The sequence below is a fragment of the Tasmannia lanceolata genome, unplaced genomic scaffold, assembly GCF_043159265.1.
Source record: "Tasmannia lanceolata isolate RefF3 unplaced genomic scaffold, GAP_Taslan_0.1 ptg000023l, whole genome shotgun sequence".
NCBI lineage: Eukaryota > Viridiplantae > Streptophyta > Magnoliopsida > Canellales > Winteraceae > Tasmannia > Tasmannia lanceolata.
In genome coordinates this window covers 6,624,452-6,695,687 of record NW_027518700.1, presented here as the reverse complement: position 1 = coordinate 6,695,687, position 71,236 = coordinate 6,624,452, and the positions used below count along the sequence as shown (strand labels likewise).

At 41.3% G+C, this 71,236-nt stretch overlaps 4 protein-coding genes and 1 long non-coding RNA gene across 6 annotated transcripts; all 5 read right to left on the bottom strand.

Moving 5' to 3' along the window:
* Window positions 1-11,706: 11,706 nt before the first annotated feature.
* Window positions 11,707-25,735, bottom strand: LOC143856677 (putative WRKY transcription factor 40). Its single transcript, XM_077366944.1, has 4 exons — window positions 25,682-25,735; window positions 12,766-13,110; window positions 12,221-12,337; window positions 11,707-12,126 (listed from the first exon to the last, which is right to left on the bottom strand). The coding sequence occupies exons 1-4, from the start codon at window positions 25,733-25,735 to the stop codon at window positions 11,776-11,778; spliced, it is 867 nt and encodes a 288-aa protein (XP_077223059.1). The 3' UTR covers window positions 11,707-11,775.
* Window positions 25,736-28,501: 2,766 nt separating this feature from the next.
* Window positions 28,502-39,867, bottom strand: LOC143856676 (putative WRKY transcription factor 40). The gene is made up of 5 exons (XM_077366943.1): window positions 39,730-39,867; window positions 38,060-39,336; window positions 37,232-37,571; window positions 36,715-36,831; window positions 28,502-28,846 (listed from the first exon to the last, which is right to left on the bottom strand). The coding sequence occupies exons 2-5, from the start codon at window positions 38,092-38,094 to the stop codon at window positions 28,502-28,504; spliced, it is 837 nt and encodes a 278-aa protein (XP_077223058.1). The 5' UTR covers window positions 38,095-39,336; window positions 39,730-39,867.
* On the bottom strand, window positions 39,229-42,402 carry LOC143856675 (putative WRKY transcription factor 40). The gene is made up of 4 exons (XM_077366941.1): window positions 42,182-42,402; window positions 41,800-41,881; window positions 39,730-40,074; window positions 39,229-39,336 (listed from the first exon to the last, which is right to left on the bottom strand). Exons 1-4 carry the CDS (start codon window positions 42,400-42,402, stop codon window positions 39,229-39,231), a joined length of 756 nt encoding a protein of 251 aa, XP_077223056.1.
* Window positions 42,403-44,227: 1,825 nt separating this feature from the next.
* On the bottom strand, window positions 44,228-45,517 carry LOC143856674 (uncharacterized). The gene is made up of 3 exons (XM_077366940.1): window positions 45,385-45,517; window positions 44,560-44,854; window positions 44,228-44,441 (listed from the first exon to the last, which is right to left on the bottom strand). Exons 1-3 carry the CDS (start codon window positions 45,515-45,517, stop codon window positions 44,228-44,230), a joined length of 642 nt encoding a protein of 213 aa, XP_077223055.1.
* A 16,751-nt stretch (window positions 45,518-62,268) lies between these two features.
* LOC143856739 (uncharacterized) lies at window positions 62,269-65,314 on the bottom strand. 2 transcript variants are annotated; one of them, XR_013238332.1, is made up of 3 exons: window positions 64,527-65,314; window positions 64,305-64,408; window positions 62,269-63,017 (listed from the first exon to the last, which is right to left on the bottom strand). It is a non-coding gene; the product is annotated as an uncharacterized LOC143856739 (long non-coding RNA). The 2 variants fall into 2 exon arrangements; XR_013238331.1 differs by having other exon boundaries at window positions 62,271-62,956; window positions 64,527-65,312.
* Between the last annotated feature and the right edge of the window lie 5,922 nt (window positions 65,315-71,236).

The following is a 71,236-nucleotide window of genomic DNA, read 5'->3' as shown; positions in this document are numbered from 1 at the left end:
CGAAATAAAAAGCACAGAACTCACTGAGGCAAATAAACGAGGAAGGGTAAAAACTAGAGGGAAGTTGGTGAAGAGCAGCAGCTAGAGAAATCGCCGCAGAAGGGAGCCCACTTCACCCGAGAGAGACGAAGAGATAAAGCAAGAATGAAATCCCTAAAAAGGCCTTAAAAAGAGCTAGGGTTTCGACATGCGTCGATTAATCTCCCTCCCTGTCTAATCCGATGGGACGCGCACACGTGGCACCGATTGGGAAAATCAAGGAAACCGCCAAAAATCGAAGCGCCATTCCCCCCCCCCCCCGACTGAAAAGACGTTGCTACCCCTACCGCTAAATGACTTCCCCAGCAAGCCATCCCTATATCCTCCCCACCTAACAAAAGGAAGGGCTCGGATTCTGAACCAACCGCGCTGGCCCAGTTTCATATCCTCGCCACCTAATCAAAGGAAGGGCTCGGACTTCAAATCGCCCGCGCTGGCCCAGTTTCAACTCCTCCCCACCTAATGAAAAGGAAGGGTCCGGAGATGGGAAATCAAGCAAAGAGATCCGACCTCAATTCCCCCAGATGGAAAATACCAAGTATAGTGGGGAAAGGCTCGGGACCCATCACAAGGGTCCGGCATACAATTCCCCCAGATGGAAAATACCAAGTACAGTGGGGAAAGGCTCGGGACCCATCACAAGGGTCCGGCATACAATTCCACCAGATGAAAAATACCGAGCACAGTGGAAAGGGCTCGGGTCGCATAACAAAGGCTCGGTCTCACTTCTACCGCTCCGCTCAAATAACTCGACTACCAAACAGATGGAAAGGAAGCACAAGATACAACTCAGAAGTACAAAAAGAAGCTATTCATAACTATCTTCTTCTGGCCCACGGGCCTACAAAAAAGGGGAGAGGAGAGTAAAGACAAAGAAGATAGGGCACGTAGGCCCGGGCCCCCAAGACCCCCAACAAAAAAAAGAAAAGAAAAAAGGAAAAGAACCCCTCCAAAGTCCCCCTCATCCCATTCCCTCCAGCCTAAAGCGACTGGCCACTGAAAGAGTTTTCCGCATCAGAGAGCTCCTTATCACTATGCTCCTCCTCCGAAGAGCTCCCCCAATCTGAATCCGCCAGGCCCGCCGCTGTCTGGTCATTTAACCACCTCACCCGGTTCCTCAACAAGTCATTCTCCGCATGCAAGGCTGCGATCTCTCGATACTTGTCGATCATCTGGCTACAGACCTCCATTTCCCTACGATAAACATAAGAGAAGAACGAGCGGTTGCAATGAACAAAGGCTTCATGGGACTCCCTCTCGTAAAGGGGAGGAGGATGAGAGCATGGGGGAAACCCTTGAGGCGGGCTCCTCTCAGGAATTGGTTGTTGAGGCCCCAACCCGTCAGGGTTTGTTTCAGGGCTGCTGTGAGGACTCCCCTCGGTAGCAGCCTTCCCCTCATCACTTACAGAGAGACCCTCGAGAGACAACGACATCTCTGGCGAGCCCGAAGAGAGGCAGAAAGAAAGCAAAGAAGGAGAAAGGAGCGAAAAAGTGATCTGTGTAAAAGGCAAAAAAAGTCATCCTTTATAAACCCGATGAGAAACCCTTGGGTAAGAAAACGAAGCAACTTGTCCTACGCGTGTCCACTTCCTATTGGATGACCGGCCAGCATCGCATAATGGCACTACAATTCCTCGGGAAGGAACCGCCAAACGAAACAGCACGTCCTCTCGTATTCCAAGGCTCCCATAAATGCCCTCGTCACGATATTCTTTGACCAGATAAACAAACTTACTCCCTTGGTCCATTCAATGGACCATGGACCAAAGGAGTAAGGGGGTGTTATGATGAGACATAAATACGGCGCTGCTCCCAAATCTCACCACGTGTCGTCCATGCACCAATAGAGCCTAACCATCTGTGGACCCCGATCCGAGGACGGTGAGGGAACTAGTCCCTAACACCCTCTAGATCATCCACGTGAATGGAGGGCTCTACCAAGGAACTCTCGAAACGGTTGCCACCCTCACAGCATAGCACGAGTGGTGATATAAAAAGAAAGAGATACATCCTGATCAGGAGCCAGGACTCGAAACCAAGATATATCTAAAAATAACTCAGAGTCGCCATCCATGGATACGCCATGGAACCAAATAAATGCTCTGTCTGCAATGGATAACCAGAGATACAAAAAGGTCCGTGCCTGGTGACGAATGGAGAAGGTCCGAAGAGCGCCCCCAATTCGCCCGAGTGCGAACACTTGGTCTCTTATGCCATTTTCATTAACTCCAAAGAATTTCGGGTAAAATCATGTGAAATGGAAACAAAATATCCCCCGGAAGACGTCTACCCAATCATGCATGACCAGGGGATAAAATAATAAGCACACACAAAATAAAATAAAAGATGTCTCTCATAATGACAACTAGGATATGAGTGACATGCCTAACTGGTGTCTAAGTTCTGGTGAACAAACACATACATGCTACAGCTAAAGGTATAGGATCAGTACAAGAAAGTAAGAAAACACATCAAAATATATAATAACAACACAACAAATCCTAAGACTCTAAACCATTTAGCCCGAGTCTTTAGATGATCTGATATTCATCCAAAGAAGCCTATGTATCCCTGCCTCCACGAGAATCAAGGCAACGTAGTTCTTCGCACCTATTCTAAACTATGATGCCTAAGACACCTAGACCTCTATCTTAGACTCGATCTAAAAGACCGGACTAGTTCTTAAAGCTTCTCTTACGATTATTTAAATTCCAGTGAATTGTAGATTTTAGGACACCCTATATGCCCTAACTAAATACAAGTTAGCCTTAAGCTAATGCAGGTGGTTCTTACAACCTATGTATAACTAGGTTGTGTGTCCTAAGGAAAACAATGGGATCACGAACGCATCTTAGACCTAGTCATCAGTCGGTGATGTGAATCGCCAACTGGCCGGACGGAGGCGCTCCTATAACTCTAGGACAAACCCCTAACTCTAAAACAATCACAAACAAGCACACAACAAATCAAAGACAAAACCCTAACTCTAAAACTCTCTATCTAGGACAAAGTCCTAACTCTAGAGGAAGGTTTTTTCGAAAAATAATATTTTGGAAGATTTTTGGTATTATTAAAAGGGTTAAATGATTTATTTACAAAGTTTGGTTGGACTTGGGATGAAGATCCCAAGCTGCACTACGTACCTCGTGGAAGAGGATCAAGCCAACGTAGTTCGAAAGAAACTTTCCCAATACGCTATAAAACTCAGCACTTTAGATTTTTTTTTTAAAGGTTTTTGATGTTTTCAAATGTTTTTTGAAATGCTTTTATATTTTTGATGATTAAAAGTGTGCTAACACCCTTTCGGCTAAAGGGGATCCGATAGAAGAGCCTTTATACCCTCCATATCATGGTAGGGTATTAAAGAGGGAAACGGGATCCCTAAAGCCTTGGGGGAAAGAAGACAAACGAGGGAACTAAAATTCCGATACGAGAAAAATAATCTCAAAGAGATGACCAAAAGCTGACGAGGCTTAGCCAGTATCCAAAAGAGACGAGTTCTAACCTGCGAGGGAAGACCCTAAATAAACGAGAGATGAAAAACCTCTAACCCAAAGGGTAAACTTCTAAACAAAAGGGGACAGATAAAAACTCTACAAGAAGATCTACTAAACGATCAGTCACTTAGGAACGGTCCTAACTGGCTAACACTCTATGAGGAGAGAATCCCTTAACCTGCGAAAACTCTAAGGCAGAAAGGGAAGAGGCTGGCTCAAGAAATGTTCCATTGTTGCCGAACCCGACAATATGCGTTCCCAAAATCGATGGGATCTGGAAATACAAAGAAATTCTCGAGGAACGTGCAAAGAATAGTCCCGGAAAGAAATGAAACCCCTCAAACCCTGTGAAGACCCTAAGATGAGAAAAATGATAAGAAGGGCAAGGGGTTGGCTCAAGAAATATTCCGTCATCGCCTTAACCCGGTGGAAGTTCTCAGCAATCAATGAAAAAAATCAGATACTAGCGAAAAGATCAGATACTAGTAAAAAAAACCGAACTCTAATGAAAATCCCGATGATAAGAGGATTCAAATCAGGATAGGTTGATATAGGCACTACTCTTTTTCAACGATCATATCAGGATCATAGGCCAGAGAGACAAGACAAATTCGCGGAAACATCGAAATCGAATATTGCCAATACCAACAAATAAAGGCTGACGTCTACACTCTAATATTCTTACAAAGGCACCACTGTCCTTGCATGTATTCAAAACCAAATGTCAACACCATTCTCAAATTATTCGATTCCAATCCTGAGTCTAAAGAAAAGGGTTACAGAACAAAGTTCACAGAATGACAAGCAAGTGTCCCTGTCATCTAACAAATCCGCACAGGTAATGTATGCTTATCCATTTCCTCCGCTTTGAAAATAGTTACCTGAGGGGACAAGCAGTGAGCTACTAACATGGACTCTTTCATTTGACATTCCGAAACCATATAGAGAACCACTAGGATGGTATTCACAAGGAAAAGGAAATGGAACAACAGATGCGAATCAACAAGATCTGGCCACTTTATCTGCCCCTCCTTTGGGTCCTCATACATCTTCATTTAGACATTTTTAAAATAGGGTAGAGGTTTCCCCAAACCGATTGAAGAGAATAGAGAATAGTCATGGTAGGAGTACCTTTATTAAAATGGAAAACTGCAGACATCAGCCCCTATAATCACCTTCGGAAATTGACATCATGATACCCATGTTTCAATATTCCTTCAACCCACCTTCAAGCTCACGGAACCAATGAAATGGAGTACACAGGTTCGAATCTTGTATTGAAATAACCATGGAAAACAACTATGCCTAACCTCAAAATTCGACAGACTGAATGAGCATTATGAAAACTTCGATGAAACAGGGACTGAGATTATATAAATAAATAAATAAATAAAATCATCAAGAATACACATCAGAGAACATGCCCATCGACAAACCTCATTCAAATGGCTATGCTAAAACCAGAATATTCACTAGCCTAATAGAGTTAAATCTAAGGACCGGGCCATCCAAATGAAACAAATCCCACAGATGAGCAAACCAAAGAAAATAAGAAGAAATTGTAGTGAAGGTTACCTTCTCTAGAAGATGATAGGGCCCCTCGATCACCTCTCGCCCTCGCCCTTATTCAATAGAGCTTTGAAGGCTGATGGCGCTAATAAGGCGGATCGGATTTAGGGATTGCCAGAAAGTACAGGGGATGTCGGGAAAATAGGTTAGAGGTAGAGTTTGGGCTGATGATGAAGTGGAAGAAAAGAGATGATCGGACGGAAGAAAAGCACCGGCCGGAGCTTCGGCAAACCCGTCGGGGAAGATGACCGGAGCAAAGAGGCCGATCGGAGAGGTAAACCCAAATTTCTCTATGTACGCTCCCTCCCATCTGCTATTCTCTCTCTCTCTCTCTCTCTCTCTCTCTCTCTCTCTCTCTCTCTCTCTCTTTAAGCTCTGCTCAATGTTGGTGGTGGTGGCTGACGGTGGGGGTAGAGGAGATGGTTGGTAGCGGTGCCGGAGAAGGTGGGAGTGGCCGAATTAGATGGGGTTTAAGGTCGATGATGGGAATGGGCTTAAGGTGGTGGGTTTGGGGAGAGAAAGAGATGGGGTTTAGGTTAGATTGGGGGTTCTGTAGAGGGGAATAACCAGAGGTAGGTTTCAATGGAGGTGCAGGGGAGGCTGGGATGATGGGGTTTGTGGTGGTGGCCGGAGATGGGTGAGGTGGTGGGATAGAGGTAGGAGAAGGTGGTGGATTTGGGTTTAATGGAGGTTGAAGGAGAGGTTATGGTAGTGGTGGTGTTAATGGAGGGTACGGCGGTGGCGAGGGTGGAGCGGCCGAAGATAGGAGAGGTTGAAGATGACCTAGCTTCTCTCTTTCTTGCAAATGAGGCTCTCCCCTGCTGAGAGAAGAAAAAAAAATCAAGAAATCCCCTTCCCTCCAAGCCCTAATCGATCGGTTTTTTTTTATATAAGGGGAATGATAAATTCGACCCCCCTCTTTGCCAAAGGACAACCCTCAATAGTGTGATTATGAGCGCTCTCTTGCACAATAAAGGGGGGGCCAAGTAGAAAATGGGGCAAAGATTCCCCTCTCTCTACATGATCCTAAACCCTCTAATTTGATCTAATGGCCCTTACTCATTGCTTGTAGAGTAAGCAATAGAAATTTCCAAGAATGCCCTCTTGTACACGGGAAATGACATATTTCACCCCCCCCTCTGAACTTGCACCACGACACTGTCTTGGCTCGTTTGCCAGACAAACGCGCTCGGATCTTGATGAAATTTTACAGGGACCTTGGTGGGACCCTAAGCTAGCCTAAGGTGTAATTTAGGGTCCTAACATACTGATTTGAAAAAGTTAAGCACAAAACATGGAGGTGCAAGGCACGGTCAAAATGGGGTGTCTACACCATCATGAAGAAAGGCGTTGGGAAACGGCAAGACCGTACCCAATGAAAAGGAAGGGTCCGGAGGTGGGAAACCAAGTAAAGAACTCCGACTTCAAAACCACTAGAGGAAAAATACGCGCCCAGGCCCAGAGCCACGGCACAAGAGCTCGACACACGAACACAACAGGCAGAGGAAACTAAACGCGCTAGGTAAAGGCTCGGAACCCCGCACAGGTTCGAGCAAAGCGCCACGATTCCTCGCAACATGGAAAATATATACCAAACATAGTGGAAAAGTAACCAAACAGATGGGAAAAGCAGCATAAGAAACACGGCACAGACTCATAAAAACCATCCATTCACATCCTCTTGGCCCACAGGCCTACAAAAAAGGGGGGATAAGAAACCGAACATAGGGCACGCAGGCCCCAAAATCCTCGACAAGAAAGGGGAAAAAGAAAAAATAACAGGAAAGCAGGAGAAGCCAGAAACTAATCAGAAGAAGACTCCTCTCCCGAAGGGTTCCCCTCCTCTTCCCAGGAGCTCTCCAGCAAGGGGTCCACCTCGTATTCAAGCAGCTGCTCGTTGAGAGAGTGAACCTTTCTCTGCAATGCCTCGTTCTCCCGCTTCAAATCCTCAATCTCCTTACCCATCTTCGAAACCCGGCCACGCAATTCCATCCCCTGGTGATAGGCCCAGGAGAAAAAAAACCACTCCCTGGCGACACAGGAGGGAGACGACTTGCCCTTCCTAGGCAAGGAGGACAGACGAAGGGGGGGAAACCCCGAGGAAGGGCCCGAGTCCCTCCTAGCCCTTTTCCGGCGGGCCGTAAGGTCCTCCTCCGAGTCGAAAGACAGGTCGGGTTCACTCGACGATTCCTGGGAAAGAGGGGCTTTGCCCCTAACCCGCGAAGGGGAACCAGACATGTTGTCGAAAAAAGGGAAAAGGTGCGGAGAAACACCTATCTCAGAAAAAAAAAAAAAGCAACGACAGAACGCTGGGATGGTCTTCCTTTTTAAGCTCGAGGGAGAAACCCTTGTGTCTCGAAACAAGGCGACCCACCTTACACGTGTCTCCGACCGGAAGCCACATAATGACGCTACCATTTTCCAGGGATAACCGCCGGATAAAACGGCACGTCTCCTCGTACTCCGGAGCCCCCATAAATGCCCTCACCATGGCATCGCTTGACCAGACATTACTCCCTTGGCCCATTGAATGGACCAAAGGAGTAAGGGGGTGTTATGATGAGACATAAATACGGCACTGCTCCCAAATCTCACCACGTGTCGTCTATGCACCAATAGAGCCTAACCATCATGAAGAAAGGCGTTAGGAAACGGCAAGACCGTACGATTACGACACGTGTCACTTTCTCGCCGTCCAAACCTCATCATCACAAATTATGGAAGGGATTATCCAGCAAAGCCACGCGCGCCGTCGAAATAGGAGAACGGCCCAATCCTGCAAAGGAAGGTTTTCTCTCCATAATCATGAAAAGGTCCGCACGCCACCCCTTAAAAGGGGGGAGAAGGGAAGAAGAAGATGATCTTTTTTTTCAGCTCCCACAAGACAACCGGAAAAGAAAGAGGCAAGGCAACAGCAGAGGAGGCCGGGAACTTAATCACACTCTCCATGTTAGTCCCCTCCGACCCATCCACCCACACACCAAGAAAAGAACCTGCGTCTTGGCCTTGGTAAACCTGATCGAACCATCTCCTCTTCTCGCTGTTCTTTATATTGACTGGTCAAATAATCTGAATTGGGTGTCAAAGTGGTCGTCCGGGACCCACCCCGGACCCCCTTGACCCCCTTTGTTTGTGATTGCAGACCCCGCGGAGGCTCTCTACCGACCGCGCAATCGCAGACCCGGATTCCGACGCCATCAGGCACTTCGGCTCGAGCCGGGTGTGGGTGGTTGTGCTCCCCTTCATATGTGGCTACTACGATCGAACTATCCTCAACACTTCTCTGAACCTGATGCAAGAAAAATTACAAAAAAATAAAAAATAAAAAATAAAAACCTTAGAAACCAATCCAAGTTGAGTAAACGAGATGGACGGTGGAGATTGATAGGAAGTTACCTTCTTTTTTACTGGGCAACAGGGGCAAAGGAGCACTTGTAGTAAGCTGATCTAGGAGATGGGTTGTCTCTGGTGACTTTCTGACCGTATTTTCTCCACTGGTATCCATCTTTAATCACCTGAAAACAAAGAAATGTAAGATTTAGGGTTTGAGTTTTTACAGACTATTAAGGTATAGTACAGTATTTATAAAAAAGTACTCTACGGCTTACACCATATGATCCAAACCGTCCATTATATGGGCCACGATATAAGTAGGTTGTGCCCAAAAAATCATTTCTCTCATATAGAGTTTTCCATAATATGGAGTTCCTCTATAGATGGGAGGGCTAGGATTATCATATGGAAATGATTTTTTTGGGCACAACCTATTTACGTTATGGGTCACCAAATGGACGCTCTGGATCATCCGATGGTGTTGCCCGTATAGTAGTTTTTGAAAGAAACTGGACTACATAGGCTTACACCATATAAATTTTTGAACTTGTGATCTTATTTTTGAAATTTTCAACTCACCAGGCTTTTATCTGATGGATCAGTACTTAGATAGGCCTTGGAGGTCTTCGTCTTGGTAAGTCTACAAGGTTTCTTGCACGAATCTCTGCTAGAGCTGCTCTCAATAGGATTAATGTAATTAGCATTCTCGTTAATTCCATTACTGTTATTATTTTCAAGGCTTTCATCCTTCCAGATCTTTGATGATGACAGAGAGCATTCAATCTCCTTCTTGGTACTCTTGCTCCTTAAATCCACCACTTGGCTCTGCAAAACCCAGAATTTCTTTTGCATGGCGCTCAACATCTTGCTTAGCTTCTCATTCTCTTCACTCACTCGACTCAACTCCGCTTCCAAAACAGTGGCCTAAAATCATTCACAAAATTTAATTAGAATGTTACGGTCCTAGACGGGTCCCACTTAGGATATCATAAATCAGTTTATATTTTGTGTGTTTTTCTCTTTGGCACCCAAAAGAAGGGGATGGTACCCTGAATGGTTACCTAGATTTGCTTGGGTAGGAGTTTTAGAGGAAGTGGTCATGTGGGTTTTTCAAATGAATGATGAAATTTATCTTGGAAATTGTGTTTTAGCATAGAGAGGAGGACTGACACTTCCTTCAAAGCGGGTTGAGAGGCCCATCTTCCCATTAGGAAGATCAATCACAATGATAACCGATTTGGGTTCATAACATAAAAATCTCGGAAATCTAGGAAAATCACACTAGCTGAAAATTCAAACCTTCTCCAATATTTTACGCGAAATCCAATCAAAACTCTTTGGAAAGAATAATTGATAAAAGCCAAGATTAGTAAAACAAAAATCATGCAGAAAGAGCAATTCTTCCATGTGCCTACCTCTTCTTTCGGGGAGAGTTTTTCCCAAAATCATTTACATCGCTTCTTAAGCTCGTCGGATTTTCACCCAAAAGATTGCAGCCGGGATCCAATCCAAGGGAGGTATTGACCCATGCGGAGTCCATGTTTATGAACTTAAAGACATATTTAAACTCCGATCAAATGTCGCTCTTGGGCACAAGCTCGAAATGGAATGAGAGGAAACAAGGAGAAATGTGGAGATATATGAGAGCTTTCGTGTGTTTGTAGAGAAGGGGAGATGAATCTCACCCAAGACATCAGCTTTGAATCGTCACTCCCAAGCAGTCGCCATGCTTTTGAAATGGGTTTCTAATAACAAATCATGAGGGCTTTGACGTAAAATATATCTCTGAGTATCTTATTAGTGGCGATTGAGACATCTACGGATGGATTGGTGTAAATCAATTGAGACTAGTTGCAGACCCGTGCGATGCACAGGGCGGCCCAAAAAAATATTGTTTTATAACTTCTTTTTTCTTAAAAAGAAGAAGAAGAAGAAAAGAAACTGCTAAAATTAAAAAAATTAAAAAGAAGGGGCAAATTCTTATCCAGATTATTAGCATATTGGATTGGTATCTGTTGGTTTTACACAAAGGGTCTCACAATTTATATTTTCTTTATAGCCCAGTAAATTTTTTCCTATTACCCACTTTTCAACCCATGTTTTTATTGTTTACTTACGTAAAGCTCTTTAAAACGTAACTAAAAAAGAAGGAGAGATATTATAATAGATTTAATTGGTTGCTATGGAGAGAAATAAGGAAGTTGTAGAATTCCTTCTCAAACGTAAACTGATGAAATTTCGGTGTTATACATAGAAGTTGTGTGTAAATATCATTTCTCAAAAGGGGCTATATGTAGAAGTTGCGTGTATAGGACGGGTGCCATGTGGAAGCACCTCGTTGTGTTCACGGGAGAGTTTGTGCGTTTTTTTTTTCCTTTAGGCTCTGTTCACTTGCGTTACCGGGAAAGCAAATCCCTGAAAAACAGCCTCTTTTTTCCTTGACAAGACAGAATTCTGATGTTCACTTGCTTTCCTGAGAAAGTAACAAGCCTAGGTGGAAAATGTCAAATAATGACATGGAAATTGCCAAAAATGATGTGGAAATGTCTCTTTTCTCACAAGTGTGGGAAACCAAATCCCACTATTTTGGTCGGATTTGCTTTCCTGGGAAAACTAGTGAAAAAAGGTGGGCAAGCAGTTTCTCGGGAAACCTTTTCCTGCACAGTTCTTGCGCACGTCAACAGGATCGGGAAACCTTTTCCTACACAATTTCCCTGGATTTCTTTTCCTAATGCCACGTCAGATTCCTGGGAAACCTTTTCTTTTCCTTTCCCGGGAAAACAAGTGAACAGAGCCTTAAAGAGTAGAAAATTTACACGTCAATTTTGGGATTTAATAAATGATGTTTTTTTTTTGGTAGGTTATGAAGTAAAATATGTAAAAGATACAATAGGAAAGTAAAGTAGAAAAAACTTTTGGTAACATAGCATGTAGGGAAACGGAAATGATTTATTTATGAAGTTTTATATCAAAATTTATGGAGAAAATAAATTTACGTTTTGTAACTGCCCACAAGGGCCTCTGGAATAAATAGAAATTTTTTTTCTTTCAATTATATGAGACGTACACAGGGAAGTAAAACAAATTTTGAAATTTCGGTGGAAAGAGGGGCTGACACGTGGCACAACCACGGCTTAGAGGATTCCGCTTTACTTATATATATATATATATATATATATATATATATATATATATATATATATATATATATAGAGAGAGAGAGAGAGAGAGAGAGAGAGAGAGAGAGAGAGAGAGAGAGAGAGAGAAAACGGTTCCTACACATAAGTGTATATAAATTCTATTTACATCAGCTGTTACATTTCAAATTTTCATCTTTTCACCATTCCCCAGCCTCTTTAGGGTGAAAAAACTGTCCGGAAATGGCGGCCGCAAGTGCAGTTGTAAAATTGGGATCTCTCGACAACGACATAGCCATCTGTTCTAGGAGAGACTGCTGGGTTTCCAGCAACTTGATCTCCCCATGAGGTTTCACTAAGTCCTGAACTAACTTGGATGAGGTCACGTCCAGTGTAATAGTGGGGCTCAAGGTGCTGACCAAGACCGGGCAAGGGACCAAGGCATAGTTGCTTAAACCATTTGGCACTTGGACTCGAGCCGGGTGTGGGTGGTTGTGCTCCCCTTCATATGTGGCTACTAAGATCGATCTATCTTCAGCACTTCTCTGAACCTGATGGATGAAAGATTACAAAAAAATTATCTTAGTAACCAATAGTTGAGTAAATTAAATGGAGGGTGGAGATTGATTTTCTGCCGGAAGTTACCTTCTTTTTTACTGGGCAGACTGGGGCAAAGGAACACTTGTAGTAAGCTCTCGGAGATGGGTTGTCTCTGGTGACTTTCTGACCGTATTTTCTCCACTGGTATCCATCTTTAAAGACCTGAAAATAATGAAATGTAGGGTTTAGGATTTAGGGATTAGGGTTTAGGATTTGAGTTTTCTGATACTACAATGTAAGACATAGTCCACTACTTTTTTAAAAGTACTGTACGGCCCACACCATAGGATGATCCAAACCGTCCATTTGATGTGGCCACAACTCAGATAGGTTGTGTCGAAAAAATCATTTACAAAGGATGATCCTAGCCCTGCGATCTATAGACACTTACATAATATGCAGTTCGTCTTTAGATAGGAGGGCTAGGATCATTCAAGAGAAAAATGATCACAATCTATTTACGTTGTTGCCCGTCAAATACACCTATGGTGTGGACCATACAATACTTTTTAAAAATACTGGATTACACGGGCTTACACAATATAAAATCCCCTGATCTTGTGATATTGTTTTAGAAATTTTCTACTTACCAAGCTTGTATTTGATGGATCAGTCCTTAGATAGGCCTTGGAGGTCTTTGTCTCTGCAAGTCTACATGGCTTCTTGCATGAATCTTCGCTAGAGCAGCTCTCAATAGGATTTCTATAATTAGCATTCTCGTTAATTCCATTACTGTTATTATTTTCTTGGCTTTCATCCTTTCTCTTCTTGGATGATGAGGCGGAGCCCTCTCTCTCCTTCTCGGTACTCTTACTCTTTAAATCCACCACTTGGCTCTGCAAAACCCTGAAATTCTCGTACATAATGCTCAACATCCTGCTTAGCTTCTCGTTCTCTTCATTCACTCGACTCAACTCAGCTTCCAAAACACGAGCCTAAAATCATTCACAAAATTCAATTAGAAATTTTTGAAAATATCATGTTGATGAAATAAAACTCATTTCAGGCACGCACTTCAAAGAAATGAAGCACCTCAACTGAAATAACACAAAACAAGAAAATGGAAATCTAGATTAAAGGGACGACTCAAAAAGGTAAGGAAGATGGATGAGAAGCGACATCTAGTGACTTAAGATGGACGACAGCAAATAACAACAAGAAACTTGTTATCATTTGGACAATGCAAAGATAAAGTGTAGATATAATACTGTGGTTATCAATTTGGGGTTCTGTCACACAAGATGGGTGAAAGGCATTCTAAAGAATTGTAAAAGGGGTGGCAAATAGAGAAGGTGTTGTTGGAACAAAATAGGGTGATGAGGCCCTTCTTCTTTTTTGAAAGGATTGGCACACAAGCCTATAAGAAAATGGAATATAGGGGTGTCATTATCAATATTGTGGTATGTGGTTTAAAAAACACAAGCGAAATGAATGTTTGAACCAAAGTTGGGGAGGAAATTACCCCCACTATCTCCTCTTCTTCTCTGACTGAATGAGCAAACACACCAAAGACCAAGTGAAAACCATGGGTGTAAAGGGCTATGGAATAGCTCTACAAATTGTGAGGGATGGTGGAGGAGAATAAAGTGGTGAGAATTTTAAGGGTTCAGATTTAAGGCACCGCATCGATTCTGCCAAAGGTTGAAGAAACTGGGCTGCCGGCCATCAATGTTGGATGATGGTTTTTGCATTGAAGGTGGTTGATGAAAAGCCTCTTAGAGTCAACATCAACAAGTGAGAAAAAAAAAATGATGAGAACGATGAGAAGAAAAGGGAAAAATAGAGGGTTGCTGATTTGGAGAAAACTAAATGGAGGTTTGCAGCAGAGCATTCGATGGATGGTGGCCGGGCGGACGGCTAGATCTGCCGTCCGCCGGAGGACGGATTCGCTAGCGTTGTGGTCAGCGCAGGATAGTTGGCTTTGATACCATAATAAGTTTAGGAGATTTCACTAAACTTGAATGATTACAATAAGCATAAGGAGTGTTTTTATAGAACACTCAAATGATAAACATAGCAAGAGAATAAGATTACTATGGAAAAAGATTAACCTAATCCAAGTCACTTGCCTAATCCAATCCAACCACTCAATATAGCCCAATCTTGATCTTGATTTTATTTTATTCTCTAATACATGGTATCAGAGCTACTGCCTAACATGGTTTCAAATTTCGACCGAAGTCCGAAATTTCGGATTTCGGTGGAGACCGACACCGAAACCACTAAAAACCGAAACAGTCATTTATTTCGACCGAAATTTTGGAATTTCGATCGAAATTTTGAAATTTTGGTCGAAATTTCGGTTTTTTCGAAATTTGAAATTTCGGTTATTTCGACCGGACTGATTTTTGTCGTCTTGCGGCCAGTCCGGTTCGGACCGGACTGGTTTTTGTCGTTTTGTTGAAACGCGTTATATCCAGTTCGGATTTTTCCGGACTGATTTTTGTCGTCTTGCGGCCAGTCCGGTTCGGACCGGACTGGTTTTTGTCGTTTTGTTGAAACGCGTTATATCCAGTTCGGATTTTCCCGGACTGATTTTTGTCGTCTTGCGGGCAGTCCGGTTCGGACCGGACTGGTTTTTGTCGTTTTGTTGAAACGCGTTATATCCAGTTCGGATTTTCCCGAACTGATTTTTGTCGTCTTGCGGCCAGTCCGGTTCGGACCGGACTGGTTTTTGTCGTTTTGTTGAAATGCGTTATATCCAGTTCGGATTTAAAGATCCAGTACGGAGTGCGGAGCGTGGAGTACGGAGTACGGAGCACGGAGTACGGAGCACGGAGTACGGAGCATGGAGTGCGGAGCATGGAGTACGGAGTACGGAGCATGGAGTGCGGAGCATGTAGTGCGGAGCATGTAGTACGGAGCGAAGATGTGAATTTTCATGCACGTAGGAACATGCGCGTGCTTGATCGTATTTTTGAGTGGGAGAATGTGTCCGTCATAAATATGGGACACGTGGCGCCATTCGAGTGTCCTCGAGATGCGTGCGTCGTATTTAATGCCCCACCGCCTCTGAAAAGCTATAAAAGGAGGTTTTACCCCCTTTCATTCTTTACTTTTTACTTTTCATCTTTTCTTCTTTTTCTTGCTCTGGGAGCTTCGACTTCTCAGTTCTCAGTTCGCAGTTCGCAGTTCGCAGTTCGAGTTGCGCAAGGACTTGACGAGCTCCACTCACCGGTATTCCTCTCAGCCCTTCTCTTTACTACATGTCTGATAGTAATTCGAGTTCCGAGTCCGGTACGGAGTCCTCCACTAGCAGTAGTTCAGAATTTAGGCCGCCGCAGGAGCCTGTAATGGCTAGGACGTCCTCTAGAGTAGATCTTGTAGATAGTGACGACGAAGGGGACAAGGAGGAGGTGTTTTTAGACTTGAACGCCACTCCACTCCCCACTGTTAGTCTCTCCCGAGCAGAAGGGAGTGTTGAAAGTGACGTTGCTGAGGCGTCTACAACATTCCCTCCTGGTCAGGCGGTGGAGGTAGTCGCTAGAGCGCGGATGGATGCCAACCCAAAATACAACCTGCGAGCTCTAGTCGAAGAGAACTACCTCACCAGGTCCATGCTAGGCGACATTAGGAATAAGTACTGTGTGCCTCCAAGATTTGAACTGAAGGCAGCTATAGAGGGAGACAGAGCCTGTAACGAGAGTCGAGATCTCTGTATTTATGAGGAGTCGATGAGGGCGGGACTCCGATTTCCTCTGCACCCATTCTTCGCAGCGGTGCTTCGATACTACGGACTGGCCCCAGCTCAAGTAGCTCCGAACTCATGGAGACTACTGACTGGGTTCTTGTATCTTGTCCACGGCCGGTTAGAGAGGAGCGTGAGCTTGTCGCTATTCCGTGCTTGTGCACATCTGAAGAGGCATAAGGAAGGGGGCTGGATCTACATCAGCCAGCGCCCTGAACTCAAAATCATTACCGGTATCCCCTCGTCAATACATTCATGGAAGAATAGGTTCTTCTACGTCGAGGATAAGGAGGTCAGTGAGCCCTGGCCTATCCCTCTAGTGTGGGACACTCCGGACACTTCCAAATTAAGTCGAAAGCCGCTCCTCGAGAGTGAGGACAAAGAGACTTTCGCCTTGATGCGGAAGGAGATTGAGCAATCAGTCCTTATCCGCTGTGCAGAGTTCTCAGGAGAGGAGGTGCTAGTTGGACTGGGCGTGAGTGCCGCGACTCCAGAACGTATGTAGCTAGACTTGTCTTTTAGAATATGTTTACTTTTATATGCTTGCTTCTGACTGCTTGCTTGTCTGGCAGAAATGAAGAAACAATCGACTGTCGAGAAGATAAGACAGGGAGCCCAGCCACGGGCACAGGAGGGTGCTGCACAGGCACAACAGGAGCGCCAGAAGAGAAAGGCGACTGTGCTGGCGAGTCCGGCCCTGTCACAGGGCACTCCACCCCCATCCCAGAGGCCCAAGACTACGGTGAAGCTAATAGGCCCCTTTGCTCAGGGCGGTGGCTCTTCTAAGTCCGGTGGTGCTTCTACCGGAACCGGTTCTGGAGCTCGTCCTCCTACGGGGCTTAGTGAGCACGTCTTTCGACCCAATTGGGCCGTTCTGAAGGATGACACTGCCCTAGGCGAGAGCCGAGTGGCAGCAGAGATCATGAGCAAGTGTTTGCTGCGGAAGGACAAGCAACAGGTCCTTCACGAGCCGCCAGCTACAGGAGAGGAGGCTGTGTTATCCTCAGCTTACCAGGTAAGGAAGAGGTGATCCGTTTGCTAACTTTCTGCCTATTGCTTCCTTTTACCATACTGATGCCTGTTTCTTTCTTCAGATCTTGCTCTACTATAATGACCTCAAGGAGAAGAGTAAGAAGTTCTCCCAAGCCATTACTGCATCTGAAGAGGTGAACGGAAAGTTGGCCGCTGAGGTGCAGGAGCTTCAAACGAGCATCGGGCGAGTAGAGGAGGAGAAGAGGTTGTTGATAGAGGATCTGGCCGCAGAGAAGAAGAAACTGGTCAAGGCTGCTGAAGCCATGGAGGCTCAAAGAGGAAGAGCCAAAGAGAGGCAGGAGACGGCAGTGAAGGAGGCCACAGAGGCGAAGGAGGCTGAACTTTTCAGCCTGTCAAGCGAGGCTTATAGTCTCGGATACTATGACTGCCTCCAGGAGCTCCAGGCCTGCAATCCAAACTTATTGATGCAGAACATGACTCTCCCTGCCAGGCCGAAGATTACTGATGAGGAGCCAGATGCTCCTACTGATGCTCCTGCTGACATCACCTCTCTTCCAGATGCTTAGTATTTTATTATTATTTTTATTTTATTTTGACCTCATTTTGTAATGGTCCTTGAGACCCTACAGCTCTTAGCAGCCGCTTTAAAGTGAATTTTGTAATGGTCCTCGAGGCCCCACATATTCTGATCAATGAAATCACATTTGTCTGTCTCTGATATTTCTCAACTGAGTGATTTGCTCGACTTGTCTTTTTAATTTTGATAACCTGGGACTGAGGCTGTTGATAGTCGAATTGTGACGAGCTGGTCTTCTAACAAGTACCCAAGTTCAGGAACAACAAGTACCCAAGTTTTGTGAACTGGGTTTCCAATAAGTACCCGAGTTTAAGAACTGGGTTTCCAGTGAGTACCCAAGTTTAAGAACTGGGTTTCTAGTGAGTACCCGAGTTTTGTGAACTGGGTTTCCAGTGAGTACCCGAGTTTTGTGAACTGGGTTTCCAATGAGTACCCAAGTTTAAGAACTGGGTTTCCAGTAAGTACTCAAGTTTTGTGAACTGGGTTTCCAGTGAGTACCCGAGTTTTGTGAACTGGGTTTCCAATGAGTACCCAAGTTTAAGAACTGGGTTTCCAGTAAGTACCCAAGTTTTGTGAACTGGGTTTCCAGTGAGTACCCGAGTTTTGTGAACTGGGTTTCCAATGAGTACCCAAGTTTAAGAACTGGGTTTCCAGTAAGTACCCAAGTTTTGTGAACTGGATTTCCAGTGAGTACCCGAGTTTTGTGAACTGGGTTTCCAGAGAGTAAGAGTGAAACAAAGTCTGCAAAAAAGATTATTTATTTATAACAACAAATTGACAAATTTACAAAGTCACCTTTTTACGCCGTACATTTTGTCTATTGATAATATCTCCTGAGATTTTTGGAGTTCCATGCGTGAGGTAATAAGTGCTCCTCCAGTGTCTCCAGTTTATAGCTTCCTGGCCGGATAACTTCTTTCACTCGATATGGCCCTTCCCAAGTCGGGGAGAGTTTCCCGACTTTCGTCGGTTGGGAGACGGCTGCCTTTCTCAGGACTAAATCTCCTGTCCTGAATTCTCTGGGGCGAATCTTGGAGTTGTGATAATTTGATACCCTCTGCTTATAAGCGGCGACCCGGATTCGAGATTCTTCCCGGATTTCTTCTAGTAAGTCGAGATCGGCACGGAGCCCGTCACCGTTAAGCTGCTCGTTGAAGCTGGTGATTCGGGGAGACGGAGCGCCTATATCAACTGGTATCACAGCCTCAGTACCAAAGGAAAGGTTGAATGGCGATTCACCAGTCGTCGTGCGAGGAGTAGTGCGGTAAGCCCACAGAACGTGATAGAGCTCATCTGCCCAACGGCCAGCTTTTTCGTCCAGCCTCTTCTTTATCCCCTGAAGCAGGATTTTATTAGTTACTTCCGTTTGCCCATTGGTCTGGGGGTGAGCAACCGAAGTGAATCTCTGTTCAATCTTTAGGTCCGAGCAGAACTTTCGAAAGTTCCGGCAGTCGAACTGTTTGCCGTTGTCTGTGATCAAGATACGGGGAATCCCAAATCTACAGACTACTGCCTTCCAGAAGAAGTTCTGCACATTCTGCTCAGTGATCTGGGCCAGAGGTTCTGCCTCCACCCACTTAGTGAAATAGTCGATCGCCACTACCACGAACATGCGCTTTCCAGAGGCCGGTGGGAAAGGGCCCAGGATGTCCATCCCCCATACTGCAAAGGGAAGCGGACTAATAATTGGAGCCATTGCTACGGCAGGCTGGTGGATGGTAGGAGAGAACTTCTGACACCTCTCACACCTTTTAACCAGATCCAGGGCATCCTGCCTGATAGTAGGCCAATACAGTCCTCTGAGCAGCACCTTTATCGCCAGGGCTTTGCCCCCCAGATGTTCTCCGCAAATTCCTTCATGAGTCTCTTGTAGTGCATACGCGGCGTCGCTCGGCCTCAGACACTTCAGATATGGGAGAGTATATGACCTTTTGTATAGATTGTCACCACTGAGGGAGAATCGGGCAGCTCTCTGTGTCACCTTATGAGCTTCTTTCTTATCCTCCGGGAGTATAGCATCGCGCAGATAACCTATGATCTCATCCATCCAGCACGGCTCATCTTCCACCTGCATGACTTCCATGGCTTTACTGTCGATGCTGGACCTCTGTAGAAACTCCATGTGTATGCTTCCGAGAGTGGTATATCCAGAGGCAGCCAGTTTTGACAGCACGTCAGCTTTGGCATTCTCTGTTCTTGGCACTCTGATGACCTCGAAACTTGCAAACCGGCTGGAAAGTTAGCGAACCTTGGCGAGGTATTTAACCATACGCTCGTCTCGGGCTTCGTAGACACCTTGGATCTGGTTTGCTACCAGCTGCGAGTCGCAGTATGCTTTCAATTTTTGGGCGCCGGTCTGAATCGCGAGGCTCATTCCGGCAAGGAGGGCCTCATATTCCGCCTCATTATTTGATGCACGGAACCCGAATCTCAAGGCGTAATCCGCAGTGAACTCATCAGGCCCAGTGAGGATGAGGCCAGCTCCACAGTCGTTTTTATTTGAAGATCCGTCGACATATACTTCCCAAGTCGGTGTGCTGGTTATGGAGTCCTGTCCGGCTGAAGGTGGCCTGATTTCCGTCCGAATTTCCTCTGTCATACGCTCTTCAGGGACTACTTTCTCTATAACTGGGAGCTGCAATGCTTCAGGGTCGACGACCTGCTGGGGGATAGTGCACTCGGCTACAAAGTCTGCCAGTACTTGGGCCTTGATAGCTGGCCTGGGTGCGTACTGAATATCGAACTCGCTTAGCTCTACAGCCCATTTCACAAGTCGCCCGGAGATATCTGGGCGATGGAGAACTTGTCGAAGTGGCTGATCAGTCAAGACCTTTACAGTGTGAGCTTGGAAGTACGGCCTTAACTTCCTGGCGGCCATTACCAGCGCGTAAGCCAATTTCTCGACCCGCTGGTACCTTGTTTCTGCGTCGTGAAGAACCTTGCTAACATAATAAATAGGTTTTTGCTGGCGGTGCTCTTCACGGACGAGTACAGCTGCCAGAGCCGTGGAGCTGATGGAGAGATACAAAAATAGCTCCTCGCCCGGCTCCGGCTTTGTTAATAATGGCGGAGAGGACAAATATCTTTTCAGCTCTTCAAATGCGATCTGGCATTCTTCCGTCCAGGGCGCGGTCTTGAGTCCCTTGACCGCGCTGAAAAAGGGGAGGCACCTTTCCGCTGATTTGGAGATAAAGCGACCCAACGCCGCTATCATTCCCGTGAGCCGCTGGACTTCCCTGATGGTTTTTGGGGCAGTAAGCTCCATCACGGCTCTGATCTTTTCTGGATTTGCTTCTATCCCTCGCTGGCTCACCATGAATCCTAAGAACTTGCCCGAGCTGACACCAAATGTGCACTTGGTGGGGTTAAGTTTCATGTTGTGCTGCTTCAGGACCTGGAATGTTTCTCTGAGATCAGACGCATGATCCTGCGCACTCTGACTTTTGACCAGCATATCGTCTACATAGACTTCCATGTTACGACCGATCTGGTTCTGAAAAAGTTTGTTCACAAGCCTTTGGTAAGTGGCTCCGGCATTTTTGAGGCCGAAGGGCATAACTCGGTAGCAGTAAGTCCCTTGATCTGTGACGAAGGAGGTCTTTGGTATATCCGACTCGTACATCCTGATCTGATTGTATCCGGAGAAGGTGTCCATGAAGCTCAACAGTTCATGACCCGCTGTGGCGTCAATGAGTTGGTCGATCTTCGGGAGTGGATAGCTGTCCTTAGGACAAGCCTTATTCAGATCGGTGAAGTCGACGCAGGTCCTCCATTTCCCATTAGTCTTCTTGACTAGGACTACGTTTGCCAACCAGTCCGGGTATCGAATCTCGCGAATGAAGTCAGCCTTCAGAAGCCTCTCCACTTCTTCTTTTATTGCCTGCCGCCTTTCGAAGGCGAAATGTCGTCTCTTCTGCTTCACCGGTCTGCAGGTTGAATCAACACCGAGACTGTGTGTGCTGATCTCTGGATCAATGCCGGGCATATCGGCGGGAACCCATGCAAAGACATCTGCATTGTCCTGGAGAAAATTGGTGAGCTGGTGCTGAATGTCGGTGCTGAGGGAGGAACCGATCAGAGCAACTTTCTCACTATCCTCTGGGCACAGTGGGATGGAGAGGAGGTCTTCAGCAGGTTGAGTCCCTCTGAGCTCGTCCCTTACATCGAGCAGTTCAATTGGCAGTGACTCCACTGCATTTTTGCCTTTAAGTGCCGTTGCGTAGCACTCTCTGGATTGAGGCTGATCTCCTCGAACTTCCCCCACACCATTGGGGGTTATGAACTTCATTTTTTGGTGGTAGGCCGAAGCTACTGCAAGGATGAGGTTCTGGCCAGGCCGTCCCAAGATAGCATTATAGACCGAAGTGGCCCTTACTACTAGAAAGTTGACCATGGCGAAAGCTTGACAAGGTGGATCTCCGACAAGAACCGGGAGCTCGATCTGCCCCACCACTTTCACGACCTCTCCGGAGAAGCCAAATAAATCTGAGTTTGCCGGCTTCAGACGGTCGTCGCCTATCATCATTTTCTCAAAGGCGTGGTAGTATAGAATGTCCGCCGAACTCCCATTGTCTACGAGGATTTTCTTCACCTCCCAGTTGGCGACGAGCATGGTTAAAATCAGTGCATCGTCGTGGGGCAGGATAAGATTATCCAGATCTGCATCTGAGAAGGAGATCTCATTCTTCGTTCTCGTCTTTTTGCTGGTTGTGTGTACGCCGTTAACTCGCCGTGCATATGCTTTGCGGGCGGTAGAAGAGGTGCCCCCAGCTGCAGGCCCACCCATAATTGTACCGATGACCCCCCTTGGCTGAGGTTGGGGTGCCTCAGGCTGCGCATTGCCCAACTGAGGGGTTTTGTCCCGAGCAGGGGGCTGCTGTGATCTTCGAGGGCTGCGGCCCTGGGGACTCTTTCCTCTGTGCTCTTGGTTGCGGCTGTCAGTTCGGATATACTTTTTCAAATAGCCCCGGCTGATGAGTTGTTCAATTTCCTGCTTGAGTTGCCAACAATCATCTGTGTCGTGGCCGTGGTCCTTGTGGAACCGGCAGTACTTTGAGGGATCTCTCCTGTTTCCCTTGGAGATCATTCTAGCAGGCCACTTCATGAACTCTTCTTCGCTGATCGCCGCCAGTATGTGCTTTCTGGAGGTGTTGAGAGGCGTGAAGTTTTCTTCTCTTCTCTGAGGAGGCGAAGACTTCTCTCTCCTGGGAGGTTTATCCTCCCTGCGCTGCTTAGGGAGATTCTTCTCTTCAGAGGTTATCCTCCGATTTGAATAAAGAGCTGCCAGTGTTTCTTCCACCGTTATGTACTCTTCTGCTCCGGCCATAAGATCCGCTAGTGAGTGCGGATTTTGTCGAGCCACCGCTCGACGGAATTCATTAGACCTGGCGCCTGCGAGGAGCGCATTCATTGCTGCTGAGGGATCTAGATTTGGCACTTGAAGTGCCTCCCTGTTGAATCGGCGGACGAACACCTTCAGAGGCTCGTTGTCGTCCTGTCGCAAGGCCATCAGGGAAGCGGTTGTTTTCCTTGGCCTGCGGCTGCTCATGAAGTGGCGGACAAGATCCTCTCCAAAATCATCAAAATTGTCGATGGAGTTCGGTTTGATCCTGGAATACCAGTCTCTTGCTGCGCCAGTTAGCGTCGTTGGAAACGCTCTGCAAAGAAAGCCATCGGAAGCTCCGTGGAGGAGCATAATTGTTCTGAACGTCTCCAAGTGGTCCACGGGGTCTGTAGTGCCGTCATACTGAGGGACAGCAAGCATTTTAAACCCTATGGGTGCTGGGGCACCCAGAACATCATCAGTGAATGGCGTCCTACTTGAGAACGCCCTGGAGACGGGCCGGCTCTGGTCCTTTGCCAGTTCCCCTATCCGATGGTCCATCTCCTCCATTCTCCGTAGCAGCGGATCCGTCCTGTGGTCCAAGGACCTGATCCTTTCCACAGATTGGCTCGCCGCAGAGCCGGATTGGCTCTCCCGACTCATACGACGAGGTCGGCGCTTCGCTGGTGGCGCGCGATCTTCATGAGCTCGGCACCTCTGTGCGGAGGGGGAACGCGACCTTTCACGGTGCTGAGGCTCTGTTTGGGCATGCCTCGTCGCGGGGTGAGGGACTTGTCTGGTGGAATGATGAGTTCGGCCCTCACCATGGTGTGATGACTCTCCCCTGTGGACGTCTGGCCTTCCTTGGACAGATCGCGGAGCCTCTGGGGGAGGTTGAGGGGGTACTTGAAGTAGTTGCTGGTACTGCCCAACGAGGGCTGTCATCTGCTGAAATAGAGCTTGAACCTGCTCCGGGGTGGGCAAAGGATTCAGATGTTCTGAGCGAGCCGGGCTCTGATCTGCTGTAGCAGAAGCTGCTACTACTAGTGATGCAATTCGCTCGCTCCGGGTCCTGCGGGGTAGCGCGGTTTGGGTAGTCCGCGCCCGCGCAGTAGGCATCCGCGTACTCTTGCGTCCTGCCATTTTTGTGAGTGGGGTGTAAAGACAGCTTTTAGTTCTGGGGCCCCACGGATGGCGCCAATCTGTTAGACCTAAAATCAGTAACAGGTACAGCAGTGATGTAAGAGCTGAGCTGGATGACTAGGGGAGCTGAGTCCTGAAGGACCGGAGTGAACGAGGAGTGAGGTGGTCGAGAAAGAGTCCTGCTATGAGGGCTGAGTCCTGCACAAGGCAAGCGAGGTCAGAAGACCAGACCGGGTTTTACTCCGGACAGGCCCTTCGACACTCAAGTCAGTATGAGCAGGAGTGAAGGGGAGATGTCTAAGAGTTTAGGGAGAGAAGGGATTTTCGCATTACCCATTGGTTTGAGCTTTGAATCCCTTTTTATAGGGAAAACCTGGTGAGGTGTCCTGGACAGGTGTCCAGGACAGATGGCGGCCTGTAAGAGGCTGGAGTTCACCTACTCCAGGACAGGTGGCAGGCTGTGAGTGGCTGGAGTTCACCTACTCTGGGACAGGTGGCAGCCTGTGAGTGGCTGGAGTTTACCTGCTCTGGGACAGGTGGCAGCCTGTGAGTGGCTGGAGTTTTTACACCCCATCAGATAGAATAGTCTATTAAAAGGCTAATTGTGTTATTTTGGTGTGTGGAATGAATGAATGAAAAAGTGACGTTTTTTCTTCTTCCAACAGTAAAAGCCTCTTCTATCTTTCTTTGTTTTATTATTTTTAGTTCTTAAAATTCCAACAATTCATGTACCCACCTCGTCTTTCGGCGAGATTTTCCTCCCAAAAATCCATTAAAACCGCTTCTTAAGCTTGTCGGAATTTCACCCAATAGATTATTGTTGAGGTCCAAACTAAGGGAAGTATTGACCCATGTTGAGTCCATGTTTGTTAACTTAAAGACTTCGTTAAATTCCAGTAGAGCTCTGGCGAAACTCCGATCAAATGTTGCTCTCGGGCAAGCTAGAAATGGAATGAGAGGAAAAATGGGAAATGTGGAGATATATACAAGAGCTTTTGTGCGTTTGACCAATAGGGGAGATGAATCTTACCCAAGACATCAGCAAGCTAGAAATGGAATGAGAGGAAACAAGGAGAAATGTGGAGATACATACAAGAGGTTTTGTATGTTTGTCCAATAGGGGAGATGAATCTTACCCAAGACATCAGCTTTGAATCGTCACTCCCAATCTGCAATTGCTTTTGGAATGGGTTGCTAAAAACAAATCATGGAGGCTTTGACCCAAAATATATATACCTGAGTTAAAGAAATCTTTGGTCTTTGTATTTAATTGGTGGAGATTGTAACATATATTAATGGTATAGTGTAAATCAATTGAAAAATGGACGGTGGTCTCTGTTGAAGTGATTAGAAGTCAAGAAGATCAAACGCAAGTTGAAAGTCTCCCTTGAACAAATGATGTTTACCTTAAATGTCCTGGTTTATTCCATGGCACGTTTTCCGCTTTATTTTTGTTTTTGTTTTTTTTTCGATCTATTTCTTTTAGCTTTTATCGTTTGACTTGTGCGGACCCACCAAACCATTTGCTTCCAATTTGGTGGCCATGCAACTTGATTTTAATTTTGGGAAGGAAAATGATTTTTCCAATCCTGTTTCCCTCCAATTGTTTGACTTTTCCTAAAAAGAAAGGCTGCATTGTATGAAGATGATGTTATTTTCGAGGGGATTTGCAACCGTCCATCGCAAAAGGAATTTCGCAGATGGTTTGTCGCCTGTCAGACCAGCCACCTCGTGAATGTAGACAAAAGCTGCTGAAAAGTGAGCCTGTGTGGTTGGTCTTACATGCGATTGACCATCTACGAAATGCCTTTTTCGATGGATGCTAGCAACTCCCATTTTCGAGAGGAGGCAAACAAATGGTTCTGTGTTGCCGATAAAATTTATATTGGCTCTCGAAAAGTGAACTGCACAGAGGTGGTTCCAGAAAGATAACTTGCAATATTTACGAACACAGAAGAATTTTAGTTGCTGCTTGTGTTGATCTTTATCTTAGTGTTGCCGCTCTCACGCTCCCTGCGTCACTTTTTTTACCCATGAAAAATATAACTTGAACCAGCATATTCCCGTTAAATTGTTGAAAGAAAAAAGTTTCTCAAGAAAATAATTTCAAGCAAAAATGTTTTTCCTGCAATCAAAAGAGGACCTTACTGCTCTCAAGTCATTTTTTCATAGAGCTGCCCAAAGACTTGAACAGACAACTGTGAAAGTTAAACGTTTTAATATACTGAAAATTTTGCATCCTCCAATGTGACTACAGAAAAAAAAAAATTCAATGGCCAAAGATGACTGAGGTTTTTATATTACTAAATTCGGTTACGGTATCATTATTTATAACATTGAATCATGCCGTATATGTGCCAACATTATTAATGCGAACAACGAGATTTTATATGATGTTTGCACCTGAAGTCCAGTATTCAAAGAGTCCGGTGCGGCCCACTTCATAAGATGATCCAAACCGTTCATTTGATGAGCCACAACGTAAAGAGGCGGTACATCGAAAATCATCTTGGTAGGATGATGCTAACCCTCCAATGTGAAGGGCTTTATATAATTTACAGTCCTATTATGGATCGGAGGGTGAGGATCGCCCACTGAGTGTCACCTGTTTCGTCTAAGTGGGTATACAAGGTAATGATGGAAGCAAATGGATCGGCAGATAGGTTTAAAGTGAGAATTGTTGCTCAAGGATTCTTGCAGAAGAACGAGCATGATTATTGTGAGATGTTCAGCCTATTAGATAAAGTTACGACGATTCTTGCTGGTTTTGAAGGGCTGGGCTACAAAAAGTTTGCAAAATTTATAAAGTAACTTGGCATGGTCAATAGAGACTCAGCACTGGAGGGGAGTGTTGAGAGTCATTGTTGACTCTCGCACGACATCGGAGGTGTTGGGCCTACGCAAGTCGATGAGAGTTGGCCCCGCTTTAATTTAGGCATTAGGACCTAGTTAGAATAAGTTTCTAATTTATTGGGGTTAGGTAGCAAAACCGTAGGTGGTTTGTCGTTGTGTATGACTTTTGGTTTGTTAAAGTTAGAGAGGGGAGGAATCTGTGTGGTTGTTAGCCCTTACATAAGGTTTTGGAGTTAGAGATGGTTTTGGCTAATTTGTTAAATAGATAAAAAGTTAGAAAATAATTTAGACATAGTTAGGACTCTTGAAGTTTTAGTGTTGATAGTTCTTGTCTTCTTTTTGTCTATAAAGGGGATGGAGAAAATGTGAATGGCAAGTAGGGGTGCAAGTTTGGCCCTGTCAGCCCTGACCCGCCCTGAGCCCGAACAGGGTCAGGGCTGGATTTTCCAACCCTGAGGGCCGGTCATGGTTCATTTTTTAGACCCCGACTCAAGTTGGGTTGGGTTCTGGGTTAATGCTTTGGGTACCGTGACCCGGCCCGGCCCGATCCTAAGTTTTCTATTATAGAATTGAATCATCTGTGCATGTTTCTTTTGCTAATGTTTTCTATTATCTTGGATTGATGTTTCTTTAGATTATTATTATTAATTGTCTCTGTTGCCCGTCATGTTATTGAATTCATATTGTCTTATTTTGTTCCCTTTCTCTGTTTATTGATCATGTTGTTCTATATGATAAGTGGTTGCTTTATTTTTGGTACTCTTAACAGGTATTTGCACTAGGGTCAATTTGGGGCCGGCCCGGCCCGGCCCTGCCCAATCAGGGCGGGCCAGGGCCAGCACGGAGCCCTCTAGGGCGGGCAATGGGTTGAGTTTTTCGGCCCTGACTCAGGGTCAGGGCAGGTCAGGGCCAAGATAATGGGATCCAGGGTTGGGCTAGGGTATTGAAAAACCCGACCCTGTTGCAGCCCTAATGGCAAGTGAAGAAGTGCTATACGTAAATGTTTTGGAAATAATATTCAAGAAAAGATAATTCTCTCTCCTTATTTTGTGGGTTTTACGTCATAGTCTTGTTCTTCTTGCTTTGATCTCTTTTTTAACAAGATCTATCAGAGCTTTGATGCTTTGATTCGTTTTCAACATATTATTAGTGAATCTCGTGAAATTTAAAATTATTTGAAAACATATTGAAGTGAAAATTGAACTCGCAATTAATATAAAAATTACATGCACCTAACCACCCCCATACATTTCCTGACTTTTTATAAACATTTAGCTAGCCGAATTATTCCCAAATTCGAACTTTAGTATTATATATGCATAAGACTTCTAATTTTGATCTATAGAAAGAAAGCAGTTGCATCACTTTTATTTATGCATATGACCCAGATGGCCATTCCCACACACCTATCTAGAGAAGTCAAAATTCGTTGGTGTGATTAGCTGCACACGTCCCCTCCACACAGTACTTCCTTCTATCCCAGGGTCAACCTTACATGAGGCCCAGTTCGTTTAAGATTATGAAAACCGATTGTGATGGCTAAACCGATTATTGAACTCTAATTTAAACATAATTTTGAGTCCAATAATCAGTTTGGCACTCACAATTGGTTGACATAATCTTATAAGAACAGAGCCTAGCCTTCAAAACTTGGGTAACTATTTGCCAAAATCAAATTAACACCCGATGTAAAAACCCAAACTGCATTTCATCTTCCTTTTTTCAAAATTCTATGTACAGCTTTACATTTCAAATTTTCATCTTTTCACCATTTTCCCCTTCCGACGGGTGAAAAAAATGTCCGCAAATGGAGACCGCAAGTGCCATTGAAAAATTGGGATCATTCGCCAAGGACGTAGCCATCTGTTCGACGAGAGACTGAGATTTCGCCTCGTCCTGAACTAACTTGGATTGGATCAAGTCCAATGTAAAAGTGGGACTCGAGGTGTTGACCGAGACCGAGAAAGAGACCGAACCGCAACTTATACTGTGGCTCGAACCATTGGGCACTTCAGCTCGAGCCGGGTGTGGGTGGTTGTGCTCCCCTTCATATGTGGCTACTAAGATCGAACTATCCTCAACACTTCTCTGAACCTGATGCAAGAAAAATTACAAAAAAAAAAAAAATTACCATAGAAACCAATCCAAGTTGAGTAAACGAGATGGACGGTGGAGATTGATAAGAAATTACCTTCATTTTTACTGGGCAGACGTACAGGGGCAAAGGAGCACTTGTAGTAAGCTCTAGGAGATGGGTTGCCTCTGGTGACTTTCTGACCATTCTCCACTGGTATCCATCTTTAAACACCTGAAAACCAAGCAATGTAAGATTTGTTGTTTGAGTTTTCATAGACTATTAAGGCATAGTACAGTATTTATCAAAAAGTACTCTACGGCTTACACCAAAGGATGATCCAAACCGTCCATTATATGGGCCACGATATAAGTAGGTTGTGCCCAAAAATTCATTTCTCCCATCTCTAGAGTTTTCCATAATATGGAGTTCCTCTATCGATGGGAGGGCTAGGATTATCCTATGGAAAACGATTTTTTTGGGTCCAACCTATTTACGTTATGGGTCATCAAATGGGCACTTTAGATCATCCTATGGTGTTGCCCGTACAGTATTTTTTGAAAAATATTGGACTAAATAGGCTTACGCCATATAAAATATTGATCTTGTGATCTTATTTTAGAAATTTTCTACTCACCAGAGGTAAAATGGACGTGTATAAACCTTCACAAATCTGTCCATTTTTTGCCTCCACGGTTCGAAGGGTTAGAATGATCCTATGGAGCTGATTTTTTGTGGATACCCTATCTATGTGAGGGCCAATCAAATGAATGGTTTGGATCACCCAAACAATGTGGGCCTCCACTGTATTTTAAGCTAGTGTGTAGATAACTTATCTACACTTGTGTGTAGAAACCGTTTTCTCAATATATATATATATATCTGAGTTAGAGAAATCTTTGGTCTTTGTATTTAATCCGTGGAGATTGTGACATATATTAATGGTATAGTGTAAATCAATTGAAAAATGGACGGTGGTTCTCTGTTGAAGTTTCTCAGAAGTCAAGAAGATCAAACGCAAGTTGAAAGTCTCCCTTGACCAAATGACGTTGACTTTAAGGGGCCGTTTTGATACACGAATTTTGAAATCCGGGACTTCTTCAAAATTATAGCTAAGAGACAAGAGAAGAAGAGGACCAGCCGTCGTTTTTTACTTCTCGCCGTTCTTTACGTCAGCAAGAGAGTAGTGTATCCTCCCATATTTCTAGGATTTAGAAATCTTAGGATGCAGGAGTGATTTTTAAAACCTGATTTTCTCACTTGAAATCCAAGAAACGCTGCTAGGACAACGGCAGCAGCTTGATCATGCAACTTGATTTTAATTTTGGGAAAGAAAATGATTTTCCCACCCTGTTTCCCTCCAATTTTTTGACTTTTCCTAAAGAAAGGCTGCATTGTATGAAGATGAGGTTATTTTCAAGGGGATTTGCTAGGACAAGGCATCTCGCAGATGGTCTGTAGCATGTCAGACCACGCACCTCGTGAATGACGACAAAAGCTGCTGAAAAGTGAGCCTGTGTGGCTGGTGTGACATGCGACGGATCATCTGTGAAATGCCTTTTGTGATGGACGCTAAAATGAGCTGTGCAGAGCTTGCTCCGAGAGAGATAACCAGCAACATCTGCACATAGAAGTGTCAGAAAGAGGATTGGAGTTGGACTCTCAGAATTTAGGCAACAGTATGACCCGAGCATTCTGAGGGCTTAAGAGTATGAAATTGAGATGCAAGATGTGTACCTAGGAGTTTGGTCCTCTTTTATAGAGTAGACTACTTTGCCATTTAGGAATTTTGCGATTTTGGGACCCTTTCTGATTAGGTTGGTTTGCTAGATTATCGGATTCGGAGTTTATCTTGCTTGAGTTTTTGGAAGTACGATAAAATTACCATTTTGCCGTAGAACATTTTTGGGTCTCTAGTGCCACGTGTCGGGCTTTGATTGAGTGCCACGTGTCGGGCCTTGATTTTATTTAGAATGTTCTTTAATTTTTGATGATATCCCCAAATTAAGCATGTTCATATCATTTCCTGTTAAATTGTTCAAAGAAAAAAGTTTCTCAAGAAAAACATTTCAAGCAAAAATGTTTTTCTTGCAATCCAAAGAGGGCCTTACTGCTCTCAAGTCATTTTTTCATATCCGACCCGGAGACTTGAACACACAACTGTGAAAAAAAAATTCAGTGGCCAAAGATGACTAGGATTTTTATATTACTAAATTAGGTGAGGAATGTCAAGATAATACCAACTTAAGCATGTGTTTTCCCAGCAAGTAGAACCCTAATCCATGCACTGATTGAATAATTCGGTTACCATATCATTATTCTTCAGACAATAACATTGAATCGTGGTGCCGTATATGCACCGACATTATTAATGCTAAAAATGAGATTTTATATGATGTGTGCATCTGAAGTCCAGTATTCATAATGTCTGGTGCGGCCCACCTCTTATGATGATCCATACCGTTCATTTGATGAGCCACAACGTAAAGAGGCGGCGGTGCATCGTAAATCATCTTTGTAGGATGATCCTAACCCTCTAATGTATAGGGCTTTATATAATTTGCACTCCTCTTATAGATCGGAGGGTGAGGATCGCCACTACATGCTGGAGTGTCACCTATTTCGTGTAAGTGGGTATACAAGGTATTGATGAAAGCAGATGGATGGCAGAGGGGTTCAAAGCGAGAATTGTTGCTCAACGATTCTTGTAGAAGTACGGGCATGATTATAACGAGACGTTCAGCCTATTAGCCAAAGTTACGACGATTCGTGCGTTTGTAGCCTTTGCTGCTTTTGAAGGGCTGAGCTACAAGAAGTTTGCGTAGTTTAGAAGGGAACTTGGCGTGACCAATAGAGAGTCAGCGCTGAGGGGGAGTGTTGAGAGTCATTTTTTACTCTTGCACGTCGTCGGAGTTGTTGGGCCGACACAAAAAGTTGACGAGAATGGGTCTTGCTTTAATTTGGGCATTAAGATCTAGTTAGAATAAGTTTCTAATATGTTCGGGTTAGGTAGCAAAACCGTAGGTGGTTTGTGGTTGTGTTTGACCTTCAGTTTGTTCAAGTTAGAAAGAGGGGAGGAATGTGTGTGGTTGTTAGCTGTTACATAAGGTTTTGGAGTTAGAAACGGTTTTGGCTAATTTGTTAAAGGGGATTTGCTAGCGTCCATCGCAGAAGGCATTTCGCGGATGGTCTATTGCATCTGACAGTAGCCACCTCATGAATGAAGACAAAATATGTGAGATCCCACATCGGAAAGGGAGGAAAAGTTACTGGGCTATATATGTTGATTTCTCCTCTCCCTATGTAGAAGCGTTTTCAGCATCTCCAAGGAGCGGGCCCCGCGGAGTGGGTCGGGCACGGTTAGTGCTGCTGGAAAACAAAACCGGGGAGGGTAGATGACCCAGAACCGAACAATATCTACACAGTGGGGTCGGGGGGTGACACAATGGTATCAGAGCATGACCTCCCATCCAGTACGGTGTGCTAGCGAGGACGCTGGGCCCTAAGGGGGGTGGATTATGAGATCCCACATCGGAAAGGAAGGAAAAGTTACTGGGCTATATATGTGGATTTCTCCTTTCCCTATGTAGATGCGTTTTCAGCATCTCCAAGGGGCAGGCCCCGCGGAGTATGTCGGGCCCGGTTAGTGCTGCTAGAAAACAAAACCGGGGAGGGTAGATGACCCAGAACCGGACAATATCTACACAGTGGAGTCGGGAATTGACATAATACTTTAATTGTCACGCCCCGAACCAAAAATCCGAGGTCCGGCGCACGTGACAGCCGCCGCACGCTCATAGGGTCGCCCCCAACAGGCAGGGGCAGAGCTACATGTAGTGTAAGGGGGGCAAGTACCCTCCTTAAGTTGGGCAAAAAAAATTTATTATTCCTTAAAAGCCCTTGCACCCTTTTAATATTTTATTTTTCTTATGCATGGTGCAATTTGCTTTTTGGGCATTTGACAAAAAATGTGATTTATGTAAAAAGTCAATCGAACTACTCTTGTGCAAAATTTCAAAAACGATTTAGTTTTTCTCGGCGAGTTTAGGGTTTGTTTCTCCGCTACACAATTTAGGGATTTCGTTCTCCAGGCGTTTGTGGTTCTTCCATGGACGACTCGTTGCTGCACAACCATGTTTGTGGTTCTTCAATGAAAACAAAAGCTGCTGAAAAGTGAGCCTGTGTGGATGGTGTGATATGCGACAGACCATCCATGAAATGCCTTTTGCGATGGACACTAAAATGAGATGTGCAGAGCTTGCTCCGAGAGAGAAAACCTGCAACATCTGCACACGGAAGAGTGTCAGAAAAAGGATTAGAGTTGGATTCTGAGGGACTCTAAGAAATTAGGGACTCTATCCAACTCTAAGAGTTGGATAGAGTAGAGTCCTTTGCCATTTATGAATTTTGCCATTTTGGGACTTTTTCTGATTAGTTTGGTTTGCTAGATTATCAGATTCGGAGTTTATCTTACTTGAGTTTCTGGAAGTACAATAAAATTACCACATTGCCGTAGATCATTTTTGGGTCTCCGGTGCCACGTGTTGGGCCTTGATTGAGTGCCAAATTTAGAAAAGAGAAAACAATACCGATAAAAAAACTGCAAAGAGGCGCTTATGATTAAAAAATATACAATTGCAGGATTTTTTTGAAAGCAGATTGGCATGGAAAAATATTTCTAAAATTTCTTACTTTTTTTACCCATCAAAAATAGAACTTGAACCAGCCTTATTCATTTTTATTTTATTTAGAGTGTTCTTTAATTTTTGATGATATCCCCAAATTAAGCATGTTCATGTCATTTTCTGTTAAATTGTTGAAAGAAAAAAGTTTCTCAAGAAAAAAATTTCAAGCAACAATGTTTTTTGTTGCAATCCAAAGAGGGCCTTGCTGCTCTGAAGTCATTTTTTTATATCCTACCCGGAGACTTGAACACACAACTGTGAAAAACATTTTAAAATACTGAAAAATTTGCATTCTCCAATGTGACGTGCATGACTAGAGAAAAAAATTTTCAGTGGCCAAAGATGACTAGGATTTTTATATTACTAAATTAGGTGAGGAATGTCAAGATAATACCAACTTAAAAATGTGGTTTCCCAGCAAGTAGAACCCTAATCCATGCACCGATTGAATAATTCGGTTACCATATCATTGTTCTTCAGCCACATTGAACCGTGGTGCCGTATATGTGGCAGACATTATTAATGCGAAAAATGAGATTTTATATGATGTGTGCATATGAAGTCCAGTATTCAGAATGTCTGGTGTGGCCCACCTCTTAAGACGATCTAAACCGTTCATTTGATGAGCCACAACGTAAAGAGGCTGTGCATCGTAAATCATCTTCGTAGGATGATCCTAACCCTCTAATGTATAGGGGTTTATATAATTTACAGTCCTCTTGTAGATTGGAGGGTGAGGATCGCTACTACCTGTTGGAGTGTCACCTATTTCATGTAAATGGTTATACAAGGTATTGATGAAAGCAGATGGATTGCAGAGAGGTTCAAAGCGAGAATTGTTGTTCAACGATTCTTGCAGAAGTACCGGCATGATTATTATGAGATGTTCAGCCTATTAGCCAAAGTTACGACATTTCGTGCGTTCGTAGCCCTTCCTGCTTTTGAAGGGCTGAGCTATAAGAAGTTTGCGAAGTTTAGAAAGGAACTTGGGGTTACCAATAGAGAGTCAGCGCTGAGGGGGAGTGTTGAGAGTCATTTTTTACTCTTGCACGTCGTCGGAGTTGTTGGGCCGACGCAAGTTGATGAGAATGGGTCCTGCTTTAATTTGCGCACGAGGATATAGTTAGAATAAGTTTCTAATTTGTTCGGGTTAGGTAGCAAAACCGTAGGTGGTTTGTGGTTGTGTTTGTCTTTCGGTTTGGTTAAGTTAGAAAGAGGGGAGGAATGTGTGTGGTTGTTCACAATTACATAGGGTTTTGGAGTTAGAATCGGTTTTGGCTAATTTGTTAAAGGGAATTTGCTAGCGTCCATCGCAGAAGGCATTTCGTGGATGGTCTGTTGCATCTGACAGCAGCCACCTCATTTGTGTGGCTGCTGTCAGATGCAACAAATCATCCGCGAAATGCCATCTGTGATGGACGCTAGCATTTCCCTTGTTAAAGGGATAAAGTCAGAAAATAATTTAGCCATAGTCAGGACTGTTGGAGTTTTAGTGTTAATAAATCTTGTTTATAAAAGGGGTGGAGAAAAACGTGAATGGCAAGTAAAGAAGTGGGTACGTTAATGTGTTGAAAATAATATTCAAGAAAAGATAATTGTCTCCCCTTATTTTGTGGGTTTTACTTCTTAATTAGTTTTGTTCTTCTTGCTTTTATCTCTTTTTCAACAAGAGGTATCAGGGCTTTGATTCATTTTCAACATAATATTCGTAAATCTCGTGAAATTTAAAATTATTTGAAAACATATTGCAGTGAAAATTGAACTCACAATAACTCTAAAAATTACATGCGCTTAATCACTCCCAAACATTTCCTAACTTTTATAAACATTTAAGGGGCTGTTTGGGTACGCGGATTTTAGAATATGGGATTTCTTCAAAATTGTAGGTAAGAGAAAGGAGAAGAAGCAGCCCGGCTGTCGTTTTTTACTTCTCGCACTTTTTCCGTCAGCAAGAGAGTAGCAGATCCTCCCATATTTCCATGTTTTAGAAATCTCAGGATGCAGGAGAGATTTTTAAAACGTGAATTTCTCACTTAAAATCCAAGAATGTCAGCATACCAACAGCTTGATCATGACCCTCTTTTACACTGTTTTCAAACTAAAACCTGTATCCTAAAATCCGCGTATCCAAACAGCCCCAAAGAAGGGCTAGTTTTCTTGGATTTTAAGTAAGAAAACCAGGTTTTAGAAATCTCTCCCGTTTCCTGCGATTTCTAAAACCTGGAAACATGGGGCGATCGCCAGCTCTCTTGCTGTCAGAAAGAAGGGCTAGAAATCAGAAAACGACAGCTGATTTCTTTCTTCTCGTCTCTCAACTACAATTTTGAGGAAATCCAAGATTCTAAAATACGCGTATCCAAACCTAGCTTGCCAAATTATTCCCAAATACGAACCTCAGTATTATATATGGGTAAGACTTCTAATTTTGACCTATAGAAGGAAAACAGTTGCATCACTTTTGTTTATGCATATGACCCAGAAGGCCATTCCCACTCACCTCTCTAGAGAAGTCAAAATTTGTTGGTGTGCTTAGCTGCACACATCCCCTCCACACGGTACTTCCGTTTATCCCAGGGTCAACCTTACATGTGGCTCAGGCCAAGTTCGTTTAAGATTATGAAAACAGATTGTGAGGCTTAAACCGATTATTCGACTCAAATTTAAACAAAATTCTGAGTCCAATAATCAGTTTAGCACTCACAATTGGTTGACATAACCTTAAACGAACAAGGCCTCAGCCTAGCCTTCAAAACTCGCGCCGATTTTCCCACTAAACAAGACTCTACAACTATGATTATCATATAATTGGGTAACTATTTGCTAAAATTGTTGGGAAAGTTCCCTTATTTCCCACCCACGGTTGCTTGGGTGGGAAGGCAAAGGCAAAAATAGAGATCTGTATTTTTAGATTTTGGGGAAAACTAAACTATAAAAAGAGAAGTAAAAGAGAAGTGTTGTTCTCTTGGGTTGCGGCGAAACAAGACGTCTTTGGTGTGTCGTCTGCCAAAAGAGAGAGAAAGGGAGAAGAGGTTTTTCATCTTGAGGTTTTTCATATGTGGCTACTACGATCGAACTATCCTCAACACTTCTCTGAACCTGATGCAAGAAAAATTACAAGAAAATAAAAAATAAAAAATAAAAACCTTAGAAACCAATCCAAGTTGAGTAAACGAGATGGACGGTGGAGATTGATAGGAAGTTACCTTCTTTTTTACTGGGCAGACAGGGGCAAAGGAGCACTTGTAGTAAGCTCCAGGAGATGGGTTGTCTCTGGTGACTTTCTGACCGTATTTTCTCCACTGGTATCCATCTTTAATAACCTGAAAACAAAGAAATGTAAGATTTAGGGTTTGAGTTTTTACAGACTATTAAGGTATAGTACAGTATTTATAAAAAAGTACTCTACGGCTTACACCATAGGATGATCCAAACCGTCCATTATATGGGTTACGATATAAGTAGGTTGTGCCCAAAAAATCATTTCTCCCATCTAGAGTTTACCATAATATGGAGTTCCTCTATAGATGGGAGGGCTAGGATTATCATATGGAAATGATTTTTTTGGGCACAACCTATTTACGTTATGAGTCACCAAATGGACGCTTTGGATCATCCTATGGTGTTGCCCGTACAGTAGTTTTTGAAAGAAACTGGACTACATAGGTTTACACCATATAAAATTTTGAACTTGTGATCTTTTTTTTGAAATTTTCAACTCACCAGGCTTTTATCTGATGGATCAGTACTTAGATAGGCCTTGGAGGTCTTCGTCTTGGTAAGTCTACGAGGTTTCTTGCACGAATCTCCGCTAGAGCTGCTTTCAATAGGATTAATGTAATTAGCATTCTCGTTAATTCCATTACTGTTATTATTTTCAAGGCTTTCATCCTTCCTCTTCTTTGATGATGACAGAGAGCATTCAATCTCCTTCTTGGTACTCTTGCTCCTTAAATCCACCACTTGGCTCTGCAAAACCCAGAATTTCTTTTTCATGGTGCTCAACATCTTGCTTAGCTTCTCATTCTCTTCACTCACTCGACTCCGCTTCCAAAACAGTGGCCTAAAATCATTCACAAAATTTAATTAGAATGTTACGTTCCTCGACGGGTCCCAGTTAGGGTATCATAAATCAGTTTATATTTTGTGTGTTTTTCTCTTTGGCACCCAAAAGAAGGGGATGGTACCCTGAATGGTTACCTAGATTTGCTTGGGTAGGCGTTTTAGAGGAAGTGGTCATGTGGGTTTTCAAATGTAATGAAATTTATCCTGGAAATTGTGTTTTTGCATAGAGAGGAGGACTGACACTTCTTTCAAAGCGGGTTGAGAGGCCCATCTTCCCACTAGGAAGATCAATCACAATGATAACCGATTTGGGTTCATAACATAAAAATCTCAGAAATCTAGGAAAATCACTCTAGCTGAAAATTAGAACCTTCTCCCATATTTTACGCGAAATCCAATCAAAGCTCTTTGGAAAGAATATTTGATAAAAGCCCAGATTAGTAAAACAAAAATCATGCAGAAAGAGCAATTCTTCCATGTGCCTACCTCTTCTTTCGGGGAGAGTTTCTTCCCAAAATCATTTACATCGCTTCTTAAGCTCGTCGGATTTTCACCCAAAAGATTGCTGCCAAGATCCAATCCAAGGGAGGTATTGACCCATGCGGAGTCCATGTTTATGAACTTAAAGACTTTTTAAACTCCGATCAAATGTCGCTCTTGGGCACAAGCTCGAAATGGAATGAGAGGAAACAAGGAGAAATGTGGAGATATGTAAGAGCTTTCGTGTGTTTGTACAGAAGGGGAGATGAATCTCACCCAAGACATCAGCTTTGAATCGACACTCCCAAGCAGTCACCATGCTTTTGAAATGGGTTTCTAATAACAAATCATGAGGGCTTTGACGTAAAATATATCTCTGCGCTGAAATATTGTTAAGTCTTTGTATCTTATTAGTGGGCGATGCACAGGGCGGCCCAAAAAAATATTGTTTTATAACTTCTTTTTCTTTTTTTTTTTAAAAGAAGAAGATGAAAGAAACTGCTAAAATTAAAAAAATTAAAAAGAAGGGGCAAATTCTTATCCAGATTATTAGCATATTGGATTGGTATCTGTTGGTTTTACACAAAGGGTCTCACCATTTATATTTTCTTTATAGCCCAGTGCAATTTTTCCTATCACCCACTTTTCAAACCATGTTTTTATTGTTTACTTACTTAAAGCTCTTTAAAACGTAACTAAAAAACAGGGAGGGAGAGATATTATAATAGATTTAATTGGTTGCTATGGAGAGAAATAAGGAAGTTGTAGAATTCCTTCTCAAACGTAAAATGATGAAATTTTGGTGCTATACACAGAAGTTGTGTGTATAATATCTGTTCTCTTAAAAGGGGCTATACGTAGAAGTTGCTTGTATAGGACGGGTGCCACGTGGAAGCACCTCGTTGTGCAACATTCAGCTTTACTTATATACAAGGTGGGTTCCAGTGGCTACTAAGTATTATGGTGAAAAAACTGTTGTAATCATGCCGTAATGGGACTGTTAGCAGGTACGCATGGTACAATTCATTGGAGTGATGAAGGTTAAAGTGATAAAAGGCACTGATTTAACTAGTGTGTAGAGAACTCTCTATGTGAGGGCCTTTAAAATGGATGGCTTGGATCACCCAAACAATGTGTGCCCCCACTGTATTTTAAGCTAGTGTGTAGAGAACTCTCTACACATATGTGTAGGAACCATTCTCTCTGGTGACTTTCTGACCGTATTTTCTCTCTCTGGTGACTTTCTGACCATATTTTCTCCACTGGTATCCATCTTTAAACACCTGAAAATAATAAAATGTAGGGTTTAGGATTTAGGGATTAGGGTTTAGGATTTGAGTTTTCTGATACTACAATGTAAGACGTAGTCCACTACAATGTAGGATGATCCAAACCGTCCATTTGATCTGGCCACAACTCAGATAGGTTGCGTCGAAAAAATCATTTACAAAGGATGATCCCAGCCCTGCGATCTATAGACACTTACATAATATGCAGTTCATCTTTAGATAGGAGGGCTAGGATCATTCTACGGAAAAATGAGCACAATCTATTTACGTTGTTGCCCGTCAAATTCACCTATGGTGTGGACCATACAATACTTTTTAAAAATACTGGATTACACGGGCTTACACAGCCCTGATCTTGTGATATTGTTTTAGAAATTTTCTACTTACCAAGCTTGTATCTGATGGATCAGTCCTTAGATAGGCCTTGGAGGTCTTTGTCTCTGTAAGTCTACATGGCTTCTTGCATGAATCTTCGTTAGAGCAGCTCTCAATAGGATTTCTATAATTAGCATTCTCGTTAATTCCATTACTGTTATTATTTTCTTGGCTTTCATCCTTTCTCTTCTTGGATGATGAGGCGGAGCCCTCTCTCTCCTTCTCGGTACTCTTACTCTTTAAATCCACCACTTGGCTCTGCAAAACCCTGAAATTCTCGTACATAATGCTCAACATCCTGCTTGGCTTCTCGTTCTCTTCATTCACTCGACTCAACTCAGCTTCCAAAACAGTAGCCTAAAATCATTCACAAAATTCAATTAGAATTTTTTGAAAAAATCATGTTGATGAAGTAAAAATAATTAAATTAACACAAAATCTAAGCTTCCAAAACACTAGCCTAAAATCATTCACAAAATTCAATTCGAATTTTTTGAAAAAATCATGTTGATGAAGTAAAAATAATTAAATTAACACAAAATCTAAAAGCTTATGTTTTTTTCATGATAAGTTTAGGAGATTTCACTAAATTTGAATGATTACAATAAGCATAAGGAGTGTTTTTATAGAACACTCAAATGATAAACATAGCAAGAGAATAAGATAACTATGGAAAAAGATTAACCTAATCCAACTCACTTGCCTAATCCAATCCAACCACTCAATATAGCCCAATCAGATCAAATCTAGAAGATTTGATCTTGATTTGATTTTATTCTCTAATATGCCCCCTCAAACGTATGTGGATTGAAAAATCGACATACGTTTGATTACAACGAAATTCCCCAATATAAAAAAATGAAATTGGACATTTGATGCACGCCGTCAAATCTTCTGATGTACTAAACACTGATGAAGATCCTCTGATGATGAAAGAGTTTGATGATACTACTGAATGTCCACTAATATTGACTGCCTGATGTTGATTGCCAAAGATGAAGATCCCTTCCTGTTGATGAAGAATGTGTCGCTTGCAAGATGAGCCACGAAGTGGGCTTCAATGAATTGGATTGGACTCAAACCGGAATGGGCGAGTCTTTTGGCCTGTTTTGAATACCGAACCTTCTGGAAATGGTCACTATGAACCATACAATGCCGGAATTGGCAAGAATGGGCCTTGATAGGCAAGACAACATGGGTCGATTTTGTCGATCCTCATGGTATTGGAAACTCTCTTTCAGGCACGTACTTCAAAAGAAATGAAGCACCTCAACCGAAAGGAGTTGAAATTCTCATTTCAGGCACGCACTTCAAAGAAATGAAGCACCTCAACTGAAATAAGACAAAACAAGAAAATGGAAATCTAGATTAAGGGGACGACTCAAAAAGGCAAGGAAGATGGATGAGAAGCGACATCTAGTGACTTAAGATGGACGACAACAAATAACAACAGGAAACTTCTTATCATTTGGACAATGCAAAGATAAAGTGTAGATATAATACTGTGGTTCTGTCACATAAGATGGGTGAGACGCATTCTAAAGAATTGTAAAAGGGGTGGCAAATAGAGAAGGTGCTGTTGGAACAAAATAGGGTGATGAGGACCTTCTTTTTTTTTTTTTTTTTGAAAGGATTGGCACACAAGACTATAAGAAAATGGAATATAGGGGTGCCATTATCAATGTTGTGGTATGTGGTTTGAAAAACACAAGATAGGTCGGCTCTCAATTTCAAAGGTTCTATGTACTGGTTGCTCCTCAAAAGATAGGTCGGCTCTCAATTTCAAAGGTTTGGGATCTGCGATATATTCTCGTAACATCGAAACATGAAACACATTATGGACTCTCGACAAGAAAGGAGGCAAAGCAAGTTTGTACGCCACTTTCCTGATCTTTTCCAGAATTTCATAGGGTCCCACAAATCTTGGACTAAGCTTTCCTCCGACTCCGAATGGCATCACACCTTTAGTAGGTGACACTTTCAACAACACATTATCCCCGACTTTAAATTTCAATTCTCTTCTTCTATTGTCAGCATAGCTCTTCTGTAGAGTTTGTGCAGCGCGAGGCGCTCATGAATTACTTGCACCATGTCCACAGTCTGCTGTACCAACTCAGGGTGTATAAGTTTCCTCTCACCCACATCATCCCAGCATATGGGTGATCTACACTTCCCATGTGAAAATTCCACCAAAGAAAGATGGTTGCCCCATGCACCTTTCAGATCAATCACACACGCCCTGAGCATATCTTCCAATATCTATCCGAAAGGACTGACCATCTGTCTGGAGATGAAATGATGTACTAAACTTGAGTGAAGTTCCCATTGCTGAATGCACACTATTCCAAAACCAAGATACAAAACGAGTGTCTCTGTCAAACAAGATGGGCACAGGCACTCCATGGTACTTAAACTATTTGGGTCACAGGCACTCCATGGTACTTAAACTATTTGGTCCACATACAGCTTAACAAGGTTCTCAGGTGTAAGACCCGTATTAATTGGTATGAAATGGGCTAATTTGGTCAATCTATCAACTATTACCCACACGGTATCGTTGCTTGAGGGTGTACGAGGTAGAGCTGCAACAAAGGCCATAGAGATCTCTTCCCACTTCCATTTAGGAAGGGGAAGTGGCTGCAACGTTCCCCATGTTCGGCCTTGACTACCTGACAAGTTAGGCATTGCGATACAAATTGGGCTCTCTCTGTTTTCATATTACTCCACCAGAAGTTACCTTTCAAGTCCTTGTACAACTTTGTACTTCCCTATGTTCGGCCTTGACTACCTGACAAGTTAGGCATTGCGATACAAATTGGGCTCTCTCTGTTTTCATATTACTCCACCAGAAGTTACCTTTCAAGTCCTTGTACAACTTTGTACTTCCCTATGTTCGGCCTTGACTACCTGACAAGTTAGGCATTGCAATACAAATTGGGCTCTCTCTGTTTTCATATTACTCCACCAGAAGTTACCTTTCAAGTCCTTGTACAACTTTGTACTTCCAAGATGCACCGAATAGCTTGTGCTGTGACCTTCTTTGATAATTTACCTCTTTAATTCCACATTGTCAGGAACACATGCAGTGGCCAAATCTCAGGGTGCCGTCCTGGTGAACATGAACTTCTGATTCCTTTCCTTTATCTAATTTACCTTTGATCTTACACAACTCAGGATCAGAATCTTGAGCAATTTTAATCCTTTCCTATAATGTGGGTTGGAGTTGAAGTACAGAGATCTAAACTCCAAAACTTCGCCCACAGATCTCAATTTCTGCTCTTCGCAGATCTTCTAAAATGCTTTTCTGAGATATAATCAAAGCTGCCAAATTGACTTCCGACTAAGAGCATCAGCTACCACGTTTGCCTTACCAGGGTGAAAACTTATGGTCAAGTCGTAGTCCTTCAAAGCTCCAACCAACGCCTTTGTCTCATATTCAACTCTTTTTGTGTGAAGATATATTTCAAACATTTGGAGTTAGCGGCTGTGGTGATCAATATATATCTCACACCTTTCCCTATACAGATAATGCCTCCAAATTTTCAAGGCGAAGACCACAGCCGCTAACTCCAAATCATGGGTTGGATAATTTTCCTCATACGGTCTCAACTGACGGGAGGCGTAGGTTATAACCTTCCCGTTCTGCATCAATGCACAACCGAGTCCTTTCTTTGAAGCGTCACTATAAATAGTGAATCCTATTCCTTTGACAGGCAAAGTTAGGAAGGGAGCAGTAACTAGTCTTTGGTTCAAATTCAGAAAACTCCTCACATTCTTCTGACCAAGCAAGCTTAATTCCTTTCCAGGTCGAGCGAGTCAAAGGAGCTGTGATACGTGAAAAGTCTTCCACAAATCTACGATAGTACCCCGCTAAACCCAAGAAACTCCGAACTTCAGCCACATTGTTCTGTCTATTCCAATCTATCATTGCTTCAATCTTCTTTGGATTCACATAAACTCCTTCCTTGGAAATCACATGTCCAAGGAAAGATATTGAGTCAAGCCAAAACTCACACTTCTTGAATTTTTCGGAAAACTTCTCCTTCCTAAGGGTTTCTAAAACAATTCTTAATTGTTTCTCATGTTCTGAATGACTTTTAGAATACACCAAAATATTATCGATAAATACAACCACAGAGTTATCTAATAATGGTCTAAACACCCTATTCATCAGGTCCATAAAAGCTGCTGGGGCATTGGTTAATGCCCATACCGAGTACGGAAAGCCTCTTTGGGACATCTTCCGATTTAATTCTTAACTGATGGTAACCTGATCGGAGATTGATCTTTGAGAACACAAATGCCCATTGCAACTGATCATACAAATCATCTATCCGTGGAAGCGGAGACTTATTATTTACTGTAACTTTGTTCAACTCTCTATAGTCTATGCATAATCTCACACTTCCATCTTTGTTCTTTACAAACAAAACTGGTGCTCCCCATGGTGAAATGCCGGGTCGCACAAAACCCTTCTCTAGCAGTTCTTCTAACTGAGTCTTCAATTCTTTCATTTCCATTGGTGCCAAACGATACAGGCCTTAGAGATAGGCGTCGTACCAGGAGCTAAATCAACAGTACACTCTACATCTCTGTCTGGGGGTAGACCTGGAAGGTCTTCACGAAAAACATCAACAAAATCTCTAACTAGTGAAATATCTTCAATTTTTACATCACTGTGATTCACATCAACTACTGATGCTAGGAAGGCTTCACAACCTTGTCTAAGCAATCGTCATGCTTGCACATAGCAGACAAAACAACTAAGGTAGAGCATGCCCCACTCCCTTCAAAATAAAATTTCTCCTTCAGGGATCTCGAAATTCACAATTTTCTTATTACAATCCACCGAGGCATAATGAGGTGGTAGCCAAATCCATGCCAAGGATCACATCAAAGTCATAGAGTTCTAAGAGTATTAGATCCGCTAGCAATTCTTTATCACCAATCCTGATAGGACATGTCTTGCTAATCCTATCAGTCATGAGGTCTTTTCCTACCGGTGTACTGACACATAAATCATGATCAATAGGCACAGAAGGAAATGAATGCAATGTAGCAACTGAAGAGGAAACAAACGAATGCGTAGCTCCATAGTCAAATAACACATAAACATAAGATGCAACAGGTAGGGTACCTGAAACCACAGTACCCGCAGTCTAAGCATCCTAGTGTGTAAGAGCACGTAAGCGACCAGGAATGCTGGGCCGGTTAGTCCTTGGCTGAGTTGCAGGAAGAGCTGGAACATTTCGACTCTGGATAGTCTAAGTCTGAATAGGCTGCGTCCAAGTAGCAGGTGTCCTCTGAATTGACTGAGTCACCCGCCATAAGAGGGCACTCAGCGATCTTGTGGCCCATCTCGCCACATCTGAAACATGCACCGGTTGTCCACCTACATGACTCGGAAGGGTGATTCTTTCCACAATTTCCACACTTAGGAGCTGGGTCCTAACGGGTTCTGACTTAGCTTGACGATTCATCTGATTTGTTTGATTTTCTGGATTTCCTTGCTTACTACGAGACTCTTGAAATGATTGTTGTTTTCCAGAAGGTGGATATGGAGCTGATCCCCTAGAAGGTTGTCCTCCCTTAAAATCACCATCTCTATTTCTTTTCTTCTAATTTTTTTGAGAAAGTTCCCGAGCCTCAAAATGAACTGCTTCTAACTTTTTGGCACGGTCCACAAGTTCACAAGTTCAGTAAACATTTTTGGGGCATTAGATCCGACAATGCCCTTCTGAATATACATGGCTAACCCATGCTCAAACTTGTCCCACTTAGTATCTTCATCGGGTACCATCGTTGGACATGGCACGCAAGTCTATCAAATTCTTCCTCATATTCCTCAACAGCCATATTTCCTTGCACCAACTTAGAAAAATCTCTTTGCATTCTATATAGGGTACTCCTTGGGAAATACTTGGTAAGGAATTCCGTACGGAACATAGCCCAAGTAAAAGGGCCCTGATGGTGCTCATACTTGCGCTTAATTCTCTTCCACCAGTGAAGGGCTCTTCCCTCTAACATGTACGTTGCAAAATCGACCTTGTCTTCATCTCAGTTGCATCTCATTGTCGCCGTTTTTGCACTTTCTAGCCATGACTCGGTATCATCCGCCGAAGTAGGTTCCTTAAAGTATTTTGGTGCCAGTCTCATAAATTCCGATATGCCATGCACCTGATGTGGTTACCCTACAACCCGAGGCTCTTGTATTTGGGGTTGTTGTTGATACTGGTTTGCTAAACCAACGAAGGCTCTCATAAAGTTTCTCATTTCAGCCCGCTCTTGATCCTGTTCATTTTGAGGTGCCACATGTGGAGGCACTGGCGGGTTCGCATTTTGACCAGGATCCACTTCCTGAGCTTGATTCACATTCTGTGCTGGTTCACCAAAATTCTGAGGTTCTGGATTCACTGGCTCATTCAGGGCCTGATTTTGATCTCCACCAATAATGTCATTTATGGCCCGAGTACGATTCACTCAAACTCCGCGACCGCCTCGTCCTCCGTGTGTCGCCATACTATAAATCCAACAAAACACTCAATCAGAATATTACCAAAAGAATAAATTAGACACATATTCTATTTGTATCTATATAGTGCTACAAAATATCCCCATCGGAGCCAATATCTACTTCTTAGACATTTTACCCAATCGCGAACTCTCATGCCTCTCAAGCGTCCCCGGGTGCAATCAAGTATACAACCAGGTCCTGATTCGTGTGACCGACTCACATGTTATCCAAGCGTCCCCAGTGCACATGAATATGTCAAACACTTCCTACTTCGATCCTTAATTAAATTTCCAATATCACTCTAAAGTTCTTAGATCAAATCTTTCACCTAAGACCTAAAGCCTAGGCTCTAATACCACTTTTTTGTCACGCCCCCAAGCCGCACCCATAAGACCTGGGAACATGACAGCGCTGTACACCTGCAAGGAAACCTTCCAAGTATACAAGGCTAACAAAGTGATAACAAAACCATTCATATCATAATATCCATAAAGGTCCACAATTGCATAAATAATCCAAATAGTCAAATATTTAATCTTTCTCTCGCTTGCCCCAATAGCCAATAATGAAATAAAATAACATAGTTTCAACAATGCCTAAACAATACTCACTGTCTAATGAAATTAAAAGAATCTACTAAAACTAATAGTCACTAAATCACGCCTACGCTCTCTCGTCCGCTCCACGATGGTCAATGTCTAAAAATGATAAACCACAGTCAACTGAAAATCTCAGTACATAAAGACACATCACAGAAGTGGGGTCAAAAGCATGCTACAAAGAGATGGTCAGTAGATAAACTAAGATGGTAAAATATACACATGAGGTGACTGATACAAATACAATAACTCAGAGACAAAGCTTACAAACTCATATTTCAAAGTATCACATCAAAGGGGGTCTCGATAAGAGAAGTCACAGTCTTAAGGTTTCACTGAAAGCAATCAGAATACACAAAACCACCCAAAGGTCATCGGCTTAGCCCAAAAAGCATGTTATTTTACCTGACTGCCCACGGTTCGAAACTAGTTTCTAAGTTCATATAGACAGGGTCAGCGAATAAAGTGAATAACACCCACTGACGGGCCCTTATAGTTCACATACAAACCTAAGCCTCCACAAAAGGTGTACACATATACACAAGGTTCAAAGGTACTTACAAAGTTCCAAAGATTGTGGTTCCTGTGGGTTCCACAAGGGTTTCCAGAATAGTTGGGTATACCATGATCAAATGGTCCTTATATCAGAGAGAGTCACATATTCAATACGAAATTCATAGGTTGCCAATGAAAACAAAATTTAATAGGCTGTGATCAAAGAGGAATAAGCATGCAAGACCCAAATCAAAATCGACCGTTATCAATGGTTTCATATATTCAAAGAGATTATAGAGTTAAGATCAAAAGGCATATCATTGAGTCGGGAATCATAACACTAAAGTGGTACGAAATAACGTACCTCTAATGACGAATACTTTCCTCTTCAAATTCACCTTAATTACCTACAATCAATAGTATGAATATTTTCCATGAGTTTCAGCATTAATTTCAGTCCTATTAGGCATATATATCCTTTCACCGACACAAGACACCCTTTTGTGCCTCTTCGGAAAAGAATTGGTAAACCGTCCTAGGGTTCTTTTTAGTATTTTGAAATTATCATCATTACAGTTTCTAAAAAAAATTAAAACTATTTTTAACAGAAAGTACTCGTTTCCGACATATACGTAGAGTACAAGAGCGTCGAAAACGGACAAGAAACGAAAAAGTTATAAATTTTCGAAGTTTCACAATTTATTTGCGATAATTCTAGATTCGTCCCCAATTTTACCAAAACTTGTATGGACGAAACTTTCTCGTTTTAGCTCCGATTCGCGCGTGGTCAGATCTGTTGGATTCGTATCGACGAGACGAATCCAACTAATCTAATTTCACGCTCGAATTGACACATATAATTATTGTAAAAATAATCTAAACTTTTTTGTTCGACCCTTCAAGACAAACTTTTCAAAAAATCAAAACGATCCGATCTTGGGCTCGTTTGGGATTCCATAACAAAGCGAATCCTAAGAAAACTGAGATCAGTCCTAAGGCACATATTAAACGAAATAAAACCTTCGCTTTCATCTTTTTAAGATCAATCACAGAATTCTTGTTTTAGGGTTTCTAATAACATAAATCAATAAAAACATATTTCTTACCTTGATCTTCACTCTCTGATTCCAAAACTTGGTTTTCTTCTCTTCCCACACGAAAATCTTCTCTTAAGGCTGTAGAAAACGAGTTTAGGATTTAATTAAACTCTCAAAAGATATATTTATAGGCTTTCTTTAAGAAGCCCTAATTAATTAAAACACTAGAGGACAAAAATGCCCCTCTCAAAAGAAGAAACAAATTTCGTTTGGGGGGTGTTTCGGGTATTTACAGGAAGAGAGAGGGAAGAAAGACAATAAGACAAGAACTTCTTGAGATCTTCTCCCCAAATTCCACCAAAATGGTGATTTTGGGAGAAGATTATTGGGGGAAAACATCAGCGTCACGTAGGATAAAAAACAATAATGATGTCTAGAAATTGCTTAGTGGTCAAAGGTCTAAATGACAACCAAACATTCTTTGGGGAGATCTTTGGAAGATCTCAAGCAATTGAAACTCCTACAATCCCCCAAAAATGAGCAAGCGAGCAGAGCAAGCATTCATTTGCAAGCTTCGTACGGAAAATAATATGTTTCAACATGAATAGTAGTATAGACATGGTGCCGAGTGCTGACAGTCTGGATGGGAAGGAAGAATTAATGAATAGTAGTATGGACATGGTGGCGACAGTATGGATGGGAACGAAGAATTAGAGAGTGAAGATGGAAAGGAAGAAGATCCAATATAAAGAAGGAACAAAAGAAGAAGAAAAGAGAAGATCGAACTTGTGGCAGTTGAATGGAAAGGAAGAAGAAGATAGAAAGCACAGAGATAGAAATAATGATGAAATACATGCAAAGATAGGAAGAGAGATGACAGTTGGATGGGAAGGAAGAAGATCAAATATAAAGAAGGAACAAAAGAAGATGAAAAGGGAAGATCAAACTTGTGGCAGTTTTTGCATTTTTTTCTCCTTCGAATTGTGACTAACAATCTTCTAGTATTCCAATCATAATCAACTTAGAAAGTTAAGAAGAAAATCAACTATGATTTAGACTGTCTACTAAGAGGAATTCTAGACTGAAGGGAGCCCTTGCAAAAAAGAGGTCAAAGGGCTCTCCTATTGGCTGCGCATCACCATCATGCATTAATAATAGCTGAAAAGTCAAACTTGATGGTGATGTGCAGCCAATGGGGGAGCCCTTTCACCTCTTTTTTGCAAGGGCTCCCTTCAATTTAGACTTCCTCGTCTACTAATTAGTATGACTAAGGAAATGTTTTACTTTTTTTTTAGATTTAGATTTCAAATATATCAACTAAGTTAACCGCCCGATTTACACCGAACCGACCCATTCAAGCGGTTTCAGTGGTCTAATTAAAAAACCGAACTGTTCGTTCGGGTTTAACTTCTTGTTCGGACAGGAGCAAAGTTATGGCACAGTTCCATTCAAACCAGGTTGAACCAGCTGATTTGGTATGGTTTTTAAAACTTTTAAATTTTCTAATCATAATAATCTTCTTGGCACTCTTGCAACCAGATACAGCTAAACCACGGGAGAATCACAGATACATTAACACAAAACTCATAAAACCAACCTCGCTACCAAGAGGCACAATGCATGTTAAGATACATTAAAGGCACAAGGGAAGTATTAAAGGAACAAGGGAAGTATTACTTTATCAAACACAAGCTACAAGCAAAATGGTCAAGATGTATATTAGGTAGCGGGCTTGCTTTGCATCAATGAAGGCTAGACCAGCTTACCAGAAAAAAGCGAAGTCACTATCTTACCAAAGAAGGATCTGACAATGGAACAAATTTGAGAATGCCATCGTTTCATATGGGAAATTGTATTATGTATGTAAAAATGTTGACCTTTCTCCTACTAAAGATAACCCCTTTCCTTCATCAACCTAGGCTAATTTGAAACGATGCCTGTCTCTGTTCTTTTTCATAGAGGGAAACAATTGAGGAAAAAAATTGTTCTTCTGGGTCCGTCCTCCATGAAAAGAATTGTTGCTTTCTATAAGTCTCCATCTCTTCAGCATCATTTTGGTGCAAGAATTTTTGTCGTTCTTGTCTCTCTCCATTTCTTCATATTTTTCTTATCATTGCCCAACGAATTGGAATGATTTGCCCTTCACTGTTTTTATCAAATCTAATTTTCTTGTTATTCTTCGTCTGGTATCTCCTTATCTCTTCATCTTTCTCTGTCCTGTACTCTCACTATGACCACTTACAAATTGGTGTGATTGACTATAATTGGTATAAAACAAATTGAAGGCTTCAGAAGAGCCTATGAGGTTCCTAGTTAAATGATTGTTTTAATATCTGAAAAAATGTAAAATATATCATTGGCCTTTACAACTCCATCAACTAGAGTTATACTCAAAGCTTTGGGTCCTTGAAACTCATTGTCTCATTGCCTACATTTAGTGTTCCTTCCTAATTATTATTCACTATAAGCATTGTAAGAACAGAAGAATGTGAGACTGAAGGAGAGTAACATATTTGTTGAAAATGTAAGCTTGACCACTTGACTTTCGTGGGACTTTAGTCATTTACTTCTACATTGGGAGCTTGGAACAAGACTTGACCACATTGGAAATCTTCTTTATGGGAGTTAATGGCCTAGGGACTTAGTTTCCTTGTTTTGGAATTATGTAATACATTTACTTTTCCTATATTAGTGTGTTAGAGGTACTTAGGGAAGCTAAGATTAGTTAAGTCTTGTTAATCTCGGATTTGGAATGTAGGCTATATTTTGGGTCATGTATATTCTTCATTTGCAAGCTATTTTAGTGAAATTTGAAGGCCTTTGAGTAGTATAATAAATTGGGCTACTTTGTGTGTGTGTGTGTGTGTGTGTGTGTGTGTGGCATTAAGAGAACAATCTTCTTCTCTTAAGACTCATCTTCTCCATCCAACCTAGTTGGTTTCACATTTACATTTCCTATGTTAGTGTGTTAGTGGTTCTTAGGAAAGCTAAGATTAGTTAAGTCTTGTTAATTAATCTCGGATTTGGAATGTAGGCTATATTTTAGGTCATGTATATTCTTCATTTGCAAGCTATTTTAGTAAAATTTGAAGGCCTTTGAGTAGGATAACAAATTGGGCTACTTTCTTTGTGTGTTTGGCATTAAGAGAACAATCTTCTTCTCTTGAAACTCACCTTCTCCATCCAACCTAGTTTGTTTCATTCCAACAATATTCCATCAAGCAATTCAAATCTATTTAAAGAGAACACCAAGAAAGGTTCCGTATGTATTCTAGGGTGAAGACCTACAAATAGAAGTTTTGCATTTAAAGAAAACTCTGAGAAAGGTTCCTTACGTATTCTAGAGTGAAGACCTGCAAATCTATTCTTTTCTTTAATGGGGAGCCAACTACCAAAGGAGAACCCACTACACACCAAGGTAATAGAAGTTCTGTTCTTTTCTTTAATGGGGAGTCAACTACCAAAGGAGAACCCACTACACACCAAGGTTATTGAGACCTAGCTTATGCTATGTGATCCTTGCTCAAAACCTACCAAAATTTTGTCTTGCAAAAATATTAATGGGAGAGGACACATCAATTACACTCTTAATAGATGGCAAAACCTGGTCGATGGAACCACTACTGATAGTCTTTACAAGAGTAACACTGCAATATTCAAGAAATATACAAGAACTTTGCAACTAAATTCAAGAAATGCACAACTATGCTAATGATAATCATAACCTTGCACGCAACACGACCTCCATCCAAACAGCAGCCTAGGAAGACGGAACAACTACCAGTAAGAAGTTATTGTGCTATAACAATAATTAAATTCTACAATAGTATGAATCAGTACATCTAGCCATTACAATATTAAAATTCATAAGATATAACCAGCAATATTTATGTCCCATTATTGGCCTTTCTTCTTCCACTATTTAAGCATAATGTGATGTTTATTGTTTGCCATGTAGAACATTTTAGCTTTAAACTAAGTAATCGAAAAAAATCCAATACATTTAGTACTTAGAAACAGGATATAACAATAAAATAGTGCATTGCTATTGTATATTTAGAAAACTAGCTACGCCCTATCCAAGTATCCAACTCTGGATTGTATTTTATAAGTAGAAAGTGTATTATAGATAGTGGTTATGTTTGAAATAGTGTATTGCTATTATATATGTAGAAAGTAGTAGACATCCAACTACTCAACTTGATAATTGTATAGATGGTGGTTAGTTCCACAAGTTGCTAATCTAGATACATGTAGATACCTTTTGCTCATCAGCTTTGGGTTTCCATTTTGAAGCTGTTTGGAGTGAAACAGGTCTTCCAAAAAACTATATGGTCAGTACTGCTGAAGTGGGAAGGTGCAATTTTTGGTACCACTGGAACTAGACTGTGGAAATTAGTGTCCTATGCTATTATATGGAACATATGGAAAGAAAGAAACCAAAGGATCTTTCAGGAGAAGGAAAGAAGTTCTAAATGGGTATTCTTACCGAATAGGATTGATGTAATCACGTGGGTCAAAGCGAAAGCGGGAATTCATTACGAGGTTGGTGAGTTCTTAAGGAACTGGTACGAGATCATTTGGGAGAGGAAGATTAAGGACAAGCGGACTCCAAAATGGTGCCCACCGCTGACTGGCAGCTACAAACTAAATTTTGATGGCAGCTCCATCGGAAACCCTGGTAAGGCTGGAATAGGGGGTGTGATTCGTGACTCGAATGAGATGGTCGTCATGTCCTACTCGGGAACTGGAGGTGTTTGCGACGTCAGTGAAGCCGAGATCAAGGCCCTGTTATACGGGCTAAAATGGTTTGCAGGTAACATTACAGGATCATTAATAATCGAGGGAGACTCATCCAACACAATCAAATGGGCTACCAACAAGTCTAAGGGTCCGTGACATTTTCGGTCCCTCATTGCAGAAATCTAGGATCCGGCCCGCCTCATTAATCAGTCGATTTTGCATCGAAGGAGATCTGCCAATTGGCCTATCAGCTTGCGAAAGGCAGAGTCCTATCAGAATCCATGTCGATCTCTTATGCTCCGGTTAGGGCGGAGAATGTAATTGATTGATCATTGTGATCTATAAGGTTGTAATAAAGTCTTTATCATCTTTCAAAAAAAAGGAAAGTACATGTAGATACTGAGCATAGTGGTTATGTATGTAGTGGTTGAGTATGTACATATAGTGGTTAAGCATGTACACATATTACAAACCTATACATTAAGAGGTTGAGTATGTACATATAGTGGTTAAGCATGCACACATTACATACCTATACATTAAAATAGTGAATGGATAAAGCTACAAGTAGTGGTTAATCATGTACACATATAAGATACCTATACATTAAAATAGTGTATGGCTACTTTATAAAGAAACTACCACATATCCTATCTCACTTTCAGAATTTTATATATAGTGGTTCTGTTCCACAAAGTTACTAATTAATCTAGATAAGTGTAGATACTTATCATTGTGGTTAACTATGTAGCAGTTAGGAAGTGAGAATTTCGACCTAAATGTATTTCCTCGTCTACCAAGTGGAAAAAAATGTAGCCATAATGGAGAGAGGAAATGAAAAGGGTGGATGAATCATCATTCAAATCTTCATTCCTTCTTGCTTCCATTAAGGTTTTTAGTGAACTAAAATTCAAGGCGAACTAAAATTTAAGAAAAATTGATGCAGGACCGTTTAAGAACAACACAAGATGGAGATCACACACTCGTGGGGGTTTGAAAAACCTACACCACAGTTTTGGAAAAAAACTCACAACATGACACGCGAAGGTGCCAAACTCCGTCAATCACATGAAAGAGCCAAAACTCTCAAAAAAATTGTTCCAAAAATTTACGTTATTCAAATCTCTCTTTATTTCCTTGTGTCATGACATTAAATAAATGGTCAAAGAAACCCTAATTTCTAACTGTAGACCTAAACAATTAAACACATGACTAAAATAACCCTAAAATAAAAATCATGTGTAATAGGCATGTAGCACATTCATAAATCATTCATAGCTTCGTCAAATCACATGATATTGGGTTCGTTAGATAGGTAATGGAACAAACTTTCTAATGGTACCGAAATCAAGCCAAATGAACAAATATTTGATGCCCAAAGGTGGGGGTATAAATAAGATGGTGAAAATAGAAGTTGAATAAGGGATTTGTTCCATGCCACACGTACTTAATAGTTTCACCTGCTTCATTCATCCTAGAAGAAAACTCGACCTTGAGTTTAGGCCATTATTGTCCAAATTTAATTATTTCTCTTAGTAGCTTCACCTTCATCATTTGCCCCCACTTAAAGAAAACTCAAGGTTGCCAGAGCGGGAATCGAAAGAGGGAATCGAAACGGGAATTGAAGGCTTCCGGAATGGTAGGAAGCGGAAAGCGGAAATCATACCTGAGTCACTGAAGATTCGCCGGAGAGTCACCGGGAAGTCGTCGGGAATCGTTGGGGAGTTAGGAATCGCCAAGGAATCTCCTGGGAATCGTCGGAAAATCGCGTTTCACATAACATTAAACCATGGTTCTCAAAAGTGGGAATTGCGTTTCTGAAAAATCATAAACCACGATTCCCAAGTGGGAGTCGGGTTTTCGGCAAATCCGAACCGGGATTCCCAGTTTTTTGGGATTCAAGAAGATTCCCGTTTCGGATTCACGAACCAGGGAATCATGGTTCCCCACTCCCAGGGAAGAATCCTGCTTCCTTCAACCTTGCATTTAGGCTATTATCTTCCAAATTTATTTATTTCTCTTGGTAGTTTCACCTGCATCATTCACCCTCACTTAAAGAAAACTCGACCTTGAGTTTAGGCCATTATCTTCCAAATTCAATTATTTGTCAATGAAGACATCTTAACAAAGACATTGCATCAACCTTTTCTTGTTCCTTCCTTTTCTCATCTTTTGTGATCCCCCACATAGGTATCTTCCTCATGGATGAGGGCTTTGAGTAGTGCTAATTGTGTGAAGTCTCCACTTGTTGAAGTTGCTCATTCTCAATGGCTAGATGAGGTTGGACGACGTTCAGTGCAGCAACTTCTTCTTATTGATTTGACAAGAAAATAGCCAGGGAGCACTTCTTGTTGATTTCTCAACGGCTTCATCTTTTGTGTGTTGGCCCCAATTACATGGATCTATTATGGTGTTGTGATCATAAGAGCAAGGTAAGGGAGCTTGGGAGATACACGGCCAAAGGGCACGTGTAGAGCTCCACGAAAAAAAAAAAAACAAGTGTAACACCAAAATAAGAACTCTTCATATATATCAAAGCACACATACAAGAGATTACTACACTTGTTCTCCCTTAATCCTTCACCCTTGAAGCTTCTACCTTTCCCTTGAAGTTCTTAAGCTTACCATCTCTACGCAAAGACTCCATACTTACTAGACTCAAGACACACATAAAAATAGCAAATGCAATAACCACAAAGTTGTAATTCCCATGATTAATCTAGGAATACTAATTGATGCCGGATGGAACGTGCGACGGATAACGGCGATGACGATCTAAAAAAAAATAAAAGATAATTGTGGTGCTCAAAAGCTAACCCATGTTGGAGGAAACTCCAAGAAAGAAGTGTAAAAAACACCTTTTCTCCACAAGAAAAGAACACTTTTCATTCAATACTTTAATTGTCAAAAACCAACTCCTTTTCTATTACATTTTTGTATATATAAGATAGACAAAATAAACAAGTGCCTGTCCACCACCTGTGCTACATGGAAACAAAACATAAAAAAAAGGAATCTTGCTAATATAACTTAGCTAGTTTCTATGGTAGCTAAAGAAATGTCTATACCGTAATAGCTAAACAAAGAAACTTCTTATTCTCAACTATGTAAAAGTAGAAACTAGAATAAAAGAATGAAATCTTCCCAATCCTCCTAACAATTTTAGCTACTCGCCAATTTTTAAATGACAACCAAGTAAAAAGGCAAGAGATGCCTTGTTGGGTAATTTATAACTGGCATATTAGCTAAATTCACTTTGGTTTAATTTTGGAATATTCCTAATTTCCATGAGCTTTTAAATGGGAAATTTCTAATTGATTTATGAACCATTTCTAAACCAAAATTTAGAAACATGCTAAACCTGATTAGAAACTTTTTCCAAAATTGAAACCTTGGCAAGAATCGACGAGGACCGTTGATCTGGCGAGATGCTCCTGCATCAGACTCTCCTTCTTGGAAAGAACTTGACCACGAGTTCATGTCGGTATTGTTGACGATTTGGGGAGCAAAGATCTAGGAGGCTACAACGGGAGTACTCCTCGCGCCTACTTCAAACTGAAGTCCTTTCCAGTGAATCAAATACTTCCATCTTGCTATTAATCTGGCACTTTTGGGTAGGCGATGGAACTTGATTCAACTTGAAAATTTGCTTTCAATATGCTCGTCGAATCGGGATAGCGAACGCAAAAAGAAGCCTTCATTACTCTCAAAATTATGGGCTGGATAATCGTGGGGCCAATCCTTGTCCTTCACATGATAGATTCGCTTGTTTACGTAATTCTCCGACTCATGCAAGCATTCCGTCAAGGCCTCAAACTTACACTTAAGGTCTTGCAAAGCTCGCTCCATTCCAAGGTGCAACTCCCGTTCTTCATTTAATTGGCGTGTCAAATTTTCTACTTGACATTCTAATTTGCTATTGATGATCTTTAGATCTTCCATTGGTGGATTTTGATGCTCATAAGAATGATGCCGGGTGATTTGATTCCTCCAAGCTAGTTGAATGGCATGTAGCCCATTTGATTCCTAGTAATTGTCACAGGCAATTTTCCGACAAATCCAACTTTGAATAATAGTGGCGGAAGTAATATGACTTTGGTATTCTTTCTTAGCCCGGTACATTCGCCATGTCTTTGGAATTGTAAGACATGCAGCTTTCCTTCTAGCAAAGTCCTTGGCCTTTTGGGCTTTTTGATTACGCAGTTTTCTAGCCTGAAAATCTAAGGCATGTTGATAAGTTACCGGTGTAAACATTTTCAAGAAACGACCACGTACCTCCTCCCAATTATCGAATGGTGGTTTTCTCAATTTGCGTCGCTCTTATTCCATGAGTATCCACAAAGATTTAGTGTGATTGGCTAAAGTCTCCTTGGCATACCAAATCAAATCTTTCGGGCTCAGTCCGTATGGCTCACAACATGCCTCGATAGCCTCAGTCCAAGTAGTGCACTCGCACTCACCATCACTATAGAAGATAGGAATTTCAACCAGTTGCAATTGCTCCACAAATTAGAGAATCGTCGCCTTCCTAGATCCACAGTAGATAGAACTCCCGTAGAGCCTAGCTCTGATACCAATTGACGCCGGATGGAACGTGCGATCGATAACGGCGATGACGATCCAAAAAAAAAACAAAATATAATTGTGGTGCTCAAAAGCTAACCCACGTTGGAGGGAAACTTCAAGAAAGAAGTGTAAAAAAAACCTTTTCTCCACAAGAAAAGAACACTTTTCATTCAATACTTTAATTGTCAAAAACCAACTCCTTTTCTATTACATTCTTGTATATATAAGAATTGGTTCCTATTACAATTGTAATTGTAAATAGAAAAGAAAGACAAAATAAACAAGTGCCTGTCCACCACTTGTGCTACATGGAAACAACACATTAAAGAAAGGAATCTAGCTAATATAACTTAGCTAGTTCCTATGGTAGCTAAAGAAATGTCTATACTGTAATAGCTTTCTTATTTTCAACTATGTAAAAGTAGACACTAGAATAAAAGAAATGAAATCTTCCCAATCCTCCTAACAATTTTAGCTACTTGCCAATTTTTTAAATGACAACCAAGTAAAAAGGCAAGAGATGCCTTGTTGGGTAATTTATAATTAGCATTAGCTAAATTCACTTTGGTTTAATTTTGGAATATTTCCTAATTTCCATGATCTTTTAAACGGGAAATTTCTAATTGATTTAGGAAGCATTTCTAAACCAAAATTTTGAAACATTCTAAACCTGATTAGAAACTTTTTCCAAAATTGAAACCTTGGCAAGAATCGACGAGGACTGTTGATCTGGCGAGATGCTCTTGCGTCACTAATCAACATAGGAAATCACCATTTGACTCTTTGATAATCCAACTAGACATAAAGACACTAGGTAACTCAAAAGACTCTCTATATCTTCCACACACAATAACTTCCTAGAAAACTAGGATGACTTTTAAAAAAACCATACAAATATTATTTCGATTTTCAACTTCCAACACCCCTCCTTAAATCAAAATTCCAAACAATTTCTAATCTTAACTAATTTGATCATCGTCTTCACTTGATGAAATCGTCCATCTTCAGCATAGCAATTTCTCCTTCCAGCAATTTGATGTGATTCTTCAAATCTGTTGCGCATTCTCTTTCTTCTATTAGGTGACGATTAGTAGCATCCACGAAGACGAATGGGTAGCATTCCGGCAAGAAATGAACGGCGACATGTGCAGCATTTTCTCAAGCTTCTTTTTTTGTGCTTTCCACCTTTCCAAAAAATTTATTGAAAATTTCATGCTTTCCAACTTCAACCGAGACTTTGAAAATGGGTTTGTGGTCCCTTCCTCCTTTCCAAACAGCATAAACGGGAGGTTTCAGCTTCAACTTTTCTGAAGCTTCCATTAGAAATGCCTTGAACAAAGCTTTCAGGACATTGGTTTCCATGGTGCATCAAACATCATAATCGTTTTCCTTTTGGCCAACAGGATAAAAAGAAATTTGTTCTTTTTCCCAACACTCATCAGGACAATAAGAGAAATTTGTTCTCTTTCTTGTAACACAAAAGAGGACACTTGTCCTTTCAATCTTGAAAATAAGAGAAGAGTATCGTTCTCTTTCTCACACCATAAATTTTGCACCACCCAATCAAATGGAAACACCACAAGTAGATATAGAGATCGTTCTCTATTCTAACATAAATCCTTAAACAAAACTTCTCCGTTAAACCTTTTTAAATTTTGGACCATAATCATCCTAAAAACCTTTAAAATTGGTAATCTTTCCAACCCAAACACTTGAAAAATACTTGAAAATTTAGATCTTGAAAAACAGTCCACTTTGACATATCTCCACTCTTTTGATAATAACTCTTTGTAGAAAACTCCGATCGACGATCCGTTTTTTTGTTCGAAACTAGATTCAAAAATCTTCAAATTGGTATATTACAAGCCACATTTTGACTGAAAAAAGTTACTTGGAAAAATAGAATAAAAATGTACAAAAATCTTAGAATGGTTTTTCAACACAACACACCCTAAGCTCTGATACCACTTGTTGGTTTCGCCCTCTAGCTCTGATACCACCTGTTGGACCCAATTACATGGATCGATTATGGTGTTGTGATCATAAGAGCAAGGTAAGGGAGCTTGGGACATACACGGCCAAAGGGCACGTGTAGAGCTCCAACAAAAAAAAAACAAGTGTAACACCAAAATAAGAACTCTTTATATATATATATATATATCAAAACACACAAGAGATCACTATACATGTTCTCCCTTAAGCCTCTACCCTTGAAGCTTCTCTCTAAACTTTCCCTTGAAGTTCTTAAGCTTACCATCTCTACATAAAGACTCCAATACTTATAGACTCAAGACACACTTAAAAATAGCAAATACATTAACCACAAAGTTGTAGTTCCCATGAGTCATCTAGGAATACTAATCAACAACATAGGAAATCACCATTTGACTCTTTGATAATCCAACTAGAACTAGACATAAAGATTCTAGGAAACTCAAAAGATTCTTTATATTTTCCACATTCAATAACTTCCTAGAAGACTTTCTAGGATGACTTTTCAAAAAACCATACAAATATTAATTTTGATTAACAACTTCCAACATTGTGATCCCCTACATAGGTATCTTCCATTTCTCAAAATTAAACGCTGAAGGTCGCACAATGTTGGAATCCTCTGTAATCATCTCTGAATGATATGCAAAGGATGGAACTTTGCAAGATGACTCTAATGCCTCTGCCCAAGATTACTAAGGAGGTGGAATCCTCTTTTACCTGGACTCTGATGCCAACTGATGCAAGACCGTTGGGCAACAGTACAAAATGAAGATCATATAAGGAGCAACTAAATCAGCTCATGGGGATTTAAAAACTCATACCACAGTTTTGGAGGAAAAACACCAATACAACACATGAAAGAGGGATGTTCCAAATATTTACTTTACTCAAATCTCTCTCTTTCTTTCATCATGTCATTACATTATATAGATGGCCTAAACCCAAAAGAAAAGAAACCATAGATGCTAAATTAAGACCTAAACAATTAATCTCAACCGTCCCTCTGAAGCAACACAAATAACAATTAGAAACATAACTAAAATAATCCTAAAATACAAATTCTGTAGTAGACATGTAACATGTCTGTAAATCATCAATTCATTAAAAATCACATCCAAATCAGGTGATATTGGGCTTGTTAGATAGGAAATCGAAAAACCTTTCTAATGTACCAAAATCAGACCAAATGGACAATATTTGATGCATAAAATTAAGATACAAATAAAATGACAAAAAATGAAAATTGAAGCAGTAGAGACTTGTTCTCTGTTGCACGTTCCCTAAACAATACCAGGAATATTTATGTGCCATTATTGGATTTGCCCACAAGTTAATCATAATGTCATGTTAATTTTATGTCGTATATAACTTTTAATTTTAGAATTAAACCAAGTCACTGAGAAAATTCAAAACATATAGTACATAGTAAGAGGATATGGTGATAAAATAGTGCATTAATTGCTACCACATATATCTAACTACTCAACTTCAGGCTTTTATATATAGGGGTTAAGTTCCACAAGTTGATAATATATATACATTTACATATCAAGCATAGTGGTTAACTATGTATATATAATGGTTATGTATATATGGTAAATATGCATGAAATAGTGCATTGCTATTATATATCTAGAAGCTACTACATATCCAACTAGCGGACTTCAAAATTGTATATATTGTGGTTAGTTCCATGAGTTGCTAATCTTGATACATGTAGATACAAATCATAATGCTTAATTGTGTAGAAGCTAGGAAGTGAACATTTCCAGTCAAATGTATTTCATTGTCTACTTGGTGGCAAAAAATGTAACAATAACGAGAGAGAGAGAGAGAGAGAGAGAGAGAGAGAGAGAGAGAGAGAGAGAGAGAGAGAGAGAGAGGAAATGGAAAGGGAAGATGAATCATTAATCAAATTTTCATCTTTCCCTTTCCCATTAAGGTTTTTACCAAACTAATTTGATGTTACGAACATTTGAGGCTGTTGCAGGAGGGGTTCTAAAGAAAACAAGAAAGCCTTGCTATGGAACATGGAATTTCGGATACAACACAATCTCCATCAAGAGGGTTATTTGGATTCTCCATGTAGAGACAACCACAATCAAATGGTTTATTACTCTTATCAATCGGAAATTACAAGATTGTTTTGATGATGTGGAGAAATTCCATAGTACAAGTGCTCAAGGGCTGTAAATAGTTCCGAGTTTTAACTTCGAATACCTAAATAGACTAGCACGGGATCCATTGAGTCCCATCCTTAAAAACTAAGTGATGCAAAAGGAGTTGGCGAGCAAGCTGAAGGACTAACACCCATGATTTAGTCGAATCTTTTTTACACAAATAAATGGAATGCTATAGGTTCTAGACTAATGTGAACGTTTCAACACGTTTTTTTTACCATGTCAAGTGTGGCTTTCTGTTTGATTATTAGTTATTGTGTTTACCTCTTTTGTTATTTAACTTGTCTTTAACTAATATTTGTTGTTATATCACCTCCTCTAAATCTAGAATCCTAAACAAACTCTTATTGCAATATTATATTCATTGTATCCTATTGTGTTTACACACACACACACACTTTCTGTTTAAGATGTGCCCTTGCTTATAAATTTTGGAGGCCTGCCATACCTAACCATCTGTGTCCTTGTCTAACACGCAACACTCGTGTCCGTGTCCACAAATCATAAGGTAACATAATGCATAAATGTAAGCTATTGAGCCTGTGAAACAACCAGTTACTCCAAAAGCTTAAGCTTTTGGAATGGCCAAACCCATAAGAGGGGCCACATGTAGGCCAACCCTAAAAAAGAGGGGCCACGCGCCGGGGGGGTGGGGACCCGTTAAAGTATAAAAGAATAAATAACGCCTTCTCCAACAGAGCCGAAACATCAAGAGAAGATATACCTCAACATTGCTGAGGGGTGCAATTTTTCTAAAATAAAAAGTAAATTTTCACCTTATCCTACAAACAGCCTCTGTGGTCATTGACAACTACCTCAAATGCAATTTTTCCCTCATCCTCCAAACAACCCCCTATGAGTCATCGGCAGCTAGATCAAATGCTTAAGAATACAACAAACTCAACATTGTATTTCCATCATTGACACATATTAAGTGGCTTAGGGGTGCAATTTTTCTGAAAAAAAAAAAAAACCAGTAAATTTTCCCCTCATCCTCCAAACAGCCTCCATGGATCATTGGCAACTAGCTCAAATGCAGTTTCCCCCTCATCCTCCAAACAGCCCCTTTGGGTCATTGGCAACTAGCCCAAATGCTTAAGCCTACAACATCTGGTACATGTGAAAAAATCATCCATTCAATTTTCTTCTCTAACTGGATAACAAACCACTCCTGCATACAAAGAACTTAATAGGCAGATTAGTTAGGCTCGACGCATTATGTACAGAAGATGGTGTGTTAACCTTCTCATACTCTAAAACATCACCTAAGACCAGTCACATAAGTTTTTCCAATCCCTCCGGAGTCCAATTTTTACTACCTCATGGCATTGAGTCCACTTCTCATTATGTGATAATGTTAAAAGAGTTTAAAAATAGCACAAAACAGAAGTTTCCTCCCAAATTCAAAATACAATGGCAGTAAGCAATTTTCTGAATCACTTGTACCAGATACTTACTTACCAGATACATACTTATTGTATGGCTAAAACCAATTAGTTACATGTAGCTGAAGAGGAAACTTGTTACTTGACTTTGTTATATACAATAGAAAACCAAAGGTAAAAAAGTAACTAAGCTAGAACAAACTGCACCGGCAAACAAGCTTGATCTAGAAACGAACTTTGACCTCAACAAGCTTGTAGAGAGCAACAATCTAAGAACCTTGGACAAGCCAAGTATTCTAGCAAAGCTGGTGCCAATGGTATGAGCAAATCATAACTAAGTCATCCCATCAATGGCAAAACCCAGCTGCAAGCTTGAACTTTAACCCTAATCATGGTGTAGCATAAAAGTCTTGCTTCTGTAAACCTTAATTTGGAAATTTCTCCTTCTCTAGTAAATTTTTGCACTTAATCCAAGAGAAAGAAAATAAGCCAAATTGAAGTAGCACCTTTTTATCAGAAGAAGTCATGGGCATAAGTTCCCAATTGAATGCATATATATGAGTGTAATCAAAATTTCACTGATTGAGATGCACTCAAAGCTTTCCGGAAAAAAACTAGTTTGTGAATGGAATTCAAGATCCCCCACTTTAACATTACAACCACATCAATCAAGAAAGCAAGTGCTAAGAGAAAAAAAAAACATCTTCATGGATATTGAAAGAAGAGCCATGAATAGTCTTAATCATAAACCAAAAATCCCAACATAGAAAGCTTATTAGAGGCCAATAGGTAGTTAATTTTGTTCAATAAACCAAAGCACATTCATTTGATTTCAGATCTCAGGTTATGTGAACAAAAGTATCTAGGCTAAGAACCCAATAAGGAAGTCCCACTTTAGCCAAGAAATGTCTGAAGAACAACACTAAAAACATAAAATAAAATACTATTCAGAAGAATTAACAAGGGTCAGATGTGTGAATACTAAGAAAACTAAAAAAAATGAAGAACTTTCAATCTTCTCCACTACCAAATTAATACTAGTATATCCATGGATGTAGAGTTAAGAGTATTACCATGAGGGTTTTACAATAACCAAAGTTCCTTCAGAAAGAAGTAGAGATCACCTCTTCTCCAGCAAAACCCATTTCCATAAGGGCTTGATCTACCTCCTGCATCACTTAAAACCCATTTTCATAACATCAAAACAAAACCCAGAAAAAAACATACTGAAAAAAACAAAAAACAAAAAAAAAACTAGGGTTTCATTCATATGCGATTGGAATAATTTTTATCACCTGAAAAGCCTTTTGCAAGCCGACTACAAGAGCACAGATTCCGGCCCATCGACAACGATCTCCAGGAGAACCTCATCAGATGCACATGAAATTTAAAAAAAAAAAAAAACAAATAAATTAATTTACTGTAGAGAAACAAACAAACCCCAAGAGCTTCAACCAATCAATACGGTTTTCCGTTAAATTCTCAATCATCAAAAGTCACGTTTCCATTAAAACAAGAAGAGACCCATTACTGTTTCTCAATATAAAAATTAAATAAAACCCACAAAAAATATCGTAGAGAGGAAGAAAATCATGCACCATTTTTTCCTAATGAGATCTTCTAAAGAAGAAAAAAGGATTAGCAAAGATGTTTTGATAAGAACAAGAGATAAGGTTTAAAGCTAATGAATGGTAATAACCAAGGTAAACTTAATCCATATTTTTACCTTCTTTTCTTTTTTCTTTTTTTTTTGTAGTTTTTCGGTGTTCACAATAAGAAAGAGAGACTCAATCCAAACCCTACCGGAGAAAAAAGATTCCGACAGAAAGAGAGTGAGCACACACCCTCAATAGCATACTCCTTATACCAATTAAAGAGTCTGTGCTCACTCTCTTCTGTCAGATTCCTCCCCTTTCCATCTTACATAAATTCATGAGAAAAAAAAGAAGAAATACAAAGAGACTTCCCATAAGAAAATAATTCACCAACAAAAATCCAGCAGAGTCTTCAGATCCATAACCTAACACATACCCATTTTCAGAAACTTTGTAGAGAACCCTGAAATGCAAGGACTAGAATTAGGGCTTTTGTAGATGATAAAAAAAAAAAAAAAAAAAAAAAAAAAAAACTTCAGAACTCTCTCTCTCTCTCTCTCTCACACACACACTTTCTCTCTCCTCCATGCAATGATCACACGTGTCACTCAAACGTTTCTTTGCCTGCCACGCGTGATGAGAGAGAAAAGGACTAAATTCGCTGCCATGTAGGATAATTCGCACCCACTTCAAATGAGGGTATGTTGTAGACTTTAACGCTTTTTAACATAAGTTTAGTTCCAGTGGTGCGAATTATCCTACAGCAGGTGCGAATTTAAGAACTCTCTCTTTCTCTCTAAAATATATTTTCTGTTACAAGAGGACGAGAGACAAGTTGCACGGAACTCTTCGGGAAAAGAAAGAATTGTGTCAATATTAGATAGGTACAAGCGTATGTGGGTCTTTCTCTAGTCCTTTTAGAATTTTGACTTTTTTTTTATGTGGGTCGACCTTTTTTATTGTTAAAGACACACCCATTTTCTTTTGTGGCTAGGGTTTTTATAGAGTTATTTAGATAGGACTGCGTGAAACCAGGGGACATGATAAAGACTCTTTTTATTGTTAAAGACACACCCCTTTTCTTTATTTTATTGTTAAACTCTCTTTCAATAGTGGCGGGGACCAACTAGAAAATGTACTAATGATAAGTATTATAATAAAAAGTGTCTTAGAATGGGTTGTCTTGGGTTCTTAATTTATGAAGAAGGGAAACACTTTCTGGGTTAATTTTTTAGATAAATACCATCTCCACCTGCTACCAAAAGATGGTCCCCGGTCATCGGAAAACATATCTAGATTGAGTTTTAGTAGGGGTGCAACTTGGGTCGGGTTGGGTTGAGCTTTTGCGTAAAAATGAATTGGAATCAACCCTAACCCAACTCAATTTTAAGGTAAAAGCTCAACCTGAATTCCCAAAAATCGACCTGAGTTGCACCCCTAAGTTTTAGATCTGTTTTATGGTGACTAGGGCCATCTATTGCCATCCAAACTTTCATCCTAAGCTGTATTAACTGGGCACAAATTCGGTGGCACCGTTGCGTTAAGATTTACTTCGAAGCTATGGGTATTTCAGTCATTTTAGTTGACATATGATTTAGTCCCAACAATTAAACTCTCATCTCTTGCCTTTTCTCCCAAATGTAGCTTTCAAAACTCCCCCCCCCGGTTACTGTGTTCCCTCTAGTTGACTCTTTTCTACCTTGGCCGCGTTCTTGTTCAACTCTGTGTTTTACCCTTTAAGGTCTATCAAACCTCATTTGACTATCCCAAGTTAAGACCGTGTCAACAGAGTACTCGACTTCGCCGTGTTGAGTCAACTAGGAACTGGAATTTCTTTTCTTGTCTCTGGATCTTCTTGCGCCAACATACATCCGAGAGAAGTATCCGTGTTTGAAAGATACAGGAGAAAAGGTCGTCCTGGGACCGGTCATTTTGATAACAACTCTATAAAAAATGAGATTGTTTCACCTCTGCTGTAACTAAGCAAGTTGTCTATCAATCAGTCTTTCCCTTTTTCGTGAATGGTAGAGATTAAAAAAACATGTTTTTTTAATAACATTAATCTTAGTCCTTCCCCAAAAAAGTAAAAGGCTGATTCGGGCGTGAGGGAGGTGACCCCATATTGAAAGTGACTATTTACCTAATCGTTCTCTTAATTTATACACACATACACATTTATAATAGAATATGGCTCTGATTAGTTACTTGTTTATTGTTTTGAGTATACAGTAATATGTTAATAAGAATATGGCTCTTTCTCTATCCTGCATGGCCCTGTACCATCTAGGCACATGATTCCATGTCCCACCCTCTTTCTCTATCCTGCATGGCCCTGTACCATTGGATTTGTAGACATTTATCTTGTGCGTGAGATGCCCGATCGGGAGGGGAGAAAAACCATGTCAGTTGCTCTATGATGTTCTACAAGATGAAAGGTCTTGATTTCGCATACATGCCCTCAACAGAACCTAAACATTGCATTTTCCATGAGAAAAGTACGGAATGTGGGCCGATGTTTAGTGAAATTACGGATTACGGGCACCTTTTAAAACAAGAACCAAAAAAGGCTAAACTTCGAAATCGGGTGCGAAAAAGACCCCAATACGCTTCTGACACCATCATGACTCCTCGTATGTTGGTCCTCATCATTCTCTTTTTCATTATTTTACTAGTTTCTTCCGAGGGAAAACCCCTTGTATTTAATGCAAGTCATCCCCATTTACGTTTGGCGCACTGCACGAGGTTTCGTTGGGTTCGTCTGAATGTATATTTGAACCGACAGAAGCGTGGGTTTGTTTGGATCCTAACCGTTGGAAATTATTGCAGACGGAAGGATACTTGACACGTCGTAAATAAACTTTTCAGAATGGTGCGCTTTTTTTATAGCTAGTTTGGTTTGGATTTGAAATTTCCGTTTGAACCCAGAGTCCCTTCGGTTCGTTTAAATCTTGGTTATCGCTAATATGCATAGATGGACATATCAACGACACATGGACATAGAATGGAACGATGGCGTCCTTTACTAATACTGCCATGTTGAACCTTGCCTAAAATTTATGGTGACGTTATGTCCCTGTGTCCCAACCCTTACATAGTGATGAACAAAACATTTCGGTGAGGTCTCCAGAGCCTTTACGCCTTAACGCCGGCGTACCAATTTTGTACGCTGGCTTACGCACTATGTAAGCCGGCCAACTTAAACTAATGCCGGCGTATCTAGTAAACGCCGGCGTACCAGGTGTGATACGGTGGCGTACCCTTACTGAAGGCCTGCTAGTTTCGGCGATGGAGGTGAAATTTACCCAGTTAATCACTATCTTCTGATTTCTTTCCGCCTTTATCCAGGTAATGAATCTGGTTTGGTTTTTTAACCATTCAGTTATCTAGAGAACCAATTTGGTACTTAGTGGAGTTTACCCAGTAAATTGTGTTATGGTCAGAGAAAGATACTTGATGTGTGATGTAACCAGAATATAATATCAAATGGATTTGGCCTTGACAACATGAACGGAACAAAGAAGAATGTTATGATTAATCAATTATCTATACAAGAATAGGTTTGGACAATTAGTCATCTACTACTACACAGCTTCTACCAGTCAGCCTTCCAAACATTTATAATCAACATCTCTACTCCCTACATCTTATAATCCCCGCGAAATCTGCAGTATTGAAGAAGAGAGGCTACATGTGGCTACATTCCCAAATTATCTTGAATGTTCTCTCCATGCGTAGGAAACATATATCCTCCTGCCATAAGATACAACTGTAAGAACTCGACTAATGAGTAATTCTTTGTATGCTTCTAAGAATTAGTACCTTTGTAAACTTGAATTGTTTGTAGTGGCATAGAGCTTTTATGAACTTGTAGCAGTTGATATTATGTAACCTGCACCTGGAAATAGATGAAGAGTATATTGTCTTAACGGTGCAGTAGGAGTACTCACGCGCTTTCTTGCGTTGGTCTTCTTGTTTCGACGGTATCTTCCCATGTATCCGCCGCATGTTGAAATCTTTTTAGAACCCTCCTAAAGATAGTAATCTGCATGCCGAGATTATTGAGAAAATCCATCCAAACGTACTGAACTAAGGAATATCACTACGCAGGAAACCTCCCATTCCCCTTGCAAGCTTCCTATTGTGAGCTCTGGCCAGTGAATCATACATTATATATTTTCCTTCGTTCATACTGACCATTAATAATATCCAATGTTTCTCGTCCCCTATTGGGGCCAGGATTCTGTCCACCCAATTCATATCGCTTAGGAATGAATTGATGATGTTCGCACATTCCTTACCATGCTTCACAAGCTCCTAAAAGCCATGGCAATTAAAGGGCAACGCATAAGCATGGGATACAAACAGAGGCTGTGGTAATGGTAAAGCGTTCAGGTGCAGAACTTATTGAGACATAGGTAGGGAGGCATACGCATCGTTTGTCCGCTGCCTTGGACATGGAAAGATCTTCGTACACATTTTTGACCTTCAAGGGAATGAGATTTATAGTGGAACACTAAATGAGATAAATTATTTGAAATGTGCATTGGCTATTTATATATATATATATATATATATATATATATATATATATATATATATATATGTAAGCCCTTAGACTTGAGAACTTACCGAGCTATGGACTAGACCCTCAGGATGATACAATGTCCTCAGGTCCTCCTTTTAGCAGTGACTTCTACTGGTAATTTGTAGGGTATTACTGAAGAAAGAATCAAACTGTTTATTGTACGCACTCTGGAACAGAGTCAATAAATTGTGTTATGGTTGTAATTTACATACTCAAAATCGCTGCTGAAGTAATCGAAGATAACTTTCTCCTGGGTGTGGGGATCGAGTAGGTCATATGTCAGTTTCTTCTCCACCCACGATGTTCTGTATTGGATCGTAAATTTTGTACTGACATCCCCCTCTTCCGATGATTCCATTTGTGATTCAATGGCCTCTTCCCCGTGTTCCGACATTTCCATTTCCGGCTCAACCACATGCTGGCCTGCCTCAAACAAATCCATCTGCATCTCAACCGACTGTTGGCCATCTTCCCTTTCCTCGGGAATGTAATCCGCATCTGTCTGCACTATCAACCAAGTGTTTGCTTAGCTTCATTGCTTAAATACCGGACGGTAGAATGAACAATATATATTATCTTTCATTTTATGCTCACCTGCTCTTCGGGAGTTGTAAGTAGATGGAGCTCACAATCATCTGGAACTATCTTCACTCGCACCTAATAGAGAGACAATTACTCAGAATTCAAAATTACGTAGCTCGCATAAGGAAATAAGATAATAAATAACAATGTTTGATTATTATACATCGTCATCCTGCAGCCCTCTCACCATCTTTACTACATTGGCTGGTTTGCATTTAGATTTTGTTTCTTTCCATCTAAGGAATCTGGGATATTTGTTGTTAGCACTGGTATAGGCCGTGAGGTGCTCGTATAGCCAGACCTTTCAATAAGAAATAAACAAGTGAGGGAGAGGGTATTACAGTAGATATGCATTTTACCCCTTTGGTTTCCACTCTTACCTGCATACAATAGGTGCAGCCAGGGAGGTAAACCTCCTTTTTGGATCCTCCACTGCACGAGATCCTATCAATGCCGCGTATTATGTGCTGATGCACGGCCTTTCCCCATGCATAGTTACCTATAGTAGTCAGATCATCCACATATCTAACGAATTTGTGGTTCACAGTGTAGGCTGTGTCGGAAAACAGGAACGATGAGAACAGATATAAAATTAATAACTTCGCAGCATTTTATGGGTGATGGTCTCTCGTACTCTTTATTGAGTTCAATATATGTACACTAGTTATGTGTTTAGTCTTACGAAAAAATCGGGTATGTAGTGGAGATTGCACGAGTTGAGTCTCCAAAGAAACTTCTTCTCTGACAGTGCTCAACCCTAATATTACGCTAATATCTTCTGCGCTGAATAGAATATATCTCTCCCCGAATTTAAAGGCCTTAGTCTCTTTCTTCCACTGGGAAAGCATAGCAGCCATTACTCCCCTATGAAGAGTAATATCAGGAAATGTAAACATGTGTGCACAGGGGGTTTTGTTAAGTACAACCTGGGCCGGTGCTCCAAGGTTCGCCTCCACTACATCTTGCAATTTACTAGTGGAGCATCGTGACTTTACGGGCGGAAGATGTACCAGTGCATCGACCTTAGCTGACATTTTCCTCCTTCCCTCAGCAGAAGACATTCTTCTTTTCTTTGTCTGGAACACCTGAAAGAGACCATCCATGTTCACATTAACCCGCAGACCAAAGAAAGAAAGGACAGCAGGAAAAGGATAGCCTTACAAATTGGTAAATAATGTTGGAGCACCTGAAGAGGGAGTTCCCTCTGTCTTTACACAGAAATCTCTAACAGTGTCTGCATCCT

Excerpts from the sequence above, each read along its gene's own strand:
- LOC143856677 (XM_077366944.1), bottom strand. The coding sequence starts at position 25,735 with ATGGGAGTTGCTAGCATCCATCGAAAAAGGCATTTCGTAGATGGTCAA. Across the intron at positions 13,111-25,681 it reads TCGTAGATGGTCAATCGCAT|GCTCGTGTTTTGGAAGCTGA; the intron begins GTAAGACCAACC and ends GAATGATTTTAG. Across the intron at positions 12,127-12,220 it reads TCTGCCCAGTAAAAAAGAAG|GTTCAGAGAAGTGCTGAAGA; the intron begins GTAACTTCCGGC and ends TTCATCCATCAG.
- LOC143856676 (XM_077366943.1), bottom strand. The coding sequence starts at position 38,094 with ATGATTTTGGGAAGAAACTCTCCCCGAAAGAAGAG. Across the intron at positions 37,572-38,059 it reads AACTCTCCCCGAAAGAAGAG|GCCACTGTTTTGGAAGCGGA; the intron begins GTAGGCACATGG and ends GAATGATTTTAG. Across the intron at positions 36,832-37,231 it reads ATCCATCAGATAAAAGCCTG|GTTATTAAAGATGGATACCA; the intron begins GTGAGTTGAAAA and ends CTTTGTTTTCAG.
- LOC143856675 (XM_077366941.1), bottom strand. The coding sequence starts at position 42,402 with ATGCCTAACTTGTCAGGTAGTCAAGGCCGAACATGGGGAACGTTGCAG. Across the intron at positions 41,882-42,181 it reads CCTGAGAACCTTGTTAAGCT|ATCACCCATATGCTGGGATG; the intron begins GTATGTGGACCA and ends TGGGAAGTGTAG. Across the intron at positions 39,337-39,729 it reads ATCCATCAGATACAAGCTTG|GTGTTTAAAGATGGATACCA; the intron begins GTAAGTAGAAAA and ends TATTATTTTCAG.
- LOC143856674 (XM_077366940.1), bottom strand. The coding sequence starts at position 45,517 with ATGGTACCCGATGAAGATACTAAGTGGGACAAGTTTGAGCATGGGTTA. Across the intron at positions 44,855-45,384 it reads CTTGTGGACCGTGCCAAAAA|GTACCCTACCTGTTGCATCT; the intron begins GTTAGAAGCAGT and ends CTGTGGTTTCAG. Across the intron at positions 44,442-44,559 it reads TCATTATGCCTCGGTGGATT|ACAAGGTTGTGAAGCCTTCC; the intron begins GTAATAAGAAAA and ends ACGATTGCTTAG.